At 41.1% G+C, this 69,560-nt stretch overlaps 8 protein-coding genes across 12 annotated transcripts in view; 2 read left to right on the top strand and 6 right to left on the bottom strand.

The window, feature by feature from the left end:
• Positions 1-10,597, bottom strand: part of frs3 (fibroblast growth factor receptor substrate 3) — a 16,319-nt gene extending 5,722 nt beyond the window's left edge. Inside the window, exons 1-7 of one of the 2 annotated variants that reach the window (XM_072684505.1) lie at positions 10,181-10,597; positions 5,841-5,965; positions 5,636-5,724; positions 3,842-4,028; positions 3,099-3,260; positions 2,565-2,686; positions 1,061-1,969 (exon numbers count right to left, since the gene is read on the bottom strand). In XM_072684505.1, the coding sequence (XP_072540606.1) occupies positions 1,061-1,969; positions 2,565-2,686; positions 3,099-3,260; positions 3,842-4,028; positions 5,636-5,701 (1,446 nt within the window). In that variant the 5' untranslated portion in view covers positions 5,702-5,724; positions 5,841-5,965; positions 10,181-10,597. Of the gene's footprint in view, positions 1-1,060; positions 1,970-2,564; positions 2,687-3,098; positions 3,261-3,841; positions 4,029-5,635; positions 5,725-5,840; positions 5,966-8,664; positions 8,698-10,180 lie in introns of those variants that run through there. The other variant, XM_072684506.1, reaches the window with a different exon arrangement.
• Positions 10,598-16,300: 5,703 nt separating this feature from the next.
• tspo (translocator protein) lies at positions 16,301-19,231 on the top strand. Its single transcript, XM_072683081.1, has 4 exons — positions 16,301-16,575; positions 17,952-18,126; positions 18,356-18,494; positions 18,772-19,231. Exons 2-4 carry the CDS (start codon positions 17,954-17,956, stop codon positions 18,943-18,945), a joined length of 486 nt encoding a protein of 161 aa, XP_072539182.1. The 5' UTR covers positions 16,301-16,575; positions 17,952-17,953; the 3' UTR covers positions 18,946-19,231.
• A 296-nt stretch (positions 19,232-19,527) lies between these two features.
• Positions 19,528-22,182, bottom strand: uqcc2 (ubiquinol-cytochrome c reductase complex assembly factor 2). Its single transcript, XM_072684502.1, has 4 exons — positions 21,945-22,182; positions 21,163-21,237; positions 20,571-20,640; positions 19,528-19,811 (listed from the first exon to the last, which is right to left on the bottom strand). Exons 1-4 carry the CDS (start codon positions 22,080-22,082, stop codon positions 19,702-19,704), a joined length of 393 nt encoding a protein of 130 aa, XP_072540603.1. The 5' UTR covers positions 22,083-22,182; the 3' UTR covers positions 19,528-19,701.
• Positions 22,183-22,206: 24 nt separating this feature from the next.
• tomm6 (translocase of outer mitochondrial membrane 6 homolog (yeast)) lies at positions 22,207-24,214 on the top strand. Its single transcript, XM_072684504.1, has 3 exons — positions 22,207-22,466; positions 23,460-23,593; positions 23,879-24,214. Exons 1-2 carry the CDS (start codon positions 22,366-22,368, stop codon positions 23,554-23,556), a joined length of 198 nt encoding a protein of 65 aa, XP_072540605.1. The 5' UTR covers positions 22,207-22,365; the 3' UTR covers positions 23,557-23,593; positions 23,879-24,214.
• Positions 24,009-28,915, bottom strand: LOC140560214 (rho guanine nucleotide exchange factor 19). Its single transcript, XM_072684501.1, has 14 exons — positions 28,849-28,915; positions 28,484-28,569; positions 28,196-28,357; positions 27,268-27,341; positions 26,931-27,184; positions 26,129-26,289; positions 25,864-26,016; positions 25,639-25,768; positions 25,483-25,557; positions 25,168-25,260; positions 24,924-25,078; positions 24,563-24,733; positions 24,231-24,283; positions 24,009-24,144 (listed from the first exon to the last, which is right to left on the bottom strand). The coding sequence occupies exons 1-14, from the start codon at positions 28,849-28,851 to the stop codon at positions 24,137-24,139; spliced, it is 1,578 nt and encodes a 525-aa protein (XP_072540602.1). The 5' UTR covers positions 28,852-28,915; the 3' UTR covers positions 24,009-24,136.
• Positions 28,916-30,326: 1,411 nt separating this feature from the next.
• On the bottom strand, positions 30,327-34,304 carry LOC140560212 (uncharacterized). The gene has a single exon (XM_072684499.1). The coding sequence runs from the start codon at positions 33,878-33,880 to the stop codon at positions 32,024-32,026; it is 1,857 nt and encodes a 618-aa protein (XP_072540600.1). The 5' UTR covers positions 33,881-34,304; the 3' UTR covers positions 30,327-32,023.
• LOC140560213 (protein DDI1 homolog 2-like) lies at positions 33,652-40,295 on the bottom strand. Of its 2 annotated transcripts, XM_072684500.1 has the most exons (10): positions 39,929-40,295; positions 38,827-38,959; positions 38,491-38,730; positions 38,262-38,388; positions 37,009-37,136; positions 36,788-36,916; positions 35,510-35,613; positions 35,108-35,300; positions 34,412-34,462; positions 33,652-33,741 (listed from the first exon to the last, which is right to left on the bottom strand). In XM_072684500.1, exons 1-9 carry the CDS (start codon positions 40,064-40,066, stop codon positions 34,452-34,454), a joined length of 1,203 nt encoding a protein of 400 aa, XP_072540601.1. In that variant the 5' UTR covers positions 40,067-40,295; the 3' UTR covers positions 33,652-33,741; positions 34,412-34,451. The 2 variants fall into 2 exon arrangements, 1 of the variants encoding a protein (XP_072540601.1); XR_011979955.1 differs by having other exon boundaries at positions 34,412-35,300.
• A 1,250-nt stretch (positions 40,296-41,545) lies between these two features.
• On the bottom strand, positions 41,546-60,211 carry prkcda (protein kinase C, delta a). 3 transcript variants are annotated; one of them, XM_072684496.1, is made up of 18 exons: positions 59,920-60,211; positions 52,030-52,158; positions 51,735-51,934; positions 51,592-51,658; positions 49,992-50,151; positions 49,701-49,732; positions 49,533-49,618; positions 49,269-49,398; positions 47,815-47,915; positions 47,562-47,652; positions 47,318-47,448; positions 45,821-45,994; positions 45,583-45,674; positions 45,387-45,449; positions 44,142-44,280; positions 43,775-43,963; positions 42,715-42,843; positions 41,546-42,586 (listed from the first exon to the last, which is right to left on the bottom strand). In XM_072684496.1, exons 2-18 carry the CDS (start codon positions 52,136-52,138, stop codon positions 42,428-42,430), a joined length of 2,052 nt encoding a protein of 683 aa, XP_072540597.1. In that variant the 5' UTR covers positions 52,139-52,158; positions 59,920-60,211; the 3' UTR covers positions 41,546-42,427. The 3 variants fall into 3 exon arrangements, with proteins under 3 accessions (XP_072540597.1, XP_072540599.1, XP_072540598.1); XM_072684498.1 differs by having other exon boundaries at positions 47,568-47,652; positions 59,920-60,210; XM_072684497.1 differs by lacking the exon at positions 59,920-60,211 and adding an exon at positions 52,257-52,321.
• Between the last annotated feature and the right edge of the window lie 9,349 nt (positions 60,212-69,560).

The raw sequence follows: 69,560 nt of genomic DNA, 5'->3' as shown, positions 1-69,560 counted from the left end.
AACCTCATCGGGTAACCAGCGCACCCGGCTCTGAGCATTGCACTGAAGTGATGTGTGGAAAATGCGCCATCTGCCTACCCTGAAGAGAGAGCAAGGCCGCTGATGGCCTACAGCATGACAGGGATTTGAACTAGCGACCCTCTGGTTATAGTGACAGCGCCTTATTCAGCTGGACCACTCAATACTGGACAAAAAAAAGTGTGTTTATGCCTGTAAGCTCAGTATCAGTGGTTCCCCTGCTCTCAACACATTTACAAAAATACATGATAATGGGTAGGTAAAAAGCATTCGGGGGTTAAGTGCTTTGTTCGTCACCACGCCCACCTGACTTAGCTTAATTAGGCTCTAATGAATAATCAACCAGGTACTGAATGATAACTACAATTAATACAGGGCTTCCTCACAAATGATTTTGGAAATAGGTTTTTTTTTCTATTAGTTTAAATATAACTTTCTCTGGTTGTAAGACTTTTGCAGGACAATGTATGAAGACGGGCATTGTAACAATATTTGATTGTTGTGCTAAGAGTTTTTAAAATTACTACTAGTGCAATTTGGCAGTGTGTCTAAATGTTATGATACAAATCGTGTACTCTAGTACTGTGTACTGGTTCATATTCCCATTAGGGAATATAGATTTTTTTAGCTCCTTAGAAATCAATAACAGTTTTGGTAAAAATTTTCAAAGGATTGCTGGTTCAAATTTCAGGTCATGCTGCCTGCCATCAGCAACTGGAGCCTTAAGAGCACAATTGGCCTTGCTCTTTCCAAGTGGGTCGATTGCTCTCTCACTGCCCACATCACTTCAGTGTGATGCCGGCTGGCACAGGTGTCTGCTAGCTGATGTATCAGAGCTGTGTACCTGGCACTTTCTTTTAAGCACACTGGTTGCTCAGTGACATTGCATTGGTGGAAGAGCGCATGTATCAGAGGCGGCATGTGTTAGTCCTCAGCCTACCAGTGTTGGGAGCATTACAAGTGATTGGGAGAATACTAAAAAATAAATTCAATATTAGTAGTAACAATAAAACAAATAATGGAATGGAATGCAATGCCCCACCTGTTCGGTGTTGACATAATTCTGCAGAGCATCACGATGGATCCCACCACTACCACTGCCATCCTGATGATATCCATTTGGGGTCCCAGGTCCCTCTGAATATTCATATTCATCAAAGTCCTCCTCTTCTTCCTCCTCGTACTCATCATCTTCCTCGTCTTCATCCTGCTCCTCCTCTTCCTCGCGCTGAAGAGCACGATATTCCCACACAGGCGGAAGAGATGGAAGATTCTCATAGTTGAGCAGAGCGGTGCGGCGGTGACCTCCAATTCCCATGCCCCTCTCACAGCCGTAGCCCTGAGGAGGCAGCATGGAGGTGTGTGTGTGCGTGAGCGGGAGTGAGTGTGGGTGTGAGTGTGGGTGTGTTTCACCTGTGGTGCTGCTGCTGCTACTGGAGCCAACGGACTGTGATTGGGACACGCTGCTGGGGCTGAGACGCTGCCTGCGTCCCCCTCGTAGTCCGTTAATGTTCTCGTACGTTAGCTGGCTGGGCTCCATGCTGGGATGCCGGTGAAGGTGATGGTGGTAATGGTGATAGGAGTGTGGGTTACACAGGTGCATGGGCGGAGCCTCCTCCCCCTCAGTCTCGGAGCTGCCATCAGGTGCTCGGAGCGGATGAACAGAATGCCGATCTCTGTCTCTCTCCAGCAGATGGCGCTGCGCTGGTGTGGGACCCAGCATGAACTTTACCTCCTGAGCTCCAGGCTGCAGGAACACCTGAGGGTCCTTGTGAGAGTCGTCCATTGGGCAGCAGTGCATGCCTGGCTGGCCGGGTACTGGGCCTCCACGGCCAGCAGAGGCTGATGAGGCCTCAGGAAAGGGGGTGGGCCGCACCTCCGGCAGGGAATGAACACAGTGGCGGCTGGACAGGTCACTCTCCATACTTACGGTGTTTACGTAGGTATGTGTCTGCAGACACAAGAGAAGTGAGTATAGGGTTAGCATGCATGTGTATGTATGTATGAGTGACATATGTTTCTATTGCTGTATTTCTTTATGTAAAGAGTAGATCCACGCTCAGTACCGGGTGGGTCTGTCACTCTTGCAACACATTTTAAAAATACACCTTAGTGGGTAGGTAACAAGCTTGCAGAGGCGGGGCTTAGTGAGGAGCAGGCAAGAAAGAAGCCAGTTATTACTTTTCTGCTTTGTACGTCACCACATGGTAACTTGGTAAATGTAACAATTTAAAAGGCACCAATGTGTGATAGTAAAATAGTAACTGGCAATGAAAAAACAAGAATTAGAATAATACCTAATAATGAACACATACATTCAGCAGATGCTAATGAGTTCTACAGTTGGCTCCCAGATGACTCTCTGGAAACTGCCACAGACTCTCTACTTCAGTTTAAACAGTGTAAAACACAATAGGCAGTTCAGCAATGTAATTATTAACTGTTATTCTAATTTTAAAATGAAGTGGGCATACGTTCTTCATGTGATGTCGAACCCTTTAGTTTGTGTTTGTGAATGCACTGTGTACAGTATGAATCTGTCTCACCTGGTCATCCATTCCCATGAGGCTGTGTCTGTGGTCGTCGGTAAGAGTGGGCTGGGATGAGTCAGCACTGACAGGGTACCCAGGGTATCCGTTAGGAAAAGCCTGCACTGGGAACCCAGGAGCTACAGTGACACAGAAACAAACTGTAAATTAACCTATTTTATGGCTGTGGTATGAGACTTCCTGTGTTAAGACTGATTACTAATAGTATACAAAACTTACTAACACAAACAGCAGGTGAAATACTTTTTTAGATGTTAAAAGCACATTGAAAGCACCCATTACAATTCACAGAAAACATGTTTTGTCTTATTCTATATAAGACAAAACATGTTTTCTGTGAATTGTAATGGGTGCTTTCAATGTGCTTTTAACATCTAAATAAATTGAAGAGGATTTTTTCTCTAGGTAATGTGATTGAGGTTGGAAAAATGTAGTTTTTCATAAGACTGTATTAATTAAGTACAATAACAAAGTACATTTTTTCATCCTTGGTCCTGCTGAACTAACTGTGAATATGTAAATGTGTCATACTGTTGGGTGTTTGTGGGGTTCGAGGCAAGTCCATTTCTGGTGCATGGCCAGGTCGGGTCATGATCATGGGCTCTTCCACCACATTAATGCTGTTGCATTGCATCAGCTCCTGCAGCAAGTTAAAGATTTCCTCCGCACGAGAGCACTTAAACGCAAAGATCCCTGCAGAAGCACAGACAAATACATGCTCCATTTCCACATCCACTCTTCACATGGTTCATCATTTATCCTGCCACTAAGGGGCAGTACAGCAACACATTCTACAGTCCAATTGTGTAGCAGTCTTTTCTCTCATCATGTGTAAAGTCAGAGCTAGAACTTACTGCTGCTTCATGTGAGCACAGAGAAATTAATTAGCATGATCAAGAAAGGTCTACATGCATTTACCATGAAGAGTACAGGAAATCAACGAACAAATGATCAGATTTCCACAATCAATTTGAGCCCAAAATGTCTAGATGTGATCTGATTACAGAAATGTGGAAAGCATCAATTGTTCAACAACCTGATCAGTCCAAGATAAGGAAACTTACACTGTAATGATTCACCTAGTCTCACTGACACCCAGTTAAGGCTGGAACATTCAAATTATTAATGGTGTATTACTTACTCTTATAACCAATTCAATTCTTACACTGATTCTCTGGCAGTTGCACTTTTTCATGAAGATTTCATTTCGATAACACAATTTATCACAATACAATAAAATAACGTCATATTGCCCAGCTCTACACTGAACTCACCCTGCCCTGTCTGGCACCGCCGGCCACTCTCGAAAGAGAAGAGGTTGGAATCGTATCCGTAGCGCCGCAGGCATAGGTACGGCCACCGGATGGCGTCCCGCTTTCGTGTGTGCAGAATGAGCTCTGTTTGGGTGAGCTCCATCGTCCCCGATCCCAGTTCATTCCCTTCATCATCAACATTTGTCACCTGCAATAATGACAGGTTATGTACTCTCTGGGCATACTACTCAGTTCTTAACCTTAAACGAATACACCAATGTGTGCTTCATCTTCAGCAGCTGCCCACTGGCTTCTCCCATACAGAAGTACAGAGAAACATGTCAACAAGTTTTTGACCAGTCGTAGTGATCAGTCATATGCTACAAATGTACTTATATTAGGATTATTATTTCTGAACTATACTCATGAATAATAGTGTTAAATGATGTTATTTGATGTTTATTTAAATGTTTGATGTTTATTGTTGCACCAGGGGTCTGAGAGTAACGGACTTTCAATCCTGTTTATGTTCTGTACATATTGCAGTTTTGATAATAAAGCTGACTTTGATAATAACTAGTAATATGAGCACCGGTAATAAGAGTGAGAGTTTAAAACACTACACACACTGCTCCAAATTAATGTCAGTAATAATATTAATGAGAAAGAGATGCAGTTTTTTGTGGAAATCTTAAAGGGGCTGCCAACTTATTTAATCTGCTTAACTCTGTACCACCTGTCTCTAAAAAAATAACTTCACGGCCAAAGACTCATGACGTTCACAAAATATTATTTGGGATAAATCTGCGGTTTAAAAACATCATGAATCTGCATACACTTTTTGTTCTTAGGAAAATATTGGTGAATGAGGACCGTTATTGGTTGCTTGTTTTGCATTGAGACATTTTTTTGCTCTTTTGTGTTTTCTGTTGGAGCTAAGTTGGGCTAGACTTTATTAGAAGACACTGACATCAAGTGATCCACTGAACCAATGAGAATTAGGTAGCAGCTCCTTACCACAGTCCTGCCCCTCATAAAGCAAAGGCTGTGTCTGAAACTGTGCCCTATTCACTATCCCCTAAATGTGAAAATCTAGATCACTATATAGGGCACTATAATAGGAAACAGAATTTGACATGGTAGTAAATGATTTTGGACACGTTGTCATGTGTGTGAGCTCATTGCTGTGCGACAGCAGAATGCGTTGCATAAATCTGAACGTCTTTAAAAAATCTAGTCTCCAGGGCCTACCTTACAAAAGATCAGTTTCACAATTTCACAGAAGAGAAACTGGGTTTCTGCATAGATTGTTGAGTAATCTTTACCAACACATGCAAACATTAACTGAATGTTCTGCTGCACAATAAAGACACTTTAAGCCATACTGTTATTTTACTTTCACCAACAGAGTTACCATAGTTGCTCCAGGCGGAATGTAATCTCACACAAATTCAGAGTCTGGCAGAAATGTAAAACTTTAAATCTGTCTTCTGCCATGGAGTTTGCATTGCCATGGCTACAATACATCATATCACTGTGCAGTGTGCAGTGGAGATTTTCCAAATTCCCCTCCATTTTAATTTAGGTGTTCTGTTTTTGTTTTTTCAAATCTAATTTTGGTGAATGATCAAATCACACTTTATGATTACTGAGACAGTTTTAATATTTGTAATCAAGCTGACAATCCAGCTTTGTAATTTGTAACCTCTGGTATAATTTATCCAGTCACAGTCATTACCTTATTCATTTGTAGTGTAGTGGGTTTTTGGGATATATCTCGATTAAACACTAAAAATGTTTGTTTAGTGTTTTTACCTTGAATTTGGTGGGGTGGTTGTCTTGGATGGCGTCTCTGTATAGACAGCTCCAACAGCTCCCCATAGCTTCAGCAGGTTTGCTGAAACCTTCAACATAAAAGCAGTCACAATTAAAGTATTAAAGTGTTTAGTTAAATTAGCTGATCACAGACATGATTCTGATTCACAACAACATTCTGACCTAAATAAGAAAAAGGCCTTACCTGGTCCAGGCCATCAGTGGGAGTGATGCTAACGTCAATCCCAGAATCCTCTGCTGGGTGTCATGGCGGAGGAGGGGTGTGCTGGTAAGAGCAGCAAGTCCCACTGTGTAAATGCTTCATAGCTCCTGACAAACGGAGAAAAGAGATTCCTCTGAGTATACTGCCCTCTTTTCAGATAATATCCATAGCTTTGTGTACTGTGATTAAGATGGAGAAACTGAAGTCAATCTGGAAAGCCAAGCCTCCCCCAGGCTTCCCCTGGATGTGAAGTATAATTACTTTACATGATGTTTCTGTCTCTCAAGTGGGACCCAGTCTAAAGCTCTGGCTAGTGGATTCTCAATGTAGTCTATCACTCAGCTCCTAGTTCAAATTCCACCTGCCAGAACATCTATGACCCACCATTCACTGACTTCTTACCAGTTTCTGTGTCTAAAGGTTTAACACGGCTGAGCTCATGATATATTTTTCAAATGTAAAACCTGTAAAGCATTTCACTGTGAAAAGACAGCTGCACAATCTACAGTAATATACTGTAATACAACGTAAATATACAGTATATGTGTCTGTTATTGTATCAATTTAGCAAAATTAACAGAATTACAACCAATAATGTCAGCACTTCACTGGACACCACATAACAAAAACGCAACTCAAGAAACAAATTATATATTTGTGATTTATGTGTAACTAAGCCTATTCTCCAAAATAACACCCCAAACATCTAAAAAGGGCACTGTATTCAAGTACAGTAATGTGAAAAAGGTATGACACCCGATGAAAAAGTTGTCTTTTTTAACATATTTAAACATTTGGACATTTGATCTTCATTTTATCAATAATCGGAGATGGAGGTAATAACACTAGACCTCAGACATTTGGGTTGGTTTGTTCTTGATTGTCAAAGTGAGTGGTATCACTATGGAGAGATCCAAAGACATCTTGGAGATCTCCATAGTGGAGATCCAAAGAGCTTCAAAGAAGGATGTAGATGCATATGTGTCTGTGAAGGGATTTAAAAAGACAATTAGAAATCAGTCATGTCCACATGTTTAAATATGTTTTCTCAGGGTGTTTTAACTCCATATCTACATTTTCTGAATGTAGACAAAGTGAGACAGCTGTGACACACATAAGTCAACAGCCTCAGTTCTAAAAAATACATATTGAGGATTCATTTATAAATATCTGGACTTTAGTTCCAGTTACACTTTCCAAAACAATGTCTGAATTGCGGTATGCTCATATATAGTTTTCTTTTAATAAACACGCTAAATTTATTTTTACAATATAGGTCAGCTGTCTCTGATTGCGAGTTATCAATACAAAACTTTGTAACTGAATATAGGAGCACTGTGTGGGGGTCAGCTGTAGGTTTGATTCAGTTATTAGTATACAATTAGTATAATCAACTGTCAAACGGAAAGGTCACTTATTTGTCACATGATTACGCATTAACACTTATATCTATGATATCTATGGCCATAAAATACATGACATTCACGCACCCGGCAGGCAAAAGAAATGCAAATGGGTTCAAACTGCGATCTCAACATCAGCTTAAACTAGCTCCAAAATTGTGCATGAACTGCACAGATTTACAGTTTGTCTTCGTTATAACAAGTCTTCCAATATAACTTCACTTGTAAAACACTATATGTGATGTAACACTACAACAGGTAAAAAAAGGAGTAAGAACAGATGGCCAGCAAAACCACTTTTTAATGTTAATGTTAAAAAGTGAAGGAGGGGTGAAAGGGGTTCTCTACTTTGACACTGAACCAAAACTCAACCAAGATTTTAAAATTTCATTGTATTTAGTGTTAGTGAAAATCAGTAACAGCACAGTATATCCAACCCAACATACTTCCCAACCTTTAACCAGGATTAACCCCTGCCTTGCACATTTTTGAGCTCCTCATATCCTAAACACCTGGTCTAGCTAATCAGCTATTTAATAAGCCTTTCCTGAATTAAAGTTTGTTACAGTTCGGAAAACACGGTCTGTGTAAAAAGTATACTACATTTACTGCATTCATGCATGTGCAAACCATTTCTTCCAGTCATTAGAAACTGGGAAAAAATCAAAGCGTGACAGGTATATAAAGTATGACAATTCCAATGGAATGTGGCACAATTGCTGACTAAAGCAATCCTAGTGGAAGACGCAATCCTTGAGAGTTCCACACACGGACAGCATTTGTACCCTGAAAGGTACACTATTTGAAACAGACTACATTAAGGTGATAACTTCTAAGTGTGTAACTATGTCCTCCTCTTCAAAGACTGTTGAAACCCTAAGAGATCCAGAGGTGGGTCTAGTGGCCGGACCTTATACTCATTACTTAATAATAGTGCAATATTAATTCAAGAGTTAAAAAATACATTCACAAAAACACCATGTGTAGATGTACACAGGGATCCTAAAAGTTTCAGTACTGAGTAGCTTAGACTGTAAAAATGATTCAGAAAACTAAGCAACCTGTCTGCCCTAAACTTTTATTTTATTGTACAGAATTACAGTGGTGGTGATAGGAAGCAGGCGTAGAAATGTCCAAAATGCAAATATAGTCATTTCATTTTCTCTCTAATTTTCTAGTGGCAAGATACAAATCTGTGTTTTAAATATAATGACATTTAATGTACAAACAAAGGATGTGTTTGGGTTACTACTCTCTACCCTGTAGGCAGGCTAAAGCGTTCTTCATAAAACTAGCTTAAAACAACATCTCAGGAATTACTGCATTCCTAACTGGCGTTTGGTCCTGGAGGGCAGGTTTCCTGCACAGTTAAGTGCTGCACAAGCACACCTGATTCCACTCACCTGATGCAGGGAAATCTGCAAACTGCTGGACTCAGGCCCTGAGTTTCCCGCTTAGTCCCCACATGTTTAGAGACATTAAACACTTAAACACGTCTGGCTCCTATTACCACTGCAACTCTGTAATATCCTTTAGGACCATCTAGGAAAAGACCATTTAAAACCAAACCATAAAATGCTAAAGCTCAGAAGTGTGTCATGTCACAAACCAGTACAGATTCTGTCACACCTACACAACACAATGCAATTAAACACAAAAAAGTAACTAAATGCTAATAGCTAAAACGTGAATTTGAGTAAATGGGAATGTTTTCCCTCATGTACTTAGTAGTAGTAGTAGAAGTATTAGCTAGTTGAAATCCAGCTCTCCGTGTACTTGAACATATGCAACTAACTTACTGTAACTAGTTACAACCCACCTCTGACGAGTACGCCTCAGTCCCTGCCTAAAGCCCCTGAGCAGGCCTGTCTGCTAGTGCAGCACACTGACACGGTCTAAAGGTGTACGCTCATGTAAACGTGCACAACCCGGCTGATAGTAACGCAGGCAGCGGTCTTTAACCGTGCGGCACTGCGACCGCAATCACGCCTTCATACTTTCATTCATGTGCTATTCAGTCACAGCGCAGTGTTTTGGCCCAGAGCAGCGAGGAAGGATCTCCTCGGTTTAAAAATACACATCCTAGCGTGCAGTGCAGTGATGCTAGGGTAAGCCCAGTGGGTGATCTCGTGGCACCCACGTTCGTTCATCTCCAAAACCAGAAGAAGGCTGCGTGGGCTTTCTGCTTTTTAGCTCTGCCTGAAAAAAGCCGTGTGCGTGCATGCTGCACTACATCTCTGCTCTGCTCGCATGCACGGCCAGTCAGTCAGTCAGTCGCTCGCTCGCCGCCACATGCAGCAGCAACAGCAGCAGCAGCAGCAGCAGCAGCAGGTCCTCGCGGCTTTCAAATAAGAGCCAAATGCAACGTGCAAGTAGCATAAAAAAGCCGAGCAGCGAGCTCAAGGTTACGCAATAAAACGAGCTATTAATTAGCAGTCTCGCGCCTTGCCGCCCGGTCTGGCACACGGTTCTAAATAAAAAAAAACATGGCAAAAGAGAGAAGGAACAGCAAACGTGCACGGTTTGTGTAGGCTACACTGACAGGAATTAGAAAAAGAAAAGAGAGCGAGAGACAACATGGCTTCAGAAACACCACTCTATCCTCTAGAAATAGATGCAAACCAGATTTAGTTCACGAGACTGAAAAAAACACACACACACACGGTTTTTGGCAGCAACCATGAAGCAACTTGGCTGCTTTACGGAGGAAGCCTGAAGCGAGCAGCTAACGTAGCCCCTCTGCTGCAGCTGGATGCTAGGTACAGAGGGGAAAGCGAATGGTGGCTCGCGGGGGTTTCCGCAGCGCTACGGACGCTCGCGGAGCTCCGCTGCAAACCCGCACGCGAGCGCTGCGGAAACCCCCGCGAGCCCCTTCGCCGCCGCCGCCGCCGCCGCCACCTCCGCCGCTCTGCTACTCACATGGTTGGCAGCGCCTGAGAATCCGGGACGAGACGGAGCGGAGATGGAGATGGAGCGCGGCGGCCGGAGCAGGGCAGAGCGGCCGGTTGATCTCGGAGCTCACGGTGGCGGCGGCGGCGGCGGCGGCGGCAGCAGTGATGGTGGAGGTGGACGCTGGTTCAGGACCGCGCTTTTTGGGGGAGGGTTCCTCTGCTCGTACCGGGTGGGAATAAAACAATAACGGCGCTTGTTTTTCGCCTCGACGCCCCCTTGCTGCGGCGCGGGCCTCTCTGTGACATTTCCCCACCAGCAAAGGGTGAGAGTTCAGGCAGACAACGAGGGCTGCTGGGGCGGCAAGAAGGTAGTAAGCGCTGGAGGACCCAGATGAGGTGTGAGCGTGTTTTTTAGCATCAGGCGATGACGTGTTGGCAGCAGCTCTCCGTCTGTGCAGAGCAGGCCCACCTTGCTGGTACTGAGAACACACAAACCCGACACGCTGTACGTCCAAACAGGTGTTTCTTTCTTCCTTCTTTTCCTTCATTTTTATAGAAATCTTGATCTAATGGAACTCCCATCACTGATTTTTCAGTTCAATTAAAACACTAAATGTAGTCATAGGAAACTGCTTTTATTCAGCTAAAACACTCTGAATGAAACAGTACAAAGCAAAGCAAATGAATGAACAAAAGTTCACTAGCAAAATGAAACTTAGTTCTGTCTTTAATGCTGACAAAAGTAGCAAAATACACTTTAAAGACCTGTGCACCTTCTCAAATCATGCAATTACCTGATCAGCTAATCAATCAGCAGCACTGCAGTGTATATGATCATGTAGATACAGGCCAGTAACTAAGTGTGATCTCAGTGATTTTCAGCATAGCATGGTTGTTGGTACAGGATGCAAAACAGTCGCTAGAGTTTACTCAGAGTGGTGCAATAAAGAAAAAAAACATCCAGTGAACAGCAGTTCTGCAGATGGAAACACCTTATTGATAACAGAGGTCAGGGGAGAATGAACAGTCTGGTTCAAGTTGACAGAAAGGCTCTGGCAAATCAGAAACCCACTCTGTACAATTATGGTGAGCAGAAATGTATTTCAGAATGCATAACATAACATAACATGTCCAAACTCGAGGCAGATTGACTACAACCTTCCTTGTGTGAATTAGCTGGTGGAGGTGGTGTAATGGTGTGGGGAAGGTTTGGGGGTCTTCCGCTCACAGCATAACCAGCTTAATGGCTCTTTTTGCTCTTCTTGCTAAAACAGATGTCATGTTGAGCGTTAGGAGAACTCCCATTTATATTTTAATCAGTGGCCGGGCTCATCGTTTAAAACGTCTCTGTTATAAGTCCATAATAACAGATTATACACTGTAAAAAATAAATAAATAAATAAATACTTACTGGCCACAAGCAATTTATTCAAATTGAATAAACCCAGTTAAATTGAAATGTCATGAAATACCACATGAACTATTGTTTTGGTTGAATGGAAAACACAAACACTTTTAAACATTGTATATTGCTAATTAATGTTATTAAAGAAATCATGAGAAAATCATAATTGTAATTCCTGTGTACTATAGGAAAGGTTTGATGGCATGGTGGCACAGCAGATAGTGTGTGCTACACAGGTCCTGGGGTTGTGGGTTTGATCCTCATCTTGGAGTTCAGTGGGTTTTCCCAGTGTTCATGTGGGTTTCCTTTGAGAACTCTAGTTGTCTCCCAAAAACACCTAATAGGTGAATTGGATATGGGTGTGTGTGGTTCCCTGCAATGGACTGGTGTCTTACCTAGGGGGTATTCCTGCCTTGTATCCAATGCTTCTGGGTAGGCTCTGGAGTGTTATTGAACAGTTTGATGTCCAAATGTTTGTGGACACCCCTTCTAATGAATGCATTAAGACAGATGTTCAAATGCACACAGCTTGTCTAGCCCCTGTAGAGAAGTATTGCCAATACAACAGAACATCCTGGAGCAAATAAATATGAACCTATTGGCACTATGCCTGATGCCTGGCATGGGCTAGAGGGGTCTTCCCCAGCATTGAGCTATACATAAATCTTAAGTATTTGTAGAGACAGTTAGTAACTGCACTCCAACTGGCAGTACTTTCTATTTAAGTTGAGGATATGGTTTTGTTTTGTTTTGTTTTTTACTGGTAAAAGTACAGCATAGGTACTGTGTTGCATTTTATTACAGTCAAATTGTGTTTACAAAGCACATTAAAAAGTCATACTATAACAATATATAAAAAGAAATGATCGATTAAATGAATCATAAGAGGAGAATGATATGCTCTGGGACAACCACACAAGGTCACTATGCACAATGTCCAGTGTAAAGTGCCCAGCATTGGAACTTTTTTTGAAATGGTGGAGCGTCATTCAACATATTTAGGACGACTGGGTGGCGTTTGCAATTCAGGACTAAACTAACATTTGACTTCACTAATGCTCATGGCTGAATCTTCTAGGAGTCTAGGGGTGTTATAACATTTGGCAAGAAACTGTTTTGTACTTAAACTCCAGACTAATTTGACAGATACTTTAACTTTAAACCTTGTTTTATCATTAAACAAAAAAAATTGAACAAATGAAACCAATTAAACCTGACTCTGGATTACCTGGCCTGTATCTGCATGACTCTGTTGCTGTCCATAATCTGCATGATCTGCATGATTCTGCCCATTGCACTGTTGCCACTCAGCTGACTGATTAGATTGCATGAATGAGTAGGTGTGGATGCATGGTAGGGATGCATTCCTGGTATGGTGCCATTGTATGGAGAAAGTTAGCCTAACCAGTAAACAGGCATTTATTAGAAATGGAAAATTCAAAAAGGTCAAAAATCAACTCAGGAACCGACTCAACCTTTACCAGAGTCTCCCATGTCAACAGGCATTTCTCAGTAAATAGCAAGATGTTTAGTACTGCCATTAAGTGGAAGCCACCAAAAGTGGTCAAACCAAAGAGGTTTCTTGCTACTGTTTCACATCTCCCAGCTTCTTCAGCTCTTGTGACCCTTAGTACTTTTTACTTTACTTTTTTAATTTATCCCCTATCCTATTTATTTTTATATTATCCTATTATTTATTATTTTCCTTTAGTTAAATACTGTAAATAATCAGTGTTCTGTGTTTTTGTTACTTGTCATACGTGTTGCTCTCACCAAGACAAATTCCTTGTATGTGCAACATACTTGGTGAAATAAAGAGATTCTGATTCTGATTCTACTCTAAGGGTTGTAATGATTACTTATTCTATCATTAATTTAACTTGACGGAGTGACATTAACAAATCACTCTTCACTCTTCATTAAAAACAACACAAACTGCATCATAGTTAACACACTGAAACCATTAAGCCAATTAACAATGAAGCTGGCTACCTTCATTGTTAAGGTAACTTAATACATACACCATTTTAATCACATCTCAATTTGGTTGACATTATCCACACTGTAGTTTACCTCCATAATCGTGTACCTCATTTAGCACACATCCCCTGCATCGACTCATTAAACCATTAGGTACATCAGAACTGCTAGCAGACTACTGGGCAGTGGTGGCTCAGCGGTTAGAGCGCCGGGATATCGATAACAGGGTTGTGGGTTCGATTCCCGGGCTCGGCAAGCTGCCACAGTTGGGCCCTTGAGCAAGGCCCTTTACCCTCTCTGCTCCCCGGGCGCTGGAGTTGGCTGCCCACCGCTCTGGGTGTGTGCTAAATGAGGTACACGATTATGGAGGTAAACTACAGTGTGGATAATGTCAACCAAATTGAGATGTGATTAAAATGGTGTATGTATTAAGTTACCTTAACGTGTGTGTGTGAGTGTGTGTTCACCTTCATTGTTAAGGTAACTTAATACATACACCATTTTAATCACATCTCAATTTGGTTGACATTATCCACACTGTAGTTTACCTCCATAATCGTGTACCTCATTTAGCACACATCCCCGCCCACCGCTCTGGGTGTGTGTCTGTACTCACTGCCCCTAACACATTTCGCTGTACACTGTACAGTGACAAATACGTGCACCTTTACTAGCTAGCTACGACTACTCATTTCAGGGTAGGTCTAACCTAGCCAGCTAGAATAGCCAGCTATCTATCACTAGCTAGACATATTGCAGAAAATGTGGCTCTTCATATTCATTAGTATCAACAAGCGGTCTTTGTGGGGAAATTAGACACAGGAGGGTTGGTCTGAAGGAAAAACAAAGCTAAATCTATAACACACCACAGCAGTCTTCCTTCCACCATTGGCTCCTGTCTAAGCTCCTCCCCCTTTCTTCAGCCAGTACTCTCATTGGTCAGTGATCCTCATGTGATTCATGTGGCTAAACAGGTACACCTGTGGAGGGAGAGCCAGCGCGAGACATACAGAACGCACGCGCTTGCACGTAACAATCACCGTCATCTATAGCAACGCATTGTGGCACGAGCGGAGAGTCAGAGCTGCCTCTAGAAAACCGGAAGTCATGCATTACTAGAGGCGCAGATTATTGAAATATTATTTCAACTTCAGATAACCAATTCAGGTAGCTTGTCTGTTCTGAGATGTCATGAACAAAATATAGACATTGTGTACTTGTGACGTATAGCTGAATTCCACTGCTGCAAAATTTAATATTTAAGAAATAAATCATTATTGAGTCAGAATTGTTCACAGTGGTAATGATAAGCCAGAGGTAGACACTAGAAACCAGACATTTAATGAGTTTAATGATTCTATGAGCTACCTCCTAAAAGGTATATGAATAATTGTAAATACACGTACACATATTTTAATACAGTTATACAGTAGTTGTGAAGAGAATGTAAAATGTGTTTTAATCCATTAATGGTGGGGAGGTACATGTTGGGTGTTACAAAGTAAACATATTCTGTGGCCATGAAAATGCAGGTTTTGGCACGGTGACACTGCAAGTAGTGTGTGTCGCACAGCTCCAGGGTCCCTGCAATCACTGCCTGTGAAAGGAGTTCTCCAAGACCTTCGTTACCTCTGGTCTCCTCCCATCTCCCAAAAACACACATGGCAGGTGTACTAGCTATACTCCCCCTAAGATTGAATTTGTGTCTATTGTACCCTGTGATGGACTGGCGCCATGACCTGGGGGGTTTTCTACCATTAAGAAGTGGATAAGAAGATGGATGGAAGTCTGGAGCATTCAGATTTATCAATTACATTTTATTAATCAGTTTGTCAGTGTAATCAGTGTAATGTGTGACCAACTCAAAAGGAAGTAGAAAAAGATAAATCAATGCACATTGGCACATATCAATCACACTGCAACAGTCACATTTTTTTAAGAGTGGCTAAAAAAAGGTGGTTACTAGCTGAAAGTCAGCTTGGCTTCTCCAGAGTGACAGGATTCTGGCAACCTTTATTGCAGATCTTAAAAAAAACAAAACAAACAAAAACATTACACATCTAATACATATTATTATTATAGCACTTTTGAAAGAATACTCTTTTTTTTACTACAAAATAAAAGCCTTTTTTTTCTCTTTTCATTAAAATGTATTAATTAAACAAAATATTATTATATTATTTTTATGCATGTATGATGAATTTCTGCTGTGGCATTGTATTTGTGTAATCACATTGTGTGGCCTGAGGCAAAGAAACATTTTTCAATTTCATAATATAGGAACATTTCAATTTTTTAATAAATGCATTTTCATGTTTTTTTATTATTGAATTAGGCTGCATCGAAGTAGTATGCATATATACCCTGTGACCCTGAACTCACAAGCAGGCATCACTAATCCAGAGCAAAGATCAGATATAAAGTCCAATTGCCACATTAATTGCCACATCTTTTTAAGTTATAATGGAGGATATATAATTATTTTTTTGTACATTTGAATATTGAATACTTCTAATACTAGAACTAACACTGTGTTGCAAAAATGCACCCTGTCTGTTTCTTATAGTAATAGTAGTAATCAATAAATAAAAAAAACATACACAAATAACTTCTTACTCCAATGTAATGACATGCTCTTCGTTTTCGCAGATCTTCGAATACACACTTCAGAGAAAGGCAGCTGACTGACGTGCAGCTGTGCTACTCGAACGCGCCGTATGAGTTGAAGATCAGCAGAACTGTACACCTGAGTGAAAAGCGCATTACACAAACGCAGTTTCGACTCCACGATGGCACCAACGATTGTCCATGAACTCTCAGCACCTCAGCCCAACATCACGCGCATCACATTACATCAGACAAGGAAACACCGACGGTCACTTTTGTGGTTACGAAACCCAACGGCTATGGCGCCTCGTTTCGTAAATGTCTACACGCCCACTGCTGCACTGTTATCTAAAAATTCAGCACTCGAACGTCACTGCGGTCGCGAGGGCACCCGTACCTTTTGCTGGGGGACTCTGGCTTGTCACTTAAAGGTAAGATGAAAAATAATTGCAAGAAGACAATGGGACATAGTTAGCGCTAGCTAGCATCCACAAAACAATCTATACTAACTGAACTGTTTGCATGGGTTGAATGCTAGCTAGCTTGCTAACTAGCTAGCTAACCTTAGTAACCTTAAAGTTACTGGACGAACGGGAAGCTCTTACAGTAAAGCTGACATGCAAAAACGATGTAACTAATGTGGTAAATGTAAGTTAAGTGCGGATCTGCGAGGTTAATGCTGTTAAATGCTCAGTATGGTGCATATATAAATAATATCAGACCCATGAACACATAAGAACCTGCCTGTTTCTTCGGGGCTTTGACACTTATCTCGTGTTAACATGCGATGTGATCCAACTGGCTACTCCCAAGGCTCCTACCCTGGCAGCTCCACAACGGCAACGTTGTAAGGTGATTAGACAAGGAAAGCCTGCGTTTTATGTATAACTAAAATACGTTTCGGCTTTTCAGTATTGCCCTGCCTTTCGTTCACTATTAAGTCAGTTTAACTACAGTCTAAATATCGTACCTTTTTGTGATCAATTAATTGATGTTTATAAGGCGAAGAACATACAGGTTCTAGCTACCTTGGCAGCAGCAGTTATAGCCTAACCTTAAATGCCCTTGCCAAAAGGCTCACTGACCTTATAGAAGCTAATCATAAAGTCATCAGAAGACATTCTCACTTTCAATAAAATATTTGACTACAATTTCTACATGTATTTTGTTGACTTTAGGAATATCACAAACCGTTGGCTAGGTTGCTCATACTGGTTAAGATAAGGATTTGGGTTGGACCAAAAAGTTGGCAGAAGGCAGCTGGTATGCACAGCCAAATACAAACCTGTTAATACACTGCACACTTTCACTGTGCAGAATAAAATAGGTTCTTCAGGAGCTTTAGTTACTTTATATGCAACCATGTAAATGGTTAAAATTTCTGGATGGAAATGGGAAGCTTATTGTGGCAGGTCAAAGATCACTTTTTTGCTTAGGTATGAAAAATAACAGTGTGAGTGGGTTTGAGATAGACTGTATTAGCTACTGTGTTACCGGCAGCATTTCTTGTGGTAGAACAACCTCATATCATGGACATATTATTGGTAACAAAGCCCCTCAGTAAGATCAGTAAGATATAGTCCAAGAAAAAAAAAACCCAAAACAATAAGTTTCTGTTTATGGGGTCACCTAGGGAGCATTCAAACCAGGATTTGTTAGTACTGTTCAATAGTGGTTCATTCATGGACTACTGCCCACACTTTGGGCTTCAGTTATCCAGCTCACTGAGGAATCCAGCTTTGTGGAGTAATTACTGAATACTGAGTCTCATTGATAAACAGACACTTTGAGGTTTCTCTGTTTGTAGACATGTGGATTCCGTTGCTGGGTCTGACTGCCTTACCACATGTTGGTGGGCTCTATGGAGGTTATATCACAAGAAAAGAGGTGAAGACCTGGTACCCTACCCTTAACAAGCCATCATGGAGGCCACCCAATGCTGCTTTTCCAGTGGTGTGGACCACACTCTACACTGGCATGGGGTAAGTATGTGATGATGACCCTCATTCATTTTTAATGAATGCATTTATTAGTAATGCCTACAAAAAACACATGCTTATGTATCCATATATTTCACTGCTTGATCACTGCTGCTCACCACATCATGAGTAGAGCATGCATCTTGCATCTTTTTGCAAAAACTACCCTGAAGATTTTGTGACTACTTTAGCTCATTTTTCAATCATTCCTTTTCTATGACCATTGTTTTAGGTATGGGTCATACCTGGTGTGGAAAGAGCTGGGAGGCTTTAATGAAGATTCACTGGTTCCATTGGGGCTGTATGGCCTGCAGCTGGCACTAAACTGGGCCTGGACCCCCATCTTTTTTGGAGCACACAAGATCAAATTGGTGAGAGCGTATGCTTTTGTCAGTTTACTTATCTTCATTGCAGTTAAAGTTGTCCTCCAATATCTACTGAACTTTGTACTGTAGTTCAAGAGTTTCTTCATTTTTCTTTACTTTGAGCTGTTGAGGCATATTGTGCATGTTGTAATGAAAGGTACTCACTAAAAACTGTTATTCAGTTCAAAAGAAGTCAAATAATCAATCACAAAAACACTGTATTCTGTAAAATATGCCCTCTGTTACTGTGCCTTACATACTCCTCATACTCTTCTCCCTGCAGGCGCTTATTGAGATAGTTATGCTAACTGGTACAGTGGCAGCCACCATGGTGTCCTGGTACCCAGTGAACCGCACTGCTACACTTCTCATGACTCCATATCTGGCCTGGCTCTTTTTGGCCACATCCCTCAACTACTGTATCTGGAGGGACAACCCAGAGACTAAAAAGGACTAGAGTGGACAAAAAGGAACACACATATACGGCATGCTATAATGCTCCACAGCCAGTACCAGGAATTTGCCTTTAACCACATTCAAGTGCATATTCAAGTGATAACTTATCTACTTGGCAACTAATATTTCTTAATTGTGAAAAAACTAAAGTAGATGTTTTTACTTAGATTTTGCCTGCTTCCATGCTCATTTTTGTATCAATGATGGTTGGTCATAATGCACTGTGTAATCACTATGTAAGTCTTCCTAATGAACAAAAATAATAAACTAATAATAATAAAATAAAATATATATTTGTGTTGGCTGGGGAATATTGTCCACCTCCACCCATCTATGTTAAATCTTAAGTTACATCACTATGTGAGGTTATGTGCCAAAACAATTGGTACATACTGTGTTTTACAATAACTTGCAAACACACTATTCTATATAGAGCAGCTTCATGACTGCTAGTTAAATTCAAATAAAATATTACTATACTAACATTGACCTTCTAGCTGTAAGTCCTAAAAAGTGTGTGTGGTTTTAAAAAAAAGTTGAAGTCTGAAATTACTGAGTGGTTTCAGTAAAACATTTTGGCATGTTTTCGATATAATATAGCTTTAATGTTTTGCAAACCGTGAACACAAATTTACATTAAATACAGTTTCCATACAACTACATTGTATATAAGACACATGCAGATGACTGACAGTAACAATAGTTGAGAATAATAGTTTGTAATAGAGAATGTGCTAATATACAGCCCAGTGTAAAATTACTGCTTGTCAGGCTTCTCTGGAGACGTGTCTTCTGGTTTAGAGGAGAATCGCTCCATCAAGCTCTTCCACAATCCCTTCTTTTCTTCATCCATCTGCTGCATACTTCCTACAAGTCAATAACACAACACATGAATGGATTAATTTCACGTCTGTTTCATGTTCTGTGCAACAGGAGGGACATCTTGTGGTCACAAGTGGGTACAACATGACAGCATATGGCAGAGAAACACTGCCACTGACTATACAGCATACACTGATTTTCTCTTCGTCAGTGGTGACATTCATGTTCAAGCACGGTCATACACGGTCTGAACAACGTGACTCAAATCAAAATGTAGTAATATCAGGTTATTCTGCTTTTGTCATCATGCTGTGCACGTTCTGACATGTGCGTTTCCCGTGATTATTAAATAGCCTATCAATTTTGTCAGACAGGTTGCCAATTATCCATTTTTTGGAACACTTTTATACATTGAGTTTCAGGTAAAAAAAAAAAAAAATGTCTACAGCTTCTTGTACTATGGTAAAAAGGCCAATCTATGGAAAATGCAAAAACATCTTTGGCAAAGTCCCCGGATCAAAAATCATAACAGACCTTTTGATAAACTATCACTCATCTGTTTTATTTTTAACAATTCTGCCAGCTGAACTGGGACTCACTAGGCCTAATAGGCCCAAACCAAATTATGGCCCAAACACACTAAGTAGCTTGTGCTTGAACCTAGTAATTGCTGCTTTCGGCTGACTCAGTCCTCAGTGAGTGCAAGTAAAAGAAAAGTTTGTATATACAGGTCATTATTTCAGCTATGCACACCTTACTTATCAGTTATGCACATTAACATTTTCTGAAGAAGTAAATTCTTACCTGTTGCTAATAACATCCGGCACTCTTCCACAGTCACGCCAGTAAAACTTGTGTCTTTTGCCCGAGGAAACTGGAAAGGAATTTGCATTCAATGAACATGAGAAACTTTAAGGCTTGAATAAAATACACATACACACAGATGTATTAAACTGTATGCACTTCATAAATAGAACTAATATTTTATTGTCGTCAGAACTAGAACTCAGCGGTTAGAGCGCCGGGATATCGATAACAGGGTTGTGGGTTCGATTCCCGGGCTCGGCAAGCTGCCACTGTTGGGCCCTTGAGCAAGGCCCTTTACCCTCTCTGCTCCCCGGGCGCTGGAGTTGGCTGCCCACCGCTCTGGGTGTGTGTGTGTACTCACTGCCCCTAACACGTGTGTGTGTGTGTGAGTGTGTGTTCACTACCAGATGGGTTAAATGCGGAGGACACATTTCGCTGTACAGTCCGCACTGTACAGTGACGAATACGTGCACCTTTATCCTTTATCCTTTATTATTACTATAATAAATACTTCTGCAGTGCTCTACATACACCTACACATGTAGCTACAAATATATATGCTGAACAACCTGTCTGGCTTCAGACTCACCTTCTCTTTGTAAACATTGCTGTTGATGCGTGCCAAACTCTCATACATCTGATCACATTTTTCTGGGTCAGAGAGCTACCAAAAAAAAAACAAACAAACAAAAACAAAACAGTAAATAAAGTTGAAATATTTTTGTACATTGTGTAGTAATGTCCCTTTTGGAAGATACACAAACATCCTTTTCCACTGACCTCTAAATTACTGTACGCCTACAAGTCTCAAAAAATATTACAATATTTTATTATATTAATCCTGGAGTACCACTGCCATTACCATGATGTAGCGCTTTCCTTGCTCCAAATCCATGCCAATACTGTACAGAATTGATATTCCATCTTTAAAAACTACTAAGCAAAAAGCTATCCAAATAAATTCATTTACACAGGGCTGGATTTTCTTTACCTTTTTGATGATATCGGTTGCAACATTTTTGTTGATATCTACCCGATATCGATATCGATACCCACCCGATATCGATATCGATACCCATAAACACCGACATGCCATCTCGAGCAACATCACATAACACACGCATACCTTCAATGACGAGTAGCGCCATCATAAGCTTGCTATTGCTGGTGTACCGTACGTTAAAGAGGGAGCCCCTCCTGCGACCCTGCAGCTTTAGTTAGCGAGGAGAAATGTGTGTGTGTGTGTGTGTGTGTGTGTTTTGTATATGAACACACTTTTTCTGTGCACCTACAGCTTCCCCCAGAGGTGACTGTCTCTGTAACACTGTTTTCTGTCCCTGCTAATAAAGCTAGTTAGCTACATTTCGTTACCTGAGTGTTTTCGCCCTCTCTGAACGCACTGGCCACTCTCTGGCGTAAAAACATCCCCAGATCTCGACCTTTTTTCGATTCGTCTCTTGGCCATTCTTCACATAACTTCAGGAATCGACGGTACCTGGTGGCAGCCATGTTCAGACTGGTCTCGTAAAGTCAGGGTCGCGCTCAGGGACAAACAGAGCGGCTTGTTTATCATTGGTTGTAATGCTGAATCGGAATCGCACTTTGAGCGATCCGGCTTTCCGTAGCGTGAACGCGAAACGCTTCTCTCACGTGTTCTGTTGCATCGCTTTAGGTGTAGCAGTACAGCAGATGTACAGCGATTCATCCACGCTGGATTAGCTAGCCACTTTCTATCCTAGTATTTATTGCATTTTGATTACAACTAGCTATATACATATAATCATAATAGAAAATGAGTGGTGTAGGAAAGAAACCTGAAGCAGGATCTCCTGGAGTCGTGGGCTGGTTTGGCTCCGCTTATCGTTTCGCGACGGACAGAAACGATTTCAGAAGGTAGGTCCCAAAACGAGAGACCACCTAATTAACTATTTAACATTGGATATTTGCTTATTTTCACTCAATCTCTTCGTTGAATGTAATATTGGTTATATCCTTGCGTATACCAGTGTAAACTAACGGGTGTCGGGCATTAGTCTGTAAGTCCATATAGCTAGCATTGCAGGCTAACTAGCTCCAAGGGTATGAGGGAAATCTGATCAACACTAGCTAGCAACTTGCTGTAACGTAGACATCAAGCGTTTGAATATAGCTCCTATTCTAGCTCCTAGAAACGTCTAACTTCTAGCTAGCGATCTAAACCAAGTATACTGTTCTGTGCCAAACGGGAGTAGCATCCTTAGGTCGCGACTTGTTCGACCTCTGCAGAAACGTGGAGTCCATCATCTCTAGTCAGCCAGTTTGTTTTCCTATGTTTTTTTTATGTTGCCCGAGATATTTGCCCATCTTCCTCCTGGAGCTCTACCCTCCACCATAGCTCCGCTTTAACACTAGCCTATTCCAACTCGACGCATTCAGCTTTTACTGTCAGTAGTTCAGAAGTTGATCAACAAATGAGGTTTGTTGTTACGGGTAAAACGTGCTGGAAAGTAGTTTCCAGAAAGAGATTCTTTGACCACTACTTTTAAACCCATGTAAACCAGCACTATCCAGTCCCTAGTTGTGGTGACTTAGGACCCTGCAGAGTTTAGCGCCAAACCCAGTTTAACACATCTGATCACATCTGGTTGATTTATGACTCAGAGGTTCTGTCGGATCTGAACTCAAAATCAAAAGCATATGCCAGTACAAATCATCCACCTGGACCTTCAGTTATTCAAGCGTTATCCTTGCTCAGCAAATAAACACAGTTCTACTAGTCAATGGATGCATATCTCCTTCTGCATTACAGCAGAACCTCACAGCTGTTTGGCTGCAAAAACAGAACACACATCTGCAGATGATCACCATTTTGTCGGAGTTAATGTTTTCACCCTCCTCTTTCTTCAGGAATCTTCTAGTGAATCTAGGCTTGTTTGCAGCAGGAGTTTGGGTAGCAAGGAACCTGTCAGACTTTGATCTGATGGCCCCTCAACCAATCACATAGTTCCAACCAAACTGATTCAAGCCATTGGGCTTTACAGGTAACTTTTTAAACAATTTTATTTATTTTTGCATGTGCACACACAGGTCCATTAATATCTGGATTGCAGAGGTTTTTTAAGCACTGGCTTCAATCATTTACCAGACACAGACTGTCCATGTCAAATGATTGCCTTCTCCCTAACGTCTGTATTAATTACTGATGGACTGCTGACAGGCCAACTGACAGTACAATATTCATATAATTAAAAGGATGACAGTTCCTTATGTCAATTTCTTATTCTATGTACTAAACCTTCACATTGCTCATTTTTTCTAATTTCCAGGGGGTGACTGACCATCTATTCAAGGAGTGATGCTTTGCAACAAGCAGGACGGATATACATCAAACACTGAATGGAAAATACATGAGCGGAGGACTATTAAAGCGCCACTTCACACTGACATAGTGGAACAACTGATTATTATAAATGTGATACTTTATTTAGCATAAATAACAGTGCAGGTTTATATTAAAATAAGTTACGTTTATGAACTTCCTGTTTTTTTTGCAACGTGGGATGAGACCATTCAAGCAGACTTCTTCATACACCTGAAAGAAGATTTTTTGTTAAGAAGTTATGTATGCGAAACAAAATAAAATGTGTATTACCATTATGAAATCTGTGATTGCATTACCTGCCGTGCTCTTCTGTGAAGATAAAAGCTGGACCCATGTCTCCTTTTCTGAACTGCACACAGTTAGAATGGAATTGAGCTTAAATGTACACTTCCCATTCAAACACATCAGCCAGGCTTAATCTGCAGCTGCAGACACTTAATACAAATTTTAAAAAATGGTTCAAGAGATGCCACAGAAGAACTTAAAGAGGCATTACAGTAAAGAACCTTTTAAAGGTGCTACAAAACCTTCATTTTATGTAAAGGGTTCACTTGTGTTATAAACATGGTTACAATTTTTTTTTAAGTGAATGAACTCAAGCAGTGCTCATAACTGAAAGTCATGTTACCGTGTCTGAGCAGCGAGTATAATAGCAGTAGCAGTTTTTGAGTGGTTTTGGGTAAGGCGCAGGAGGAAGGCTTCTGGAGGCAGCCCCAGCATCTGAGTCTTTAGCTCCTCTACACGGACATTAGCAGGGAATGCTGCGTAGTCCTGCACGGTGAATCTCTGTCCATGCAATCTGATGATCATGTTTACATATAAGTGACGTACATAAGGACAGTTGGAACAGAACCTCAGCTAAAATATTATGAATGTAAATGTTAATATCTTTGACTGGAGAGCACCATAGAAAAGTTAAAAATGATAGGAAATCTCCCACCAATATAAAAATAAATAAATAAATTAATTAAGGGGACAAAAGAACTCACGCCTTGAGAGAGAAGAGCAAGAGGTCATTGAAGAGATGTAGGTAGATGTCTGTGCGGGACACTGTGGCGCCTGAGGTGTGATGACTCTTGACTGTCAATTTTTTTAAGCCTCCCGCACGAATCAAATAACGTCCACTTATGATTAAAGGAATTGACTGATGGTAAACAATGGAGAATGGAGGAATTCACAACCAGTAGAACAGATATACAATTCCGAGCAAAAACAAAATGGGAAAATTCAGACCTTCACATTTTTGAAGTCCACTAGCTTCTCCAAGGAAACCAGCTCTTCTGTCCGTTTCATTCGCTGAACACTGCAGTCACACTCCACCACTATCTATGTTACCATAGTAATACAAGTAATCAATTCATTTGCATTTGGTAAAGGAAATTCATGGACCACTGTGTTATCTAAATCTTTTTTAGTGTTTACATGATCTAAAGTCTTTAAAATGACTGAGTAAGACATGTTAAAATGCTCCTAACTATATTGTACTATATTAGGAAAGCTATCCAGGAAAAAAAAATAAATAAAAGATCACAAATATCTTATGCTGACCTGCCGCACAGCTTCGATTGCTTCATTCAGATTGGAGACATCAGCTGAGTGTTCATCAGTTCTTTTCAGAATGTTCTGAAAAAGTGAGAAAGAACATGTGTACAGGAACAGGAATGCAGAAGGTGTTCTGACTTTCTAAAGTTTGATAAAGCTCACCTCTAGAATAAGCCTTAATCTTGTAATCCTTTGGAAAGGAAGGACCAGGAAGGACTTGAGTGTCTGTCTTTGGCATACTGGATCCTTCTCCAGCTTTTTTACAGTCAGCGCAAAACGTTTGTTTTCCAGCCTAAAATAAATAAACAAATAAATACATTCATGCCATTACAGAACAAGTGCTTAGATTAAATTAAATTCACAAATGTCTGTTAAAACAGAACTAACAAAAGTTTTGTAATCAGGGCCTCCTGGTACATCATGTTGGTGACATAAGGCACATAGACTCGACGAAAGGGCGGCTTATGATTCAGCACAATATCACCGACTTTAGACATTACCACATTCTGACTCAGCCTAGTCTCAAGGTCCAGAAGGAATCTGAAAGGAGTAAAATGCATGTGTTAAAGTGGGCTACATCAGAGCTAAGGCTATACACCTTAACCCAAAACAGTTAAGATTGATTCGTATTCAATTTAGAATTGGTCCTTACCCCTCACTGACCCTACAGACCTCCTTCAGGTTGGAAAACAGAACATGATTCTGTACAGGAGACAATGTGGTCTTCAGCTCTGCAGAGCCCTGAAACAGCCCAACTGCCACTCGCAAACTCTTCTGATATGAGGTTTCTGACACAATTAGTTCAAACATTGCCTGTTTAAGCAAATTAAAACAGAGCATCAACATATTTCCTTTAATAGGAAAGGTTCAATACAAGTAAACATGAGTGGGCAATATTACAATATGTTAGCATTATCATTATTTTATTGAGGTAACCCTCAATACAGCAGATTAAGGTTAGCCTCCCCATCCAAGCCGACCATGCTACATAATATAATGATAATTCCTGAGCGTTTCTTAAGGACTCTGAACATTCACCTACATACTGTAACTTGTAACATGAATAAATACACAATGTAAAATGAATAAACTCTTTGGATCTGGATCTGTGTGTCTGCAAAATGCAATAAATGTTAACTACAGACAGTATTTCTAGAACAACTGCATGATTCACAAAACACCTTAAGACAGTATAGAGGGACCGTAAACAACAGTGTTGTCAGTAGAGCTGCAGAAAGCATTGAAAGTTCTATACATAGTCTTTTCCAACTGGCTAAGAATTTAAATTGTTTTCTGTTATTTCTGATATTTTTACTACCCTACCTGTCAGCAAACCTCCAAAAAAATTCTGATACATACTGAGCATCAGGACATCGTATTGATATACTACATATACACAAAAATATACACTTCCTAAGGGAACAACTGCAGGGAAGTTCTTCGACTAAACCTACCTCTTGAAGCCGAACGTCACTGGCTGTAAGCGAATGCAGCAAGCGTCTTCTCTTCACTTCAGGCTGCTCCTGCCACAAGGCATATGGTGCCACATGTAGCCCCGGAGGGCTCGATACAGTAGTTGGGCTTGACAAATGGGGAGAGGGCAGACCAGCAAGGCCCTGCGACACCACATTTGCCAGCCTTTTGTGCTGCACTTTGTGAAGGTCTGCTTTAACACATTTCATCCAATACTCCTGATACAGAGGCACAGCTTCAGAGAAAGAGAGAGAGCTTAAGCATCATGTAGCTTGAACACTTGATTGTGGTTTTAAAATGCGATATGACTGAACTTACTCTTAATGCATCTGGATTCAAACTTCAACTGAAAGGGTTCTTCCCGTGTTTCCTCCCGAGCATCACCCATACTCCTAAATGAACACATTTATCAGTAAAAGCTGTAAATTTTCTGATCAGCGGGTTCAAGCAGAAATGCATGAAAAAACTTTACACTAGCTTATTGTTTAAGTCATGCAAAAAAAACTGTGAGTCCATTTTTGCTGGGGGGGTTTTTTGTCCCATTGTTAGACAATGAGTCTAGCAGTTGCTGTTTTTTTTTTTTACATTGTTTATAAATTTCATGATGAATAAACCAATAGAAACTGTCTACAATTACTGGAATAGGATAAAGACACCAACTTTCATTTAAAGTTAAGGTTTTTCTCTTCTCCTGTAAAATTTTCATTTTAGAACATTTTACAAGTTTTCTGCATAACAGTTACGATATGTAATACACAACTTTCCAGCAAGTCCTGCCAAGACTGTCCATCACATTAACAGACGTAAGTGGAGCTAGCAGCCAACGTAAATGTCAACGTAATGTCAAAGATGATCAACACAAACTTACTTAGTTTATAACAGTATTTTCTTTCGTGGTGTCATTTGTTTAAGATATATTAGCAAATTGTGGAGAGTTTATGCTTTAATGAAAACAATAGGTCAGAAAGAAAAAAAAAAAAAAAAAAAAAAAAAAAGAGAATCAGACCATGGGAGCACATGCCTTAAAGATCTAGTCTCTTCAATATAACTGAATATTTCTACATTTTAATAAAACACGCACAAATCTTCCAAATAATACCCAAGTACAGAGTCTTCCAGAGGGATTACCGGAAGACTGCCAGTTTACTTCAGCTGAACTAAGTGGTTCTATGGTTGGGATTTGAGTTACAGTTCTGCAGACCTAACGCTGGTCACCAAAACCATGAAAAACCATCAACCACTCAACCGTTCATCTCTTCCACAATCCTGAGCAGGAGAATCTGGACGACTGGGCAAGGCCTTCTGATCCTCTGTAGTGAAGAGAGTCGTGTGGAGCAAAACACCCTGAAGACTCCAGGTGTCTGAGTTTGCAACTGATCTAAGAGCATCAGCAATCCCACCAAAAGCACTAAAAGAGAGAGGGGTCAAAGGAGGAGGATTTTAAACACGACATTTACAGAGGTCCTCCACATATTCACTAATAACGGGAATGTATAAGTAGGAGAAATTAATCAGAATATAAAATCAAATCTACCCATATTCTGGCGCCGGGCAATCCGTGTTTGTTTTAACGTGGCATCCATCCATCTTGGTCCGTACAGGCTTATAAACTACAGGATCCTTGTGGGACAGACAAGAGGTTTTTTTTTTTTTGACTACAACCACTTAGCTAACAAAGAGTACTTCTTCTTTAAACGTGTCCTTGTTTCAAAACGCTCCAAATAAGGCCTAGTAATCTTCACAAACCATTGATTTCAAGCAGCCACACTGTCCACGTATGCAGCGCTGGCCTGGACAAACAACTGTTTATTGGTTGCATTAGCGATAGCTTCGCTCCTCCGCCTTATCACCGAGTACAAGTGCAGGTTTATCTGCTGTGGTTGCAGTAGTGGAACCTACCATTGAGTTTTCGTTCAGACAGAAACCTGAAGGTTCACCACTTATCTCCTCTCTGTGCTCGGCACCATGCTCATACCTGCCCCGGGCTGTTTGCCGAAGACTTGAATCCTGCTCGGGTGTGGCTCATTGATTGACATCACGTTATCCAGCCCCAACATAAACGTTAAAGGGCCCATAGATATTTCTCCTCAAGTCCACATGTTACATTTGTGTGATTTTTAAGTACTTTGTTTCGCCATTTCCCAAAAATCCTCCATCCTATATATTTTTTTCTTACTGTGCTTTGAGGACATCTGATACAGAGACTGTTTACATACATTTGCTGCCACACAAAAACCTTCCTTCTCCATTTTGTATCTCAAATATGTCAAACGTGCATGATAAAGGCTCCAAAATGACTTGGAATTATTTTTTTGTACACTGCTGTCCACTGAAAGTTTATTTCCTTCTACTGTAAAAGTTGCCATTTTAGGAATATATGTTTTGCATGACAGCTACAACATGTACACAGTGTCTGTTCTGACCGTCAGTCCTGCAAAAAGCAGCCCAGTCCCCCGGAAACCTTTTCTTTAATAAATAGATTTAAATATCTGGACATTTGATCTTCACTTGAGCAATTTTGGGAGATGGCCGTAATACTAAAAAACTAAATGCATCAGACTGAAAAATTGTCTTTTGTAAAATATAACAAATAAAAATACTATTCTCCTGTGTGGAAAACGTAAGGACCCCCAATTACTACCTCAAATGCCTAAAATTAGAATCAGGTGCAGCACATTAGCTGGGGCCTTGAGCATGAAGGCAGTAGAGGCAGTCTGGCAAAGGATTTAAAAAAATATTATAGAACATATAGAAATAGCATGTTTAATGCAAAAGCAGACCACACAAACCTTTACAACAAGGGAGGAAACCCTTGCTGGTTTAAAAAAAAAAAAAAAAAAAAAAAGTTTTTGGAGTGAAAAAACTCTGTAGTTTAGTTTTACTGGTTCAGTTAAATGACCTCCATCTCTTAATAGTGTTTAAATTAAGTTCAAATGTCCATATGTTTAAATATATTTTTTATAAATAAATAAATAAATAAATGTTTTCATGGGTGGTTATTGGGTTGTGGGATATTTTTCAAATAACTGTACTTCAACATTAAAGGGTAGAGCTGCTGACCAGCTCCAAGCGCTTTAGCCTAAACTGGGTGTAAATATGCAAATAGGTTTTGTGACATTACAAAAACAGTAAATTCAAAAGGAGTTGTTTTTGCAGTGGCTCATGTATTTAGAGCTGGGCAATATGATAACTGCATTGTAAAACTTTGTAATCATGGTACACAATATGCTATTATGAGTGTATCTAGGATATCATCAGTGCTTAAAGAATAGGATGTGCATTTACTTGTGCCACAAGTGAATCGTAACATGCAAACCCACTTTTTCACAACAGGTAAGTGTGATTTTCTGCACCTAAAACACATTCACATTTCTGAATTATAAAGAATCACTTTTTTCTTTATTTGGTTTTTAAATTGTATACAAGATCAAACTAAATATAATTAAACATTGAAACACAGTTGATACATGACCCAGGGACTACAATTAATAAAAACAGAAAAACAAAAGACAAAAAGTAGACATGACTCAACACAGCTAGGCAGGGCCAGCCAAAATTTTTAATCATCATCACTGTAGTCTAGAAAAAAAGATGCTGAATTAAGAGAATGACACACAAATGACCAAATCCCATGTAATGAAAGATGTTCTCAAGGCAGATGGACCAAAAACAATACCAAATCCCAAACACTGCTCCACCCTTGAGCTGTATTATCTCACAAATGTTCCTCTTAACTGTGTTATGAACACACTCCTTAAAGAAACATAGCACTGAGGACTACTGCAAAATCCCTGAAAGTAAAGACGTCTGGTAATTAAATACAGCCCACCAAAAGCTTTCTGACTTACTGATATTGACTCCCCTTCTTCTTACAATGTATAATTTATCCACTGATTACAGAAAACCCATGCTGACAACACTGTTAATAATGGTTTCTCGAACACGCACATGGAAATATGGTTTATGAAGTCAGATTTGACAAATCTATTGTTTAATATCTTCTGAAGGCAACCAATTCAAACATGAAAAACCCACAATGATCAAGTTATACAGGATTGGCAAATATAAAATTTGAATATAGAAACCAAAGTGAAATGTGAAGGATACAACATTTACTAATTATTGCAAGTTTAAAAAGGAAGAAGTTCCTGGTAGAAGATGCACTTCTAGTTAAGACTGTTTTCCTCAGACATGGATTATGCCTAGTTACGGTCTAACTTGCAATTTTTATGGCGATTCACCACTGAAAATCCTTTTTTTTTTGTGTTGGCATAGACTTGAACTGAATTTTGGGAAAGTTGCTTTAGACGTTTTTCAGAATACAACACCTTTAAACTGAAGAAATACCCATCTTAGATTGCTATACATCAGGCACGTCGTTTAATTTGACCACATAGTAAAAGGTAAAATTCTGACACAGAAGAACCAGTTTACTTCACAACCATATTTTCAAACAAATCCCACAATTTAGCCTAAATATGTTTGCTTAAGCATTCCCAAGAACCTCATAATTTATGCACCATAACCTGTGTTTGTAAATGAAAAACAAAAATGAGGTAAAGGGTAAAAGTGTGGAAACAGAAAAGATGTTTAACTAAAAATTTCCAGCATCCACAGCTAATCTTCAAGACCGTTCTAATTAGAGCTCTTCTCATACTAAATAAAATTGATCAGTGTTCATCTTAAAACTCTCAGTAATCGGCAGCTCCATTGCATGGACAAAGCAACAGCTTCTTTGCCATGCTAGATAAAATTAGCATTAAATTCATGTTGACAAAACAGGCGATATGCATAAATGCTCATCCAAAGGTTATCTAAATTCACTTAAACCAAACAATTAAAACCAGGAGCTCTTTAGGACAAAGGTAGCATGCAAAAAAAGGGGAAAAAAGGAAAGGATTACACTTGCAAAGCAGGGAATATCCTTGACAGCTTCTTCAAAAGCTAGAACCATTTTGTGTGTGGGAAAATGCGAATGTATCATACGACTTCTAAGAACAAATAAGGGGATATGGCATTAAAAAGAAAGGCTCAGAAACCAATTGATGCCACCACTACACATCTGTAATGGATTCTAAGTGGGCACAGTGATCTTTCTGGCCAGCAGCACCAAAAGGGCGAGTTCCACACTACCTTCGGCCTGGTCAAGTGCCTCAGCTGCCTCTAGAGACGAGAACCCCGCCGCCTGTATCCTCTCGATGTGCTCTGCAGGATATTGTCCCATTAAGGTCAGTGCGGAAGGCTGGATGGAGTCTGAAAAGGGGAGAGGAGCCGACTCAAGGGCTTGGGTTGAAAGATGAGAAGATGCTACAGGCACAAGGCTGGAATCATCTGCTGAGGAGCCAACTGCTACAGACAGGGGGCGCTGTTGAGATGGTTCAGCTGAGTTGGGGTGTTCGGTGCCCAAGTTCCTCCATTCAGCGTCTCCTCTCTCCCGCTGACTTTCGGGAGTCTCCCTGAACTCAAAAAAACCCTGTAACGGAGATGCTCTTTCTGGTTCAGAGACACTTGCACCCTCATTTCCACCCACCTGATTTCCTTCAGGAATATATTGAGACTGTAATGTGTCTTGCTCAACTCTGATGTTTGCCACCCCATTAGTCTGATCATCTTCCTGCCCTTTAGAGCTTAGGGTAGGTGTGTCTATAGTTCCACCGTCTGCTTGAGCAGCATGTTCAGATTTGGCAAAAGTTGTTTCATTGGTAGCGGCAGTGTGAGAAGATGATTCAACAGTTGGGTCCAGACTAGCATAATCCTCTGTGGCAAGAACCTGGTCCACGCCTTCAGCATCCTGTTTTGTTGAAGTGGAATGAGAGGCAGACGGAGAGATCCTTCCACAAGCCTGAGCATGAGTGTTGGACATCAGAAGCTCATGAAGCTCCTTCAAGGCCTGAGCCAGAGAGGGAATGCTGGCTCCCTCTGGCTGGTCCCTTTCTGAAGGCACTGCACTCTTTGAGGCAGACCTAGCATCCGTACTCTTCTCAAACTCTGAGTAAACAGGAGGCAGCTCAGAAGAACTGGCTGGACCTGCAAGGCTGTGATGATAGGTCAGCTCTGACACAGGGGTTGGATGATGTACTTGATTGTTTGCAAGATTTTTCATAATGCTGTCTTGCTCTTTTTCTTGGAGCTGATCAGGAATGTCAAGACCTATTGTTTTTGCATCAGTAGAATCTAGCATGTCCACTTCCTCTAGCTGAGCTCCAGTCTGGGAGCTTGTATTTAGGTTGGTAAAGGGAGATTCAGTGTCTTTTGTCTCTTGCAAGCTAATGTCCTCCCCAACATCTGTATCCAAGTGACTCACGGACTCCCCACAAGTTACAAGGTCTGTCGCTTCATTGTCCTTTGACACAGTACTAGAGAGTGGTTCCTGAGCAGGGAGAATGTGTTGGATGCAAGCTTCTGCGGCCTCGTTGTTAGGCAATGCAGAATTAGTCACAGGTTGGGATTGAGGTTCGAAGGCATCAACCAGTTCATGGACAGGATTTTGAGGGGAGGACTCGGCCAAGGATTGAGGTGGGGGTGACATAGGCTCTTCCTGGAGAAAAGGGGGGTTGTATTCAGTCATGTCAGGGGTAACAGATGGATGTGACTTGGTTTCTTCCTGGGATTGTGATGAACTGAATGATGTCTCTGGTGGCTGGTGTATGGAGGCTGGGGCAGATTTTGAGCGGTCCAGGGGGACACTCCGAGTATGACTTGTGGCAGGTGAAGAGCTTGTGGGTATATTGTAAGGTTTGCAAAGAGAGTGTGGTGGGGACTGTGGTGAGGTAGTTTTCCCATCTGCAGTATCTACCAGGAAAGCCAAAATAAGGATTGGGTTTACACGTGTCATTTGTTTGATGCATAACAGTATCAGGTAAAACCATGCAGCAGAATTCGCATGCATTGCAAACCATGCATGCTGCTTTAAACAAGGCATGGACATCATTACATGTTATTAAGTAAAATTCAGCATCCCACTGGCAATATCCATGGAATAAACACACCTCAAGCAGAATGTCTTTTTAGAAAATGGCAAATGACTGATCTTAATCAGCTGCTTTGACACATAGACTTTAAAATCCCACTGCATTCATCAGCCAAGTTTATGCCTTGCTGTTGTAACCAGGCCATTGCAGACTGAAGAGTTCAGCTAATGAGATAAGCTGTGGGCAAGGAGAATTTGTGGGGCAGAACTGAGTCAAAAGTTTATTTAAAAAATAAATAAATAAATAAATAAATAAATAAAAAGTGCTCAGAAAACTGAAAATAAATCTCTAGATCGTTGTAAATAGCAATAGTAAATGTATTGCAAAAATTTGCATTCAGTTAAACTGAAAATGTTTTAGATTTGATATCAGATAGATAATATTTGCAAAATATTTTTAAAAATAGTTTTGTTTTTTTTATGTGAAACTGAAAGAAATACTAAAATGACGAGACCATGAGCATATCCCCTGCCCTTGTGTGACTGCTGTACCTGGTAGGCAGGGCCCTCTCCAGCTGTCTGTCCATATGCATCAGTTCTGTCCTGTACATGGTTAGAACACACACCACACAAGGCATGCAAAGGGGAGCAGATATTTAGCGAACACACACACACACACACACGCGCACACATCCGGAGAGAGTGAGGAAAAAATGCTCCATAAAATCTCACAAAGGTGTTATACAGTATGAGGAAAATGAATTTGACCATGACCTAATCTAAAATTAGTGAGGGTCAGATTGCAGTTTAGAAAGACCATAGCCCAATTTTGAGCAGTAAGTGCTCACATTTTTCCCCTGACATTTGACTTGGTCCATGCCTAGCTCAAAGAACTACAAAACACATTCCCTCACACTGTACATCACTTGATGAGCTGGGTATGTTACTAGTGCTGCACAGCAAACAGAGCAAACTCCAGATATGCCAGCTAAAGAGCCATGACTAGATCTACAATACAATAGTTTTTGTATACACAGCAGAATGACCTAATCCAATAATCATGTCTGACATGATCAACAAAAACATTATCTTCTAAATTTTATAAATTTAGAATTTATTAAATATATTTTTCTTACCCTTTCCCCATAGCCATACGTGAAATACTGAAACTGTAACTTCCTGTGTCCATGCACAGTGCATTAACCTGTCTGTTATGTAGAGCATGCTAACTTGACTCATGCAGCTTACCACTGTCCTGTATGGATCTGTGTAGCGCCTCTGCTAGCTCTTGGTCTGCAATCTCCTCAGGTCGGGCATCCTCTCGCCCCTCTGCCCCATATGCTAGCCTGGCACAGTCAGGCAGTTCTGCCTCAGGCAAGAAGCGTGTCTCTGTACCGGTCGTCCCAATCAGGAGTACACTCTTCTTAAGGTCAATGGAGCACTGAAAAAAACATACCCAGGCTGAATGAGATGACAGTGAAACAGAAATCATAATTACTAAATGCTAACAGCAGACAATGACATTATAACAAGATTTGATTACAAAAAACAACCTAAGAAAGTAACATACATAAAAATCTCAACAATATCTGGAACACAGTACTGTGTGCTGTGGTTTACAGTGAAATATTTCTGAATTTGAGGCCAAACCTGGTGTCGCTTCAACATGTCAAGTCCTAGCAGCATGTCCATAGGCTGATCTTCCAAAATTGAGAAGGAACAAGGCAGGAAATCCCCTTCTATCTGCACCTGAGCTGGACCACAAAGGCACAAAACAGCATTCAAAAATCAATACACATATTATGAAATATGTATCCAAATTTTAAACAAAAAAAGGGGAAAATAAAGACATTTGTAAATTTTACTTTTAGAGTGAGCATAAATCATGACATTACAAGATTTCACATGCTAGGCTGTGGTGTATTATTAAGAGACTATTATTAACAGTTTATATCCATGTCTGTAAACAATGGGAGGGTGCATCAAGGAGTTCCAGTGGCTGACAGCTGTGCTTGTCACAGAGAATGTGTTTGAGCTCACTGTAAATAGGGCACATTATTTAGCCACTTTGTTGGTTTGCGTCCTTGGCTTCTTTAAAGTTCTTTGACACTGCAGTTCAGCTACATCTTTAGAAATGTCTTCTTGTAATATCTGTCTAATGTGGTTTGAACAGAGAAATTGCCCAAATTTCTTTAAAAAAAAAAAACACCTCGCTATCCTACCACTGAAAATCACCCTCACTGCTGTCTGTCGTCCATTTTCCATTTACCTCAGCATGAATTTATAAAGCAATGAAGAGTTAGATTGACATTAAAGTTGCATGAATTTCAATCTGGCTGATCGCATTGCTGTGTATCGGATTTCATTACCATACATGAAAGCGTTTTAAATCGGAATTGAACAGGTCAGTTTCACATAAGGAAGATTGGATTTTGCCACTTTTAATTGTTACATGAACACAGCCAATAACTGCTTTAAGAGAACAAGGACAATCTATTATGAAGTGATCATGAAATGATATTATAAAGCATCTTAATTGAGCGTTATACACCCTTTCATCCATTTTAACCAAGTGACTTTTACTTGCAAGCACCCAACACTTGTTCTGCTCCGTCTTAGCAGGAAAGAATTGGAAACAAAAAGCGATATGTTTAAGAACAATGTGTTTGATTTATGAATAGTTCTTAGCAGTTCCTGATTTAAAGTTTTCAACAACATAGACTTATTCAAATAGCAGCTCTGGCACTGTACATAAAAATATATTTATATAAAAATATCAATTTTGGCATTAGAACAGAATTCACATATTTCATGCATCCGTACCGGAACAGGAAAAGCTTAGGCAAAGTAACCTGTAAGTAAAGGAACTTACTGGAAGAGATATCCTATAATAATAGGTCTAGAACCCTCTCTTAGATCAAGTCATACCCAAATGTACTCTGCCAATAATCTTCTGTGTGCCCACGCCTTTAGCAATCCCAGCCCATCGCCTGTCTACAAGACGCATGATGTTACACCGCTCTGCACAGGCTTGACTCATGATGGTCATCTGAGCTCCTAGAGGGAAAATTGACAGTTACCAATAATTACATATTTAACTAGTAAAAGAACACACATATAGGTCTGCAGCTAGGGGGGTCATTTTCTACCTGAGTCAACAAAGGCCTTGACAGGGTGCCCATTGACTTTGCAGTTAATGTAGAGCATGACCACCTGGCCAAAACTCTCAGGTGCCTCTTCCATAGCTATGGTCATGTTTTCTTCAATGTTGTGCTGCCTAAAAAATAAAAAACATCATTCACATCAACAATATTTCTTTGATTAGACAGGTACCATGTTACAAACACACTACACTCCCAACATGTGCTATGGTCCATATAAACCATAAAAACACCTGTGTTGATATCTCTCGCTGGCTGAAAAGTTTTATTTTTTGTGTGCATTTTCTCTCCAGTTTTGTCTCTGCCAGTTCCCACCCACAAGCTAGGATTCCTGATCACATAAAGCCACTAGTGCTGGGAGGGTGAAGGTTAGCATGTGCTTACTCTAAGACAAGTGAAGCCAGCAAACCACATCTTTTCACACTGCATCAGTGGCAGAAGTTGAACATGATCTCCTGGTGATTGGGTCAAGATTTAGACGGCTGCATCAGGAACATGAAAACTGAAAAGTTGCTGGACTACTTGGAAACATGCAGACTAAGGGTGTATTATATTGAGCTTTGGTTCAATTAAAACAAACCCTGGGGCGATTGCTCTGTTGAGGTAGTTTGTTGGAGTAGGTGTAAATAGTGCCTTTTGGGGGTCTCAGGCTATTTCTAAGCGAACTCTGGCACGGATCTTTTAAGTATGAACACAATACGAAATAAGGCTTCTAAATGAACCAAGGGCAGAGTTATGCACGGGCACTGCATCACTCCTGCCCGCAAATCTAGTATCAACCCTGCCCCCTTGCTCCACCAACAGCATGCCATCTGCATCTGCCCGCTTTATCTCGGTTGAGTCTCTGTGCAGACCGGCCCACGTTTTTGTGCTTTAACTTCTTGTATCTGACACAGTTTAGCAGGGCTGTGACCCAAACAACACACTGTTTCAAAACTAACCCACATTAAAATTGCATTCATTAGTGTAGTTACCTCAGTAAAGACGTGCGTGAGCTGGGATGTCACAGTAACGTTACATTTTATGTTAAATTGTGGCTTAATACTAATATCAACATGATTTAATAATTAGACAGGTTTTCAAAAGTCAAAGGTTAGATTTTTTGATCTTTACTTGCAAATGTTAGTATGAACGTGAAACAAATCAGGATTAAAACATAACAATGTATCATTTTCTTGCTTGGTCCGGATCAAGGGAAACAATCTACAAGTATAAAACACACCCTAACACCAATTTTATACCTGATGTCCTCTTCAATCTTGGCCTGGGCCTCCAGGTCAAAGGGGTCAGCAGTAAGTAGTCTGATTCTCTCCTGCTCCCTTCGGGCTCGGTCCTGCTGCTGCTCCAACAGCACCTTTGTGAAGCGTTCTGGGAGAAGTAAAATAGCTTAATTACTCATAGACTAATACAAAGGAGACTACATTCCCTGACAGCAATTAATTAAAACTATCAATCACTCTCTGCTCTTACCAAGGTCACCACTCAACAGGGCCTCGGCCAGAGGTGGGTTCCGTTCCTTCAGAAGGGAGAGTTCATGTGGATTGGCAAGCAACATATCACGTAACAGGGTGGGGTTGTCCAAACCCTGAGGAGAAGATGCAGGGGAGGTGGCCTGTGGTGTTTGGGCAGCACTGGGTTGCTGCCTGGTGGAGCGTTGGCCTGAGGAGGTGCCAGGTACTGCTATGGAGCTGAAATCAATGCGGGGCAGCCCTATCAAGTTGCAGAAAAAAGAAGCCAAACAAAAGACATGACTAAACAATTCTTCCATCAGTTACACTAGTATAAAAAGTAGATTAATAAATCTACCTGGGAAGGATGGCTGTTGTGCTGGTGGTGGTTTTCTCTCAGCTTGTCTCAACACCACCACATCTCCATCCTTTAGTCCATAATTGCCCAGGGCCCGGGTGAGGTCTCGCAAAGGTTGCTCTGCATAGGAGATCTGAAAGGAAACAAAAATGACTTGAAATTTCTTCTGAAATAAAGGATACCAAAAAAAAAAGAGATCTGCTTTTGTTGGAGTGACTGCCTTTACAATGCAGGGAAGCTTTCTATTAGATTGTGGAGCATTGCTGCGAGGATTGATTGCAAGAGCATTAGCTAGCTAGTGAGGTCAGGATGTTGGATGGTCCCCACCCCACCTCATCCCCAACGGTATTGGATGGAACACCACAGCATAATGCTGGGGAGGGTGGGGCTTTATATCCTTTAGCCCACACCTGGCATTAGTCATGGAGCCAATAGGTACACGGTTATCTGCTCCAGTGTGTCCTATTCTATTGGCGATACTTCTATACTACTAGAGACTAGACACTACAGTGTATATATACCACATGCTACAGTGTCCAAGAACATGTCATAACCCAGCAGCAGCAAAAACGAAAGTAAACAGCCCATTTTGTCTGCGGAATATCATTTTACTCACATGGCAACATAAGCACTTTCAATTTGATACCAAGATTTTAGGCAACTGCCTTAGCTTATCTCGCAACGACTCTCCTTCTATCCTCTCCCTCTCCCTCTACCTTAACCACTGGAAACTCAACAGCCAGCCAGCGCGGTGTACTGAGTTATTTACTGCCTGTATGTAAACAAGCAGTCCTCGCTGACGACACTAACGTAACTTGCTAGCCTATCTCGCTAACCTGGTCATGTGGCTAACTAGCTAGCTTGTTAAATACCCGCGAAATCACTTCGCTGACTCGACATAAAGTCGACTACACACTTCTTTAATTTGCTAGAGTGTTCAGGTGGCCTTAACGTTGCGTTAGCTACTTAGCACGCTATTAATAGCACGGCATGCCGGTTTAAGTGATGTGTATAGCTAACTGCTAACGTTAACGTTAGTTAAAGGCACCCCGCTAGTTGGCTTGCTGCCGGTTGTTGTAGTACTTTTCTTGACAAGCCTTACCTGAATCTCCCCGGCAGGTATTCCTGATTCTAGTTCACAGAGAGCCAAAAAATCCCTGAGTTCAAGCTCCGGGGAGACTTCTAGGGCGAAAGTTGACTCGGAGCGGTCCCTCGGTGCGCAAAACACGGTCAGCAGCATCGCGCCTGCCTGCAGTCAGTGGAGCCCGCAACGGTGGAGAGCAACACAGCACCTCTTTCCCCTTCCTCTTGATCACCGATTTAGTGGTTAGAAGAGCAAAACCGTGAGCTGATCAAAGTATGTTCGGTGTTACCTTATGATAAAGTAAGCATGGACACACGATTAAGCCGGCAAATAAATATATTCAAGCTGCGGTTCTTCTCGCAGACTGGTTCTCCACTTCCTTTCAGCGTGAATACCGTGATCTGACTCAAAGGGGGCGCTCCAGCCACGGGGATTTCACACAGGTCCACGGAGAATCGCCGATCTCTATACAATACTGTAACAGCACAGGTGCCCGCTTATGTTGTATAGATCGCAGAAGGAGGGCTCAGCGTTCAGCAACGCGAAGCCACAAACCGTACAATAATGTTCATAATACAAGCCACAGAAACGTCAAAATAATAGTATTTATAACACTCATAATTTAGGTATTCACGTGAATTTAGTCAATTATTTGCAGCACCAAGAAAAAAATATACTACCTATAGTGGTGTAAATTAGACATGTTGATAATTTATATTTGTAACGCAAAAGTGCAGCAAAATAAAATAAACCTGACCTACTGCTGTTGTCACCTGTTAGCCAGGTTGTTGTTTTGGCTTTCTTTTTCATATTTCGTCATATTTTTATCTTATTTATATTTCTAATATAGTGGATCTCTACTTGCTATTTCGACGCATTTGAATCCGTTTGAAGCTCTTTGTTGAACCATACAGAGGGCGCCATAGTATAACAAGTCCTCTATTTGATATATTTCATAAGTACGGACGTGAAGACTTGCCTCTCCCGATGGGCCCCAATCCTGATCCTGGAGGGCAGTTAATAAATAGATAACAAACTAATTAAATATCTAAAAGTATACATTTATTATAAATATTTGACTGGATATTTAATCATACTTGCCAAGCAGCAACATACCTGTATATGAAAAATAGGACACCCTATTACATAAAAAGGACACCCTGTTACATATTTATTTATTTATCTTATGGATATATCAATATTTGATTGTCTTTCAAACTATATCTAAAGATAAAGATGATGTAATTGAATCACTATGGCAAAAACAATGCAAATTTTACTTTTAATGGCAATTCCTATTGAGGAAAGGTATGTACACGTTGTGCCCAAATAGCTGGTATTATTCTCTTCGGGTACAAATAACCTCAAATAGACATTTCTTATAACCATCGACCAGTCTCTGACATTGGGAGAATTCTTTCAGCTGTGTGATTTTTGAAGGTTGTCTTGTGTGTGTGTGTGGTCGATGGTTATAGGAAATGTCTATTTGAAGTTATTTGTACCCGAAGAGAATAATACCAGCTATTTGGGCACAAGGTGTATATATGAGAGAGAGCGAGAGAGAATATATGTGTTAGAGTGAGTGTGTGTGTAGACAACAAACTACAGAACATTGTTTGATCATATGCTGTTGTTTAATTGGCAAGTAATAAAAATAGCTTATATGCACACAGTACACGCACAGATCACATATGAAGCTGAGAGAGCCTATAACCAAATATATACATATTCTTACTATACACCATACACATTTACAGTAAAAGACTCACACAAGGAGCACATTTTACACTTACTTTAAGGTTACTCACATGTGCAAACATGCCCGATTATAATATACAATTTAAAATCATGGTTTTTATTTTCTCTCTAAAACTCACATATGCCAAGAATTCTTAGAACACTTTGACACACACACACGCATAAAGCTTAATTTACCATTACAAACTTGCAACGCAATGTTGTACAACATAAACCCAGAAAGTGCAGCATGCTCACACTTAACTAAACAGTATCTGTACATAATCTCTATGCTTTTGTCTCATTTGTTCTCCACATTAAGTGTTTAAACAACCTCTAAGGCTTTATCAGTGGTGTGCATGGACTGAGGAGTTCTGTAATGATGCTAAATACAGTAATGAGTGTGCTACTGCTGAAGGAATTAACTAACTAAATGAAACTCACATCTACATGAACTTTGTAAGGGTCAATCATTGTACCTTGATTAGGTATCACCAACTGCACTACATCACCACGGTCATCAAAGGAATTTCATGGCTTCATCTTCTTTCAGTCAAGACCTTTGATAGGTGCAGACTGAAAGGCTGTGTAGCATCTGTGAAACACTATCGCTCTGGGGTACGGTCTAAATATCCATGCCCCAAAAACTAGTTTTATTTTGAGAAGGAAGAGAGCTAGTGGACCTGTTTGTGACACAGAAAAATACTGGATAGATTTTTAGGATCGTATAATCACACTGGACCATTTCCTTTCACGCTAAGCGGTGGAGGCATTAGTCCATCACTTCTGCAGGAGGTGCTCCATTCTCGGATTGATAAAGGAGAAGCCAGCGAAGGCGCTCTGGTCCATTGAGTCGATCAGACCTTTCTCACAGTGAGAGAGGCGAGGCTTCTCACTTAAAAACTCCCGGTCAAAGTTACTACAGTCATTTGGAGCTTTCTGCAATCAGAGTAGAACAGTGCTCAGTCAGACAGCAAAGAAATGGCTTCACTTTTGGTCATTGCAAAAATATTGCTGGTGCATGAGATGGACACTCGTCTAAAAGAAAGAATGGAGAGAGGGCCTACCACTTTTGGTTTGAATGGAGGTTCAATTTCTCTCCTCTCCAAAGCAGACCAGTTAACAGTCTTGAAGAATGTCTGAACTCGGATATTACCCACTACACCCAAACGGCGAGACGGGTCTCGCTCAAACAGCTGCAGGAAAACAAAAAGGAGACAAATCTTGAGAAGATGAAACAATGCTATGAACGGCTCAAAGTGTCTCATTTAATATAATTCCTTCGTATACATTTCCTGGCTTTATAGTAAAAGTGTATTTATGTCTTTGTTTATGTTAAGAAACACTGATATGTATGGCATCCTTCCAGTAACACCACCCTTCATTTTTTTCCATTCCATTCAAAACAGTTATCAATCAAGGGGTTTGTTTCTTAGAGAAGATTAAATAAAAAAATATTCCACTTGCATAAGGAGGCAGAACATCAGAAAGAAAAACACATTTTTTTCAAAATTGGGAGTTCAATCATGATTAAAAGATAAATGGGACCCGGTGCCGGACCTGGTAAACATCCACAATTGTTCCTATCAGACAATGAGGGAAAAAAACTTCCCTCTCTAAGACACAGAAGAAAACATCAGACAACATCCTGGGTGTTTCAGTTCAACCTTTTACTGTGAGACGATGAGTCAACACTGTGGGTCTGAAAGGATGTCAGATGATCAAAAAGATCTTACAGAGAAAAGGAAAAGGACAAAAAAGAACATTTGATCAAATCAAAAAAAGAAGCTGTTTGTATTCTCAAAACAACTGACTAAGCACCCCAGAGTCCAGACTTCAACACCATTGACTGCATGTTTTGGATGAAGAAAAGCTAAACCGGGGATGTGAAAGTGAGTCTTCTGAAAAGCAAGCAAGCAGGTAATTAATGATAAGGGGGGGGGGGGGGGGGGCATTGTATAACCACTGATATTGCATTTCTTCTAGTTTTTGACCTTTTTCTTGATGCTGACAAATTAAGAACTTGCATTTAACAACAGTTTTGACTGGAAATTAAATAAATACAATTTTATCTGATTTTTGGAGAGTATTGTAAGTTTAGATAAAAATAAAAGTAAATGTGTGTACCCGCTCCAGCATTTCTTTAGTATCCACAGTGATCCAGCGGGGGTAGTGAGGTGTGTCCATACGGATCGACTCAAACAGTTCATCTTCATCATCACCATGAAACGGCGACTGGCCAATCAGCATCTCATACACCAGCACACCAAATGACCACCAGTCCACTGAGAATGAATACTGCTGGCCCAATAGGATCTGTAAACACACACACACACACACACACACACACACACACACACACACACACACACACACACACACACACACACACACACACACACACACACACACACACACACACACACACGTCTTTAATGATCAGCAAGAGGCCACTGAGCCAAAGTGGTGAATTCAAGCTGGTGTTATTTCGTACCTCTGGAGCAATGTAGTCTGGCGTTCCACAAAAGGTGGTAGCCAGATTGTCTCCAAACACGTTCTCCTTACACATGCCAAAATCAGCTATCTTTATATGACCATCTCCATCCAGCATCACATTATCCAACTTTAGATCCCTGAGAAAGAGAAAAAAAAAAAAAGAGAGGGAGAGCCCGCGGGTGAAACAATGTATATATAACCTTATATACTTTCTGAGCATATTACCTGTATTATCAGTATGTCTATAATATTATATACTTAAGACAAATTTAAATCAATTATAAACACATCAAACACCCATGTGTTGCAACTGCATAAACCGCATCACAAAAAGTAGCCCCTTACGCGACTGTGTTATTCATTTATTTTGACTGACTGATTAATTGTCACATGGAAGACTCTCCTTATTGGGTATTGACCACAGGGTTGTAGGTTTGATCCCCAGCTAAGCTGCCATGTAACCCTCTCTGCTTTAGGGCTGCATTGGCATGTCTGACCCTGGCTTTCTAATGTGGGATAGACATCGAACACTTGTAGTGTACTGCAGTACCTCTCGTAAGTCCAGACTTCCAGTCTTCACTACCATTACTGAGTATGCATTGTTATGCAAGTTACTGGATAATACCATGTAAAATGCTTTGCAATTTAAAGAGTTAAAAAAGTGAATCTATGCAAATATTGCAGTCATTTTAACCACTCTTCAGTTCTTTGCATGTTGCCAGTAAAATATTGTGGTAAATGTGACTATTGGGATATCTGCTCATTCACTGTTTCTTCTGAAATCAAGGGTATTATAAAAAGAGCTTATCATGCTTTTGTTGGAGTAACTGCCTCTAGTGCAGGTAAGGCATTAGTGAGGTCAGGATGTTGGATGATCACCACTCTCTCATTCCCAACTCCCCAACCCATCCCAAAAGTGATTGGATGAAGCAGTTCCATACCTGGCATTAGGCATGTTGCTAATAGGTTCATGTTTATCTGCTCCAGAGAGTCTGATACTATTGGCAATACTCTCTCTCTCTCTCCCTCTACAGGGACTAGACAAGCTGTGTGTGTGTGTGTGTGTGTGTGTGTGTGCATATGTGCATTTGCACATTTGTGTCAGTAATGGATGACACTTAAAGTAGCTCAATGCATTCATTAAAAGGGGTGTCCACAAAAATGTAGACATATTGTGTACCTGCCAGTATTGTGGCGCCACCTCTAGTATGGCTGTGTGTGAGTTTGTGTGTATGTGTATAACCTGTAAATAATGCCTTTCCCATGGAGGAACTGCAGTCCACACACAATTTCTGCTGAATAGAATCTAAGGGGAAGAAAAGCAAACAACACATTGGACCTGGATAACTTGTGTTTATGTTCAAAACAGAGGATACACATTTCCCATAAGTATTAGAAGTATCAGATAAACACATGATGTTTGTGTGTTTTGGTCTCACGTGGCTCTATAGAGGTCAAAGCGTCCTTTTTCTTGTATATGGAACATCAGGTCTCCACCATTCAGGTACTCCATCACAAAGAACAAGTGCTCCTATCACAGTGAAAATGGAAAAAAATAAATAAATTGCATCTCAGTTAAAGCACAATAATCCAGCAGTGATGCCATGTTTCTGTACTCTGGCTGATGGAGAAATAGTAGTGCATTTCCTGGAAGACCTTTAACATGCTCCTGGTTACCTTGGTCTGGAAGGTGGAGTAAAGGTGTGTGAGGAACGGATTATCCCAGGCCAAAGCCAGCACACGCTTCTCCACCATGGTGCACTCTACGTCATCATCCATCAACACCACGTCTTTCTTCAAAGCTTTCACTGCAAACCACTCCCCACTGCTCTTCATCTCAGCCAGAAACACCTTGGGAAGAGAGAGAGAGAGAGAGAGAGAGAGGGAGGAATGAGATAGAAAGAGAGAGACAGGGAGAGAGAGAGACAGAGAGAGAGAGAGAGAGAGAGAGAGAGAGAGAGAGAGAGAGAGAGAGAGAGAGAGAGAGAGAGAGAGAGAGAGAGAGAGAGAGACAGACAGAGAGAGAGAGAGATAAAGACAGAAAGAGAGAGAGATGAGAGAGAGAGAGATAAAGAGAGAAAGAGAGACATGAGAGAGAGATAGAGAGAGAGAAAGAGAGAGATAGAGAGAGAAAGATAGAGAAAGATATATGAGAGAGAGAGATAGAAATAGATAGAAAGAGATAAAGAGATAGAGAGAGATAAAAAGAGAGAGAGAGAGAGATAGAGATAAAGAAAGAGAGAGAGAGAGATAGAGAGAGAAAGAGATAAAGATAGAGAGAGATGAGAAATGCACCTCCAACTCCTCCAAAATGTACTCCCAAAAAGTCCCTCAACAAGTTGTGCAATTAAAACACCTGTGTCAGGAATAGGTGCACCTGCACGTTTGAAGCCACAGACAACCACATTTACCTTTTGTGTTGGACACAGATGGAACCTCCGCCTTTAGTCCATCCGTGCAGCTAACACACACATACACACTAGTGAGCTCACACACACAGTGATATCGTGAGCACACATGCCTGGAGCGGTGGGCACCTGGGGAGCAGAGAAGGTTTAGGGCCTTGCTCAGGGGCCCCCAACAACGGCAGCATGGTGAACCTCGGTTTTGAACCCAGAACCATGTCATCAATGATCTGGTGCTCTTAACTGCTGAGCCACCATCTGAATTCATTTAAAAAAGGGTGTCTGGATACTTTTGGACACACAGAGCCACTTTTCCACACAGGGATTAAACTTCGTCTTGGACTAGACTGAATTATAAATAGGGAATGTCTGTGTCCCTCTGTCTCGGTCTTTGCTGCTGAGAAGGAACAGATAGACAGACGGTGTTTATTGTCCTCACTTTACTGACTACTGTCCTGAGTTTACTGGCCTCTGTTCTTTGTATAGTTTATTTTACAGTGTTTTGTATAGTCTATAGTTTATCTTTTCTGCTGCTCTTCTGTGTTAAGGTCAGAGCACACCCATTAAACATTCTGCAACAAACACCAATGCTGTACTGTTTGCAGCAATATAGGTATGGCACACCAACTTTCTGTTTGTCTGTGATATTGGTGTTAGCTTGGCTGGTGTGCTCTGGCCTGAGGTGCAGTGCTGCGTTTTAAACTAACTGAAGAACATTGTTCTTGCCTTTTGAAGGCCAAGGATGTGTCTTTAGTGAGGGGGACCATACCTTTCCAAAACTGCCTTTGCCCAGGACCTTATGGAAGGTGAAGTGTTCAGCAGTGATGCGTGTCTGATGTGTGATCCGAGACGGAGGACGAGGACTGGAACCCTCCCAAATAAGACCATAAGGAGTCCCGTCTACAGAGGTGCAAGATTACAGTCATCTCCATGCTATAGATGCTGTACTCACCAGATCACCAGCTCTATCACAACTCACACTCTATCACATACATATATACACACACACTTACTCTTACCACTGACATCCGGTCCTGGGCTTTTATTGAAGTCCTGGTAAACTCCAGCATCCTGTGCGTTGGGGTCAGACCGCTTTGTGGACTTCTGGGGTGGGGGAGGGCAGTGTTTATTATAATGAAATGCCTTTTAGATAAGTTTAATAGCTCTCTGTAAACAGTAATCACACACACACACACACACACACACACACACACACACACACACACACACACACACACACACACACACACACACACACACACACACCTGGCTGACTTGAGTAAGCGCCTCCGCCAGAAGTTTCTGGTTAATCCCACACAAGTTGGCCACTTTAGTTTGGCACTTATGATGAACATTCATCGCACAATCTGAAAAACAAAAATGAGAGTCAGGAAGACACACATCAGCATCTTAAATCTACAGCAGTGTGCAAGTTTGGGCACCCAAGGCCAGTTTACACATTCAGTTGAACTGAAAAGGAGTACACATCCTTATTAAAACACGCTCATTTTACTGCACAATTACTATTCATCTGCCTAGTTTAACAAATTCAGTTTAAAATAAATAGAAATTTAGGTTTTTAGTCTTTTTACAGTTTTTTAATGTTTTTTTTTCCAGAAATACACTTTATACACAAACATACTATATGGACAAACATATTGGGACACCTGCTCATTCATTCATATTAAAAGAGTTTTTCCTGCTTTTGTTGGAGTAACTTCCTATATTGTACAGGTAAGGCTTTCTACTAGAATTTGGAGCATTGCTGTAAGGATTTGATTGCATTCAGTATCAAAAGCATTAGTGAGGTCAGGATGCTGGCTGATTACCACCCCACCTGATCCCTAACTACCCAACTCATCCTGGATGGAGCACAATCATTCCAGAGAACACAGTTCCACTGGGCCACAGCTCAGTGGGCATCTAGCCCGTGCCTGGCATTAGGCATGGTGCCAATAGGTTTTGGGCAGAACAGTGGTTTGGTGGTTAACATGTTTGCCTCTCAGTGCTAGGATTATTAATTTAAGCCCTTATCAGGGCGGAATTTCCATGTTCTCCCTATTTATGTGTGGATTTCCTCCCACAGTCCAAAAACATGGAGATTAGGTGAACTGGTTACTCTGCCCTGGTGCATCTAAACGAGTGCTTATGTATGTATGTCTGTATGTTCTAGATATGCACTGTCATTCTGTCTTGGGTAAACACCCATCCCCCCCCCCCCCTCCCCCCCTTGTGCCTTATGCAGTCCTAGAGGTGGATGGTCATTTCTGGTTGAGAGTACACTTTGTGCAATTGGCTGATGCTTCTCGCCGGTGTGCTGGCTGAGTGCAAGTTTTGATTGTTAAGCATCTTTGGGTATTAGAAAGGCACTGTTTAGGTGTAAATTTCATTTAGTCAGGTTTATCTGTTCCACAAAGTTCTATTCTATTGGTAATACTTTTCTACTGGGACTAGACAAGCTGTGGGAATGAGCATTTGCACATCTGTGTCAGCAATGTGTATGATTTAAAGTAGCAGGGGTAGTAGAAGAGGTGTCCACAAACATTTGGACATATAGTGTATACTATTAAAATATTTGAATACAATTTGAAATGCATTTACAACATGTTTGAATCACACAGTCATCAGTGATACACTGCATCCTTGTGGCCTGTGGATATACAGTGTATTAAAATAGCATTAGGTCTTAACAGACACATCCTTTTAGATCCCTCACTTACCCTCACACTTCAGCCCCTGTTTGACAAGACCCCACAGCAGACTGCCACAGTGGTCACAGAAGGTGGGGCTCATGTAGTTATAGGTCTTAAAGCGATGTGGCATATCAATTTTAAAGCGCTCCTTCTGAAACTGCGCACACACACACACACACACACACACACAAACACACACACACACACACACAATAACACAAAGTTATTTTACCACAACAAATAACATGATATGGATCTAAACACTGCAAACACCAAGGAGGTCACACATACCACAGTGTCGCGACTGTTCGCCGCTGTGCCAGTGCATCTGCCAATGATTTTGTCAATGCACTTCTTATGTATGGCCGCATTACACTCTGTGGCAGCAGAAATATTAAATATTTTAGAATGTAATGAAGCTTTAAGGAAAAGACTAAGCATGTAGACAGCAATACTCACGTCTGCACTTGTATCCTTGTTTATTTAGCCCCCTGAAACATAAAGGGCAAACAAGTAAGCATGCATTTCCATGATTTCTATAGTGTGAACAGTGAAAGTGGTTCTTCAGACTAATGGCATAGAAGAACCACATTTGGTTCCAAAAGTGAAATTACCTTTCAGTAGAAGTTTTATTTTTTACTCCATCTGCTGTATGGTCTATTACCACTGACATTAAACACACACTCACACACACTCACACACACTCACACACACTCACACACACTCACACACACTCACACACACACTCACCAGACAAAGTCTCTGCAGACAGAACAGAAGGTGGGCTGTCTAAAGAAGGTGGCAATGAATTCGTGGTTTTTGATGAAATGAATTTTGGCCTGTTTAATGGCTCCACGGCGCCGAGTAAGAGTTGGAGCTTCTTCCTCTGTGACTACAGACTGACCAGACTCTGAGAGAAAGAGAGAGGAGAGGAGTGACAGAGACAGAAAAAGTATATAGTCAGGTCCATAAGTATTTAGGCAGTGAAAGGTTTGGTAATTTTGTGTCTATATACTTACTTAATTATTATTACTGAACTCTAAATTTAGGATTTACAATTTGTTTGTTATATCGTGCCTGCCTTTTAACAGGCTCAAAAGTAAATCGGGCAAACTAACAATTATAAATATAAAGAGTATTGTTAATACTACCACAAATCCTTTTGCAGTAAAAGACTGCAGGAATGGTTGGAAATTCCTCCTTAACATTGTGCAAATCTTATTTTCAGCAACAGGAAACCAACTTATATCAGAAGCAACAGGGTTCTAAATTAGGTTGCAAAGCTAGAAAAATGGTTCTTCTATGGCACTGCTCCAAAGAAACTTCTGGACACCTGTATTTGAGAGAATCTGCAGTGTAGAGGTAAAGGAACCTATTAAAACTTGTGGTGGTTGCAGCCAAAAAGGGGAGTAAAGGTCATAAAACTCATGAATTCACCGTTCAGGTCAACTCAACTGAAACACAAGTTCTTTTAGTATAGTGATGTACAAGAAATAGTGCTTAGTAGCATTCACCACTGGCATTCGATACATAGCATTCCCTGCCAGTCTCAAACCCTTATTTCCTGAAAAGCAGCAATTCAACACCAGTTAATTCAAGCCTTTCCATGAACAATGATCATTAAAATTATCAAAGTCACTCGAATAAATAAACCTTAAACAGATATTTCTATATTATTTTACTACTTCACTATTATTTAATTTTTTTCACAAAGAAATAAACAGATCATTTCTTCTAGTCAAGTGCTTTGTTTTTGCACATTTCCCAGCCAAATGATGGTAAATACCACAACATCTCATTAAACTGTTAAACTGTGTTGATATGCTAGACTTAAATGAGTATTTCTATTAAGCACTAACAGCATACGACTTTATATGTAACTTGAATAACACAAGGAACTATCTGAGGTATCGCCAAACCACCAACCACAGTTAGAAAGAGAACAACAATATGCACAGTTTCCTTTGAAGCATTGTGCAATGGTAGTACCAAATTCTAATGAAAGGAAATACACATTAGCACATTAGAGGAGCAGAAAGAACTGCTGAAGAGACTGTAGGGGAGAGAGACGCTGAGACATGCTGAGTGAAGACATTCCAGAGAAACACCCTCACCTAACACCCCCTCAAACATTTACACTCTGTTTAGAGTTATTGGCCTGTCATTGCCATGGGCCAAATATTTTAATAAAGCAAAGAGAGAGAGAGAACGTGAGACAAATAGACAAATTGAATATATATATATATATATATATATATATATATATATATATATATATATATATATATATATATATATATATATATATATTTATTTATTTATTTTTTTCCTCCCCCGCCCCATGTCTCACCTGTGTCCACATCCTCCAAGAAATACTGTACAGACATCATCACTTTTCCTGAAGGCTGCAGATCAACCTGCAATAAGGAGAGAATAGGTTAAATGTGGAAATCACAGAGATACAGACAGGCAGACAGGCAGACAATCACATACCCAGAATTCTGCACGGCCGTTGGCCTTCTTGCATCGCTCTGCAAGTACAGACACACCCACTGTCACTTCTGCTAACGGGCTCTCAGCGGTCCGCATGAGCAACACCTGTAGGACACGGCCCTCATAAATATGTGCATCAAAGCTGGAGCGCCAGGCCGGGAACATGGTGGGCTTCTTCTGAATCAAAGTCTTCCCTCGATCTAGACAGAGAGAGAGAGAGTAGATGGTGCCTTTCAAAGCATGTGAGCATATAAAAAGTATGAAGCGTGCGAAAAAACTGCACACAGTCACTCACCTGTGCTGAGCGCCTCCTTCATCTTGACTGCACAGAAAGGAGCCTCGGCCATTGGTGAAAGTGCACCGAGGTCATAGGCATTGAACGCAATTCTCAGGAAGGGAGCCATGACAGCCACTCACACACAGCCTGCAAAAAACACATGTCCAAATTCACCAATTATCCTATGTGAAATGAACATAAGAACACTGTTGTGTGTTGTGTCCTCTTTCAAAAGCAAAACTCACATAAGCAAAATGGAGCTGTAGAATGGGACAATTCCAAACCCCTAAGAGCTACAGCCTTTTGAAGCACAACACAAAGGTTACCCTGGAAAAATATACATAAAAAACGGAAGGGTAACAAACTGGGTCAACTGGGTGAAGGACTGTCTAAAAGCAAGTCACAGATTGTCAATGAAGATAGCAAGGTACAATTGTCTGTGCTAGTCCCGCTACAAGGCTAAAAGCTATCCCAGACCCTAATACAGGGGCAGTGGTGGCAGTGGTGGCTCAGCGGTTAGAGCTCCGAGCTACTGATGACAGGATTGAAGGTTCAATACCCGGGCTCGCCAAGCGGCCACTGTTGGGTCCCTTTCTGCAAGGCCCTTCACCCTCTCTGCTCCCTGGGCATTGGAGTTGGCTGCCCACCACTCTGGGTGTGTGTGTGCTCACTACCCCTAGTTCACTAGTTTGTGTGTTCACCACTACGGATAGGTCAAATGCGGAGGACACATTTTGCTGTATATAGTATTATGATAAATACCTTACTTTTACCTTTACAATCTCTTAAGCTAGCTGAACATCACACTGACTGGACACCCAGTGGCAGCAAGAGGACAGCAACAGTATCCTGTAAGATTCAGGAATATTAACAAAAAGTTCTTGTTACATTTTTAAAAGCTATGATATGCTAGGCTAAGCTAGGCTGTCACACTGCCATAAACCAACCAACAAAAGCAGAGGTTATTTTTTTCCCCCCTTACAAGCCCAACATTAAAGGAAGAGTCATTACTTATATGATGTGAGCTCTTGTATGTTTGGAATGAAAGCCTATGGTCACACTAGCCTTTTCCAGAGAGACTGATGACCCCTGATAAAAAGTCTCTACTTCAGAAGACAGCACAAAAATGTATGCCCAGTATGCTACATAAAAACAAAAGTGCTTTCAGTTCCCAGTGGCCGTGAACCACTGTATCCGTCCCTGCTGTCTCAACACTCTTGAGGTATCACATGCTAAAGGTTTGCTTAAGGAGGGATTTTCCTCCATATATGTTTGTTTAGCTCAGCTAAACACTGGGTCAACAATTTGGAGGTTGCCTCTGACCTAGCTGCAAACACTGAATCGGTCACTACTGCCGATGGTGTTCGGAGGTATGCCGTAGGTTGTCGTACATTGTCGTAGTGTGATAAACTCCATAAGATAGTACTTTATAGTGATAGTGGGACATTTAGGTGTTAAAAGCAGCATAACACTACAGGCAATGCAAAATATGTACCAGATCCGTTCAGGCAAGTCCCAATATGAAAATGTTTTTTTTCTTTTAACAAAACCTTTGTATGATGCTTTTTCATGATATTATTACAATACTTTATTAAATGGCACCCAAAGTATTCAATTCATTGATGTTTATGTTTTAAAAAGTATATGCATTGTTTTTAGACTAAATCATTATTTTTGGATACTGTGACTTTCCAGTCCTGTATAGTCCCTCCTGAGGTAGTTAATACAGCGTTAGCACTTTTCCACACACACACACACACACACACACACACACACACACACACACACACACACACCATCCTCACCCAATCTACCATCTTGTAGTAGAACAAGGAATTTGTAAAAAAAAAAAATATATATATATATACACATACATACATTATATATATATATATATATATATATATAAAGACAGCTATAAGATGAAGAAATACACAAGAGAACTGCAGCATGTGAATAGGTAGAGCTAAACTGCTGTAGGCAGAGGCATGTAAATGAGGTGGTACTTGTAACATCTAAGAAACTGTACATTCAAAACACATTCAAATGCACTACATAGTTTACATAGACTATACGGACTGGGGGGGGGGTGTTTTCCCTCCATTACAAGGGCCTTTTTTAAAAAGTGAGGAAAGTTCAGTTTTCCACTATACTGTAGAAGCTCTGTAAAAGAACACTGTAAGAGAGACAAGAAGGTCTGAATCAATTTTGAATAGCAATAACGTGTTGGTGATTGTACATTTTAAAACTTACCACCTTCCCTGGTAGCAGAGAACTGTCTTTATTAATGTCTGAGGTTCCTGTCTTAATGAAAATCATGTCTAGGATTACTCCTAGAAATCTTTTTTTTGGGCTGAGTGGTAGAATACCTGGTACTCTAGATAAGAATGACGCAGTAACCTTTACTACAGATTTAAAAGGTGATCAAAACATGAACACTTAAACAGCTGTACAAATATCAAATACTTCTTTGATGAAACTGCAACTTGTTTGACTTTGACTTGATTATTGCATATCAGGATAGTGAAGATTTACGTGTGTAAAAATATACAGAGGTCGCACATGCTTCCATTCATAGACACATGTCACTTAAGTCATCCTTCCTCTGAATATGAGCTTTAGACTTTGGATCAGGCACTGCATTACTGTCAAAAGAGCAGGGCTGGGTGTTGGCAGGAATTTCATAAGGACACAACAGGACAGAGTGTGTGCTGCACATGTGTATTAATACAGGACACCCTCACAACTGCTCTCCTGCCACATTCTTATAGCATTCCACCTGCGAACGTGTTCAAACACATTCGACTCCAACTGAAACGTTCAAACATGTCCTGACATTACAACCTTTCATAACTCTGTGTACTCCTGTCTACACTCCAAAAAGAGGGAATGTGATTGGAAGCGTATGTCAATAACTCAAGCTTGCTGCACAGAGCGAGATCGATCTGTAAACAAACCCTATCAGTGCCTGAGGCTCTTCCACAAAAATCACAGCATGCACAAATACACACAGACACACAGAGGATCATGCACGGTAATACTCCCCTATTTTTGGATATGTGACTCATTTACTGCAGTGGAAGACAAAAAGGCATGCTGGTGAATGAGTGTGTGCACATATGAGTGGTGTTTGTGTGAGGTCTGCATGCGCTGTATTAGACACAGGTGTAGTTATCTGGTTGCTTACATTTCTGTGGATATGCAGATATTGACATGGGGCATATCATAAACAATCCTGGTCATTTTCTAACAGCTTTGCAATATTAGATGTGCCTTAAATGCATTTATTAAGTATTTTATGATGTTCTTTAATGTGTCTGGGGTACAAAAACAAAAACAAAACACTTTTACACAGCCATGAAACTTTAAGCATTTAAGTATTAAGTATTTTTTTTTATTTGTCACCCCAACAGCTCACAGGAGCCACGCAACACTGCATTTCATAGCATAGCTTTGATATTAGCACTGTAACAAGAACACCGTAATTGTTTTCTCAGTGGTGTGCGAGAAGCTAGCTGAAAAAATTGAAGGTGGTCAGCTGTTTTTTTTTTTGTTTTTTTTTGCCTCACACAGATACCCACTCGCTTCCCTGGGTTTGGCTTCCTCACGCCGCTCTTTTCCGTGGTAGTCTTGTTTGAATTTGATGGTGTAGGCGTTGGCGAGAAGAGTTGGTAAATGGCAGTAGGCTGGGGTCAGCTTTTAGACTAGCAAAGATTCCCTAGGTTTAGCTTCTTCACTCAGCAAGCATGTATTACCCTTTCATGGACACTGCCACAGGAAATGGTTTTAGGTGTTAAAAGACTAGTGGGCTGAGGGTAAATGTCTGTTTTGGTTATGCTGGATTTTCTTTTGAATGAGAACAGTGTTTGAGACTTACGGTATGTCATTTTAAATGTATCAAATTCTCATTATTTCTTTTTATATGGCAAGGTAAATACTTTTTTTTCATTCCAGGGCACATTTAAGATCATCTCACATGCTGTGGACAGGGTGTTTAATGTGATGCTCACTATACCATTTAACAGTGCTGTCCGTGCCAAAAGGCTTTTGGAAAATCTGCCCAGAATGCGCACAAAAGCACAGCACGTATTTGTGTGTATATGCTGGTGAACGTAAGTGTGTTTATCTGTATGAATCCAGGTGGCGTGTTATGCGACGGCTTTATTTCTACAATTCGTGCCAACACCAAAACCAGTCCACCATTAGCACGTCTCAGTCTTTGTTCTCTTCAACTGGATCGGGCTAGCTGATTGAACTGGTTTATATTTTTTATAACAAAGAATAGAAGTATACAAGGTTCAGTGAGGAAAAAATGCTTTATCAGTTCCTCAAGAAAGCTATTTACTTTAAATGGTAAAAAAAACAGTGTAACTTATTTATTCAGATAAAATAACAGAACTTATAAAGCAATAATGCAGCAAAGTACAAACGTAATGTTGACAAAAGCAATATTTTCCATCAGAACAAATCTCAAACCCTAAACCCCAGTTCCACATTTTACAGTGCATATACTGTATGTAGTTATTGTACTGAAACGAGTCAGGAAAGCTGAGATCAGCTCATGAATCACTCATCATTACTTGGACACACCTGGTACACACCTGAATGTGTGCTGATCATCATCTCAAAATCCATTCAAATGCTAAGATGACCATGTTTTTGTGTTGAGAAATGCGGACACTGGGGACACACAGGTATCCACTTGAAACTGTTTAAAGTGTAAGATCCTTGAGGATCATTTTGGAGGTGTTTCAATTTCAACCTGTGGTGGAACCTTTTTGTTTCCCCTAAAAGTTCCTCAAAAGATTTTTTTTTTTTTAACAGTGTAGTTAGATTTCTTTGCGGGGGGGGGGGGGGGGGTTCGTTGGAGATAATTTGGTCATATAGGCTAAAGGGCTATTTATTGGTCTAGACTGATCAGTGTAACTACACTGGTTTAATTAGATGAAGTGCAGCAAATGTTGAATAAAAAACTATTCAGTACGGGAGAGTATCTGAATAGCAGTTAATAAGAATCTGTTGCTACTCATGTTTTTAGTCTGTGATTACATGTATTGTGATAAATATTGTGTATCGCAAAAAAAGTCTTTAAATATCATGATCTAGTATTTTTACCATATCGCCCAGCCCTACTTGAAACTCCCCAGCCACAAAAACCTAATTATGTAAAATACCTGCGTGTCCCCAGTGTCACCCTAGCACACACTGGACCATGTACTGAATATAACGGGTGCAAATGTGCTTGAGTTTAAAGGTTTAAATGAGTGTTGGTACTGCTTTTATTAACCTAAACCTAAAAGCTTTTTTCTGTTGCATTGTGCCTGAACCAATATTTAGGTTGTAGAACCTATTTCTTTCACAGAGCTGATCAACAGCAGAATCCAACCAGCAGCAGCTGTACTGTATCTATCCGGGCTCAACTCTCTTTCCAGCATAGGTCAGCAAGCCCTATTTTTTGACCTGCTTTTGTCCTTGTCTGCCCCCCATCCTACAGTGCAAATGTGTGTGTGTGTGTGGTACAGTAACTGAAATGAGAGATGACTGACAGATGAAGATGTATAAGATCATAGTCATTGGACTCATCAGTATTCTGATTGATCAGAAAAAGCCAATGACTAATTTAAAACATGAAAATGTTTGAGTTCAGGGACTGTCCATGCAGACAAAAGCAGTCACATGCCCAGTCTACTGAAGGATTAAAGAGAGATGATGACAGACTGAGGTCTCCACCATCCACTTTCAACCTCTTCAAGAGAGTGAGTGGATGAGCATGTAAGTGAAGTCTTCCATTCTGAGGCACAGCAGGAGGGTCAATGGCACCATGGTGGAAGAAACTTATCCAGGGGAGGGCAAGCCAGAACACATGGTCAAGAATAAACATAGCCAGCATCAAAGATTACCTAGGTCAGACATCATGTCCTGGAACTTTTTAAGCACTGTCCTGGTTGCTCCAGATCTTTTCTGCATTTCTGGATCATAGAAAGTATCCTAATGATCTGGATCATTTTGACAACATTTGCTTCCAGTAAATCCCTGTCTTGATGGTGATCCCAACCCTTAGTTGCTTGGGCCTGGCAGATGAGCCACTGGCAGTGAGACAAAGCAGGGAAATATCCATGTTAGTTTATGTTATGCGTGGACTGGAGGATTGAGCCCACTGCTCTACACCACTTAGTGACTGATATGGAAAACAGTAGCCATGTTGTATGACCATATAAGTTCATTATGGTGCTGCAATACCAGTAGAACATGTGCCTGACAGTGCTTGGCTGTCTGGGGATGCCAGTTGTCCAGGCTGGGTAGAATCTTCGCACTCAGTGGTCTCAACATCAGTTCCAGCAGAAGGCCAAAATATAAAACTAATATGGCAGATTGAAAGAACTGACTATGGTAGATGGAAACGGATATGGACTTCTTGCCTGGAAGAATGGTCCCAAGGACATCAGCCACGGGCCACATAAAAAGCAGTATACATAAGATCCAGAATGAGGCACGACAAACTCACCAGAAACCCAAAAATCAAACACAATTTTTCAAATGTTGAGGAGGACACGAATTCTCTACAGTCTTTGTAGAGAGACCATTGGAGTGTCAAGTGATAAAGTAATCATAAAGTGATGAATGGAAGAAAAGGATTTTCAGTGGGAAATTAAGTAAGCAAACTTACAGGGGACAGAAGTATAGTTTCGGACAAGGACCAAAAGCTGCTGATCGGCCAGTGCCTGAACTCTGAAAACATAGTTTTAATGGCTCTTCAGTGACAGCGCTGAACAGTTCTCCAAGAACTTGGTACCCTAGGTACTTGCAGGCCTTTTAGCAGCTGTCTCCACATTAGGAGTGTGACCACCATATGAGAATTCCCCTGTGAGCCCTGTGAGCCCCAGGCCTACAGCAATGCTGTACCACCACCAGCAAGAAGCCACGGATGTAGTAGCCACCATTAGATTCGAAGGGCAGCAGTTACTGTAGTTCTGTGCTAAGGCAACAACACTGCTATGAGAGCCAGAACAGCCAAATGTCTCCAGTTAGAGATATAACTGAGTCACTTTGGCAAGGGTGCTCTTCTGGGGAAATCAGTGGTAACAGCCCAGGATGACAGTTGAGAACAGGGGCGTTGGTGTGGGGAACCCATCGATGGCAGTCATCATGTGTGCAGGGGCAGCAACCAGTCGTAGCAGCAAGAGCGAACCACGATGCGACCACAGAAACTGAGCATGTTCAGAAGGACGGGGTCCTGAACCACAGAGAATTAACATGCTGTCCGAGACCAAGTTCAGCAGCTGTCATTGCAACAAAAGAAAGTAGGGCATCATCCATGGCAGCAGGGATTATATGGCACACATCACATCACTGTGTGACTGACTCTGAGGTATAAGATTCTCACCAGCAGTGCCCAGGAGTGCCCACTCTAGTGGCCAGTAACAGTGAAAGAGACCTGACCGTATTCAGAAAGAGACTGACAGTGCCACACGTTTGATAAAAAGCTTTAAATTGTGCTCAAAGGGATAAGCAGTACATAAAACACTAGCAGATGTTTCTAGTAGTCTCAGGAATGATGCTGCCTGTTGCAGAGCAAAGGCAGTCTAACCAACTTTAAATATGAAAGATAGATATTTCTAAATGTGTTAGTATATTCATTTATCATAAATGCACTCCAAACACGCTCCAACTACATTCTGTATCCTAGACTTGTCCCTTTCTGTACTGCTTTCTTTACACTGGGAACCTCTGAAGCCCTTTTATCAGATTATATCCTTGAAGGCACAGCCCGAGAAGCTCGCCAGGAGCTCCTTCAGCTTTCCAGCCCAGACACAGAAAGATCTCAGCGCTCTCAAATCGCAGCGTTAACAAAACCTCGAGGAATTACAGCAACTCGAAACCGGCCAATGTGTCTGAATGACGACTTACCTCTCTGCCAAAAAAAAGGGGGAAAGTAGCGGCTCTTCTGTTTCTTCCTTCCTTCCTTCCGCCCAGTTTCTCGCTGTGTGCTTCAGCCGTTTGAGGAAGTGCAGATCGCTTGAGGACTTCTCGGCGAAGTAGGGCGGAGTGACGTCACGCCGCCCAGGTGCTCGCTTGCTCCTGCACTCACTCACTCACTCACTCACTCACTCACTTTTTCTCACTCGCGCGCTCACTCTCCTGATTCCTTTCTACACACACACACACACACACACACACACACTCAGACTGGGGGTCCATTCCAAACACAGCGGAACTACAGGTGCGTTAGTGCACTCTACAGGCTGTGGGTCGTGTGTGTATGTGTGTGTGTGTGTATGTGTGTGTGTGTGTAGTGCGGCGGCGGGCGCGCGCGCGCGCTCGTGACCTCAGTGAGCGCGGGAAGGGCACTAGTTGATGCACTTTCATTGATGTTGTGTCATGACTGTTCTCAAAGCTGGGCTCACACACACACAGACACACTGCCGCGGGGGTCCTGAATTGCACTTGGGTTTGCTGGGCTTCTCTCTCTCTCTCTCTCTCTCTCTCTCTCTCTCTGTCGCTTTCTCTCTCTAAAACATCTACATGGTGAAAATGGTAAGAATGCCATCTTGTCTGTGTGACAGTTTATGTATTTTACAATATATTCTATTAATATTCTGAAATAAATATCAGTGCCATAAATAGAATAAATTCATTTTTTTCTATTGGAGTATGCGTGAGCAGTCGTGTCCTGCTTTCCCTTCCTGTATGTCCGCAGTGCTGGTCTATGGCCTAGATTTAAGTGTGTGGGTGAGAAAAGCACAATCTGTGAGTGTGTGCATGTGTGTTTAGATGTTTGGCGCAGAACTGGGGGTGGTAAGGGGGCTGTTTTGGCTTTGGAAGCTGCTCCCCAGCTAAACTGGCAGCATCACATTAAATAGCACATACAGGCACACACACATGCATACACACACTGTGCTGACTTGCATACGGACCAACACTGGAATAAAACCACACCGACGCAGCAACTATGATGGCATCTTCATCAGTGCCGACTTCTTCAAGGTGAAGCTGGTCATAATGAATATGTAATTGTAATCAATTTAAAATTACTTGAATAAAAGTTACAAACCCACAGAATCAGAATTAGCCAGATTCACTCACTAGATACACTTGTGAAAACATAACAATCCCATTATGCACCACAATAGTAGTGTACACTAGCAGACATGGAATACCCATAATCCATTGAATTGTTTGGATTGAATATCTGTATGCATCTCTGAGGAAGCCTGACATTATGATTACACAGCAGTGAGCTCACACACATAACAAGGTGTCTGAAATCATTCACTACCTTGTCTGAATTCTGTTCCCTATAATAGTGCTCTATATAGTACACTGGATTTTTGCATGTAGGGGATAGTGAGTAGGGCACAATAATTTCAAACAGCGCTAAGGTCTCAGACCCTGATTAGCAAATCAGGCTTGAGGCTTGCCACCACTTAGAATTAGGAACTGTCAGCTGAATCCAATGTTCACACTTAACACTGAACATCCCTGGGCTCCTCTTAGCAGCTGTCTAAATATATCAGTACGGAAGTCATGGATGCCCTCAAGGGGAAGGGCATCCACAGGAACAGGAAGGGGGAGGCCAAGATAGATCATATCTGGAATATCATGAGAAATCTTGGAGAGAACTGCTCAAATGCTGGTAAAACAGGCAAATGAAACGACTGACTGCCAAGAACCTGCTAAAAAAGTTGATTTAAGAGGGTGGAGCTGTGCAGCGCTGCTTGAACAAACGTAATCTTCATAGGACAATCATAAGAAGGACACCGAAACCGTGGCATCATCACACAGTAGAGTTTTGTTACCAAATGCTGTGGACTGATGAGGTCAAAATATAACACTCTGGCCAAATTCAAAAAAGAAAAAAAACCCTGCCAACTGTGAAGCTTGGGGTGGATCTATCCTGTTTTGTGTTTTCACATTTCACATTTGCATCCTGGATTTGCTGGTATTTTATGGTATTCCATGCACTACTACCAATGCCTAGTGGCAGTAGTGCATGGAATACCATAAAATACCAGCAAATCCAGGATGCAAATGTGAAATTGTCTGCGAAAAAGTTGTGAAGATTATGTCTTCTAAAACAGGATAAAGATCCAAAATATACATCAAAATCCACAAAGGACTACACAAAGTGAACATTTTGGCCAAAGATTCAGTCTCCTGACCCTAATATAGAAGATTTATAAATAGACCTTAAGCAAGCTGTGCAGCAAGACAACCAAAGAATATAAAATATATTGGAACTAGAGGCCTTCTGCAAAGAAGAGCAGGACAAATTCAAACACAGGCCACAGTTATATATAAAGTTATATTATTATATTTTATATATATATAATTTTGCTATGAACTTAATCACAAATATTACTGCATTCCAGCCACTGTTCTGCAGCCCTGTCACAAAATGGCCTGCTAACATTATTTCAGTGATCTTCTCATTAGCGCGGGAGGAAGTGTTAGCGAGGACAAGGCAGATGATATCACTCTTTCATGCTGATTACAAGAGCAGACTGGTTGCTATAAAAGGGTGGTGGTGCTCGAAGTTTTCTTCTGTTAACCATGGTTATCTTTAAGGAAACATGTGCAATCATCATTGCATTGCATAAAAAGGGCTGTACTTAATACTTAATGCTTATTAATAGTACTTTTGTATATCATATAAATATCTGACTAAAAAAAGCTAAAAAACAAAAAAACAAAAAGCTAAATTTGTGTCAGTCTCAAACCTCAAAAACTTCATTTCATTTATACCACAGAGCAATTATAGCAGCAGACATAAATGTAATACAGACAGCAGACACACTTAACCTACTGGGCAATTCCAGTCCTGGAGGGCCAGATCCCTGCACAGTTTTGAGCATGTCCTGCTCAAGCACACCTGATTCAACCTATTAATTGTCAGGTTTAGTAGGTCTGTACACAGTACACTGTGCTGGACTCTGGCCCCCGCTGCCTATCCCTGCACTAAACTATAACACAGATCCTTCAATAGTTGAAAAAGCATCTTTTCTAGATATAGCCACATAGTCTCTTAGCTGCTGCTGTAGTCTGCTGTGATCATGTTCTGCATCAATGGACAACAAACTCTCCAAATGAGCATCCAAAAAAGCTGAACCCAGACCATGCTAGACAAGAAGAGCCGTGAAAGGTGAAGTGTCAGACGTCACCTTTCACAGAGCTTTTTACACCAAGTTCCTTTTAGGAAACCATGGTTTTATATCCTGAAGAAAAACACATCATGACATAAGCCCTCTCCCTAACACACACACATATACCTACACACAGTTTGGGGTGTTCTATAAACAACGTTGTGTGCAGGACGGATGAGTGATGTTGACTATGTGTAAGCTCAGCAGCCGAAGAAGAAACCACGTCTCTGTCTGTTCTTCCCACAGCAAAGAAAGAGAAGGATCTCTCCTTCACCTCAGTTACAGCAGAATGCTGGAGAAGGTTTGGAAACCCTAGGGAGAATTGGATCATGGTTAGAGTGAAACAGAATAACTGTAGTCTAGAACAGACTGAAATCTGAGTAGGAGTGGAGGTCTAAAGTACTGCAGCGCATTCTTAGTAACGGACTAAGAATAACTCACTGGAATTGCCAGACTAAAAAAATATTAAAACAACTAGAACAAGTGACAAATAGCGTCGAGTACCGTCCACATACTGGTACCGGTGCCCAGCTGTACTTTACTCTCTCTATGTAATAATGTAATTTCAGTCCAAACTTCTCAATTTAGACATTTTACACACCAGAGTAATGTCACTTCAAATGTGTAGCCATGCTTGATGTGTTACCATTGTTTTATACAGTAGATCAATTGCCTTTTGTGCTGTTAGTGGTGTGTACTAGTGTTCTTACTGTACTGGGCTGAGTGATGGACTCTCAGTGTGTATCAGGTTAGTGGTGTGTACTAGTGTTCTCACTGTACTGGGCTGAGTGATGGACTCTCAGTGTGTATCAGGTTAGTGGTGTGTACTAGTGTTCTCACTGTACTGGGCTGAGTGATGGACTCTCAGTGTGTATCAGGTTAGTGGTGTGTGCTAGTGTTCTCACTGTACTGGGCTGAGTGATGGACTCTCAGTGTGTATCAGGTTAGTGGTGTGTACTAGTGTTCTCACTGTACTGGGCTGAGTGATGGACTCTCAGTGTGTATCAGGTTAGTGGTGTGTGCTAGTGTTCTCACTGTACTGGGCTGAGTGATGGACTCTCAGTGTGTATCAGGTTAGTGGTGTTTACTAGTGTTCTCACTGTACTGGGCTGAGTGATGGACGCTCAGTGTGTATCAGGTTAGTGGTGTTTACTAGTGTTCTCACTGTACTGGGCTGAGTGATGGACTCTCAGTATGTATCAGGTTAGTGGTGTGTACTAGTGTTCTCACTGTACTGGGCTGAGTGATGGACTCTCAGTGTGTATCAGGTTAGTGGTGTGTACTAGTGTTCTTACTGTACTGGGCTGAGTGATGGACTCTCAGTGTGTATCAGGTTAGTGGTGTTTACTAGTGTTCTCACTGTACTGGGCTGAGTGATGGACTCAGTATGTATCAGGTTAGTGGTGTGTACTAGTGTTCTCACTGTACTGGGCTGAGTGATGGACTCTCAGTGTGTATCAGGTTAGTGGTGTTTACTAGTGTTCTCACTGTACTGGGCTGAGTGATGGACTCTCAGTGTGTATCAGGTTAGTGGTGTGTACTAGTGTTCTCACTGTACTGGGCTAAGTGATGGACTCTCAGTATGTATCAGGTTAGTGGTGTGTACTAGTGTTCTCACTGTACTGGGCTGAGTGATGGACGCTCAGTGTGTATCAGGTTAGTGGTGTTTACTAGTGTTCTCACTGTACTGGGCTAAGTGATGGACTCTCAGTGTGTATCAGGTTAGTGGTGTGTACTAGTGTTCTCACTGTACTGGGCTAAGTGATGGACTCTCAGTATGTATCAGGTTAGTGGTGTGTACTAGTGTTCTCACTGTACTGGGCTGAGTGATGGACTCTCAGTGTATATCAGGTTAGTGGTGTGTACTAGTGTTCTGACTGTACTGGGCTGAGTGATGGACTCTCAGTGTGTATCAGGTTAGTGGGGTGTACTAGTGTTCTCACTGTACTGGGCTGAGTGATGGACTCTCAGTGTGTATCAGGTTAGTGGTGTGTACTAGTGTTCTTACTGTACTGGGCTGAGTGATGGACTCAGTGTGTATCAGGTTAGTGGTGTTTACTAGTGTTCTCACTGTACTGGGCTGAGTGATGGACTCTCAGTGTATATCAGGTTAGTGGTGTGTACTAGTGTTCTCACTGTACTGGGCTGAGTGATGGACTCTCAGTGTGTATCAGGTTAGTGGTGTGTGCTAGTGTTCTCACTGTACTGGGCTGAGTGATGGACTCTCAGTGTGTATCAGGTTAGTGGGGTGTACTAGTGTTCTCACTGTACTGGGCTGAGTGATGGACTCTCAGTGTGTATCAGGTTAGTGGTGTTTACTAGTGTTCTCACTGTACTGGGCTAAGTGATGGACTCTCAGTATGTATCAGGTTAGTGGTGTGTACTAGTGTTCTCACTGTACTGGGCTGAGTGATGGACTCTCAGTGTGTATCAGGTTAGTGGTGTGTACTAGTGTTCTCACTGTACTGGGCTGAGTGATGGACTCTCAGTGTGTATCAGGTTAGTGGTGTGTGCTAGTGTTCTCACTGTACTGGGCTGAGTGATGGACTCTCAGTGTGTATCAGGTTAGTGGTGTTTACTAGTGTTCTCACTGTACTGGGCTGAGTGATGGACGCTCAGTGTGTATCAGGTTAGTGGTGTTTACTAGTGTTCTCACTGTACTGGGCTGAGTGATGGACTCTCAGTATGTATCAGGTTAGTGGTGTGTACTAGTGTTCTCACTGTACTGGGCTGAGTGATGGACTCTCAGTGTGTATCAGGTTAGTGGTGTGTACTAGTGTTCTTACTGTACTGGGCTGAGTGATGGACTCTCAGTGTGTATCAGGTTAGTGGTGTTTACTAGTGTTCTCACTGTACTGGGCTGAGTGATGGACTCAGTATGTATCAGGTTAGTGGTGTGTACTAGTGTTCTCACTGTACTGGGCTGAGTGATGGACTCTCAGTGTGTATCAGGTTAGTGGTGTTTACTAGTGTTCTCACTGTACTGGGCTGAGTGATGGACTCTCAGTGTGTATCAGGTTAGTGGTGTGTGCTAGTGTTCTCACTGTACTGGGCTAAGTGATGGACTCTCAGTATGTATCAGGTTAGTGGTATTAAAAGTCTTTCCTCTGATTCCCCAAATGGCTCCTTAGTTTTACACATCTTACAGTAGCTTTGGCTGAGTTTGAGTCTGTTAAGTATGTTAAAAACTGACAGACGGGCAACATATTTTCTGTCAGAACACACAGTAATATCTATTACGAATTGTTTTGGAATTCATTACCAAAAACATTTAGAACATATTTTCAGTGTTCAGCCTTCAATACTGTGTCAGCCTTTTCTGCCTAACACTGGCAGTAGTGATGTGCAGATTGACCAGGGCACTGGTTTAGCCCAGCTTCGGTTGGAAAAAACAAAATCAATTTCTGGTTGGGTCAGACTCAGGTTAACATGTCCAAAAGGAAAACTGCATAAAATGCTGGCAGGACCTGAGAAGGGTGTGTTGTAAATGAGTGATAAATATTTTTGTATTTGTATGACCCCTGCAAAAAAAAAGAAAAGAAATGAATAAATGAATGAATGAATGAATGAGCAATCAGAATATTGAACAGCACATTACATCACATATATGCAGCAGGTCTCATCTTCATGTGTGGTCTGTGTGTTTCGACATGGGCGTGGAATGGGGCACTCCAGTGTGGGCAGAGTAACAGTGCTGCACCTGTAGTTGAAACAGGCACTCCTCCCTCTGTGCTGCAATGCAGAGGAATGTAAGCACTGTAAGGACCCAGAAATGTCAGGACAATGTCCTTGTGACAATACTACCCTCCCTTTTTCTCCCCATTTCTTTCTGTTTCTCGCATTTTCTTCATTCTGCCATTGTTTTATCCCTTTTATTTCATATACTTTATATACTTTGTATACTTTTTGCATTTGTCTGGTAGGTACACCTGTGTTTCATTCTGTCTGAAGCCCAGACAGTGCACATTTACACCCACAAGTACTGTAAATGCTTTATATTTTCTGCCAAACACACCTTTAAGGCCAGAGCAATGTAAGTTGTTATAGGATGTTCTGAAATATAACTGTCAGTGGCTCACCACTCATATAACACTGAACACAACAGAAGATCTTCATTGTTTAAAAAATGGGGAATGATGACGACTTGCATGTTTTAAGCTCTATTCAGACGGGAATAACTTTACATGGGGTCCTGAGGTAATACCCTTTTTGACGGGGGCTCCTCTGTGAGTTTATTCCCATCTGGGTTAACCATGTCTTGTGTTTTTCTCACTCATCTGCTAAAAAAATATACAAGCTGAATGACCTACAGTTTTTCACAGAACTCAAGAGATCATAAGAAAATGTTATACCTGTCCGGATTCATATCTGTGTATTTTTCCAGGCAGATGTCGCCTCAAAAAGGGAAAAATGTGTTTGGCCACTGCTGCACACTGTTTATCCAGTCTCCGAGTGCACGTATCAGAACTCCTCCAGTGGGTATTAAAAACTCTCTGAATCAGTAAAGAAAAACAAGGAAATAGAGACAAACTGGGGTTTATCTGCTTCACACGGCTTGCACCAGAACAGCACCAACTTAAAAAAAAAAACTTCATATACGATGGCAAAACACCAATAATAAGACTGCATCTCCCCTGGGGAGCTTTTGAAGTGTACTTCTATCTTTTTTTTTTAGCTAAACAGCAGAAGCAGTGAGCTGGTCCAATTCGACCAAACATTGCAGGACAAACACAAACAAACACAAACAGCTGTGGCACACCAACCCAACATGTATGTTTATTTGTGTTTGTCTGGTCTGTGCACTGGCCTTTACAGGCATTATAGAGGTTTTCATAACTGCTATCAAATTATGCAATGCAGCAGTATTACTACCCGTGACATTTTAATGACCACCTCAGCTCTTTGTGTTCTGTTTCTAGAATTATAAGAGGGACAAAGTCATTACCATCGCCATGCTAATGCACACGTGTAATGCACATGAGTAGCTCATATGAGCTGGAGTGTGTGTACACATTTAGATGCTTTTCAGTCAAATTGGGGATTTGTTTTGATCCTCCATTATTTGTGTGTATTATTCACTAAATATAATCACCACACTGAAGGGCTTTTTAATTTAATGAAGGTTATAAACTGGGTCTGGAGTTTCATAATTTCATACTCAGAATCCATGTTTAGATCCCACTGCTTTAAGAATCATGAGAATTTAGTTCATTATGACAGGTAGGCTTTTTTTATGTAGCTTTTTTTTTTGAAAATCAGCATTTAGACCTTTGGAGGTATATTTAAGAACAGGTGCAGGAAGAGGTGAAGAGTAGATTTGGCATAACTAATCTAGATACTTCAGGAAAAGTTTACACAACATAGAAAGAAAGCATTCAAACAGGCAAACGCCAACCTTTTGAGTTGCCCCATCACCAGCCTAATGGACAGCTGTACATGTGCATTTGTTGCTGACGGATAGAGAAGTGAAAATATGAAACGTCTGCTGTTTATCTACAGATGATCTAGCACAAAGATACACAACCATAACTCAACCAAAAAGGTCAGTATGGTAATATGAAAGTCTATATGTGGTTGTATCATATCTGCATGTCTTCTGTTCTGCTTAACTGGTACACTTCCCTTCCAGTGACCTAATTAGGACTGTAAAGCAGCAGGATGAAAATATCACACAGCTACAGTACATGCAGCATCACACACAAACTTAGTGCTGTCTGCTGTCTTAGTGCTGTCTGTATTACTCTGTTATTCTTGATTAAAAGGTCATCAGTTCACATCACATCTTAATCAACAGGCAATTATTAATAGGCCATTTATTAGTTGATAATGCATATTTTACATTCTCTGCTGTACTGACTTTCCAGTACGAAACAGAGCCTGATTGATGGGAACACTATTCTGAAATCTCTGAAAGGTTCTGAAAAGGGTATGGTATGGTGATGAAGAAGACAACAGGCTGGAAGGAAGATGAGGAAGACTGGGCAGAGCAGGGCGAGACAGGAGAGAGAGAAAAGGGTGTGACGCCTGAGTGGAAAAATGAAAAGAAGCGTGGAAGTTCAAATGATGAATGTGTGGTTTATTTGGGGCAAGGTGTCCGTAACTTTCAGGTACTCTAGAAAATAAACTCTTCTCTCGACCCTCTCTCTCTCTCTCCCTCTCTCACTCTGTTCTGGGTCAGGTAGCCTCCTGGGAGCTGGGAAGCAGGACAGCACTGCCCCTCCTCTCTCTCTCTCTCTCTCTCTCTCTCTCTCTCAGTCTTCTTTCTCTATGATGGTCTTTTTAATTACTCTCCTTAAACATGTTTAATTACAGGATGGCGCCACTCAGATGAAGCCTGCAGACACACTGCCAGAGCTAGTTACTATCATAGCCAGATATGATATATATACATACATACAGATGCTGAAC

This window comes from Salminus brasiliensis, chromosome 7 (assembly GCF_030463535.1).
Source record: "Salminus brasiliensis chromosome 7, fSalBra1.hap2, whole genome shotgun sequence".
NCBI classification, from domain to species: Eukaryota; Metazoa; Chordata; class Actinopteri; order Characiformes; family Bryconidae; genus Salminus; species Salminus brasiliensis.
The sequence above is the reverse complement of the archived record's forward strand: the minus strand, read 5'-3'. Positions and strand labels throughout refer to the sequence as shown.

Bases quoted from the DNA above. Each gene is read 5' to 3' on its own strand.
- tspo (XM_072683081.1), top strand. From the start codon at position 17,954: ATGTGGATTCCGTTGCTGGGTCTGACTGCCTTACCACATGTTGGTGGG. The intron at 18,127-18,355 runs GTAAGTATGTGA...CCATTGTTTTAG, and splicing joins ACACTCTACACTGGCATGGG to GTATGGGTCATACCTGGTGT. The intron at 18,495-18,771 runs GTGAGAGCGTAT...TTCTCCCTGCAG, and splicing joins GAGCACACAAGATCAAATTG to GCGCTTATTGAGATAGTTAT.
- uqcc2 (XM_072684502.1), bottom strand. From the start codon at position 22,082: ATGGCTGCCACCAGGTACCGTCGATTCCTGAAGTTATGTGAAGAATGG. The intron at 21,238-21,944 runs GTAACGAAATGT...TTTTTTTGGTAG, and splicing joins GAGAGGGCGAAAACACTCAG to CTCTCTGACCCAGAAAAATG. The intron at 20,641-21,162 runs GTGAGTCTGAAG...ATTCCTTTCCAG, and splicing joins GCAATGTTTACAAAGAGAAG to TTTCCTCGGGCAAAAGACAC.
- tomm6 (XM_072684504.1), top strand. From the start codon at position 22,366: ATGAGTGGTGTAGGAAAGAAACCTGAAGCAGGATCTCCTGGAGTCGTG. The intron at 22,467-23,459 runs GTAGGTCCCAAA...CTCTTTCTTCAG, and splicing joins GACAGAAACGATTTCAGAAG to GAATCTTCTAGTGAATCTAG.
- LOC140560214 (XM_072684501.1), bottom strand. The intron at 26,017-26,128 runs GTAAGGACCAAT...TACTCCTTTCAG, and splicing joins GTCTGTAGGGTCAGTGAGGG to ATTCCTTCTGGACCTTGAGA. The intron at 25,079-25,167 runs GTCTGAATTTTC...GTTTACCATCAG, and splicing joins TGGACTTCAAAAATGTGAAG to TCAATTCCTTTAATCATAAG.
- LOC140560212 (XM_072684499.1), bottom strand. From the start codon at position 33,880: ATGATGTCCATGCCTTGTTTAAAGCAGCATGCATGGTTTGCAATGCAT.
- LOC140560213 (XM_072684500.1), bottom strand. From the start codon at position 40,066: ATGCTGCTGACCGTGTTTTGCGCACCGAGGGACCGCTCCGAGTCAACT. The intron at 38,389-38,490 runs GTAAGAGCAGAG...TACTTCTCCCAG, and splicing joins CCTGTTGAGTGGTGACCTTG to AACGCTTCACAAAGGTGCTG. The intron at 35,614-36,787 runs GTATGACTTGAT...TTTGTGGTCCAG, and splicing joins TATTGGCAGAGTACATTTGG to CTCAGGTGCAGATAGAAGGG.
- prkcda (XM_072684496.1), bottom strand. From the start codon at position 52,138: ATGGCTCCCTTCCTGAGAATTGCGTTCAATGCCTATGACCTCGGTGCA. The intron at 47,916-49,268 runs GTAAGTGAGGGA...TTTGTTTTTCAG, and splicing joins ACAGGGGCTGAAGTGTGAGG to ATTGTGCGATGAATGTTCAT. The intron at 43,964-44,141 runs GTACGAAATAAC...GTGTGTTTACAG, and splicing joins CAGACTACATTGCTCCAGAG to ATCCTATTGGGCCAGCAGTA.